This window comes from Phocoena phocoena, chromosome 3 (genome assembly GCF_963924675.1).
Source record: "Phocoena phocoena chromosome 3, mPhoPho1.1, whole genome shotgun sequence".
In the NCBI taxonomy this organism is placed as follows: domain Eukaryota; kingdom Metazoa; phylum Chordata; class Mammalia; order Artiodactyla; family Phocoenidae; genus Phocoena; species Phocoena phocoena.
Window position 1 is genome coordinate 166463834 of NC_089221.1, and position 62804 is coordinate 166526637.

Below are 62804 nucleotides of genomic sequence, written 5' to 3' on the forward strand. Positions count from 1 at the left end.
AACGAAGAGTAGCCCCGGCTTGCTGCAGCTAGAGAAAGCCTGCGTGCAGCAACGAAGACCCAATGCAGCCGAAAATTTAAAAAATAAGTAAATAAATTTATATTTAAAAAAAAAATCCAAAACAAGAAACAGATTTGAATCTCAAATCCAACACTTGACAACCCAAGTAGACTTTTGGCAAATCACCTGACAAGTCTAATCTGGTTTCATCATCTGTAAAATGGTATGTTCATAATCCCGACCTCAAATGCAAAATGGTACTGCCACTTGCCATGAAACTCAAAATAATTATGCTAAGTGAAAGAAGTCAGACACAAAATATCATAATTTGTATGGTCCATTATATGAAATATCCATAAGAAGCAAGTCTATAGAGACAGAAAGTAGATTGGTGGTTGCCTGGGGTTGAAGGTAGGAATGGGGATTAACTGGAAACAGGCATGAGGATTCTTATTCTTATAAGTGACAGAAATATCCTATAACTGGATTGTGATGATAATTGCACAACTTGGCAAATTTACTAAGAAAACATTGATTTCTACCTTTTTTTTTTCTTTTGCAGTACGCGGGCCTCTCACTGTTGTGGGCCTCTCCCATTGCGGAGCACAGACTCCGGACACGCAGGCTCAGCGGCCATGGCTCACGGGTCCAGCCGCTCCGCGGCATGTGGGATCTTCCCGGAGTCCCCTGCATCGGCAGGCGGACTCTCAACCACTGCGCCACCAGGGAAGCCCTCTACATTTTAAAATGGGTCAAAATTTTGTGGTATATACATTTTACTTCAATAAGCTTATTAAAAAGTAATTCCAACCTGTCAAAATACTTATTGAACACTCTATTTTATTCCTACCCTCAGAGATCTTACATTCTAGTGGGGGAGACAGGCCATAAAAGTAAATATATAATACAATGTTAGGAAGTTTCCATCATGGAAAACAGTATGGAGGTTCCTCAAAGGAGTAAAAATAAAACTATCATATGATCCATCCATCCCACTTCTGGGTGTATATCCAAAGGAAATGAAATCAGTATCCTAAAGAATATCTGCACTCCCATGCTTATTGCATCGTTACTCACAGTAGGCAAGATATGGAAACAACCTAAGTGTTTGTCAATGGATGAATGAATAAAACATGATACGCACATACACATACACACACAGGGAATATTATTCGGCCATAAAAAAGGAAATCCTGCCACTTGCAACAATATGGATGAGCCTGGAGGACATCATGCTAATTGAAGTAAGCCAGAAACAGAAAGACAAATACTGTATGATTTCATTTACATGTAAAATCTAAAAAAATCAAACTCACAGAAGCACAGAGTAGGATGGTGGTTCCCTGGGGCTGCGGGATGAGGGAAAGGAGGAAATGTTGCTCAAAAGATTCAAACTTTCAATTATAAGATGTATAAGTTTTGAGAATCTAAAGTACAGCATAGTGATTATAGTTAATAAAATTGTATTGTATTTTTGAAATTTGCTAAGACAGTAATGTTCTCACTACACACAAAAAATGGGAGAGTGGAGATGCCCTGACTGGAGTCTCTCTTTGCCAGGTAGTTGTAATAACTTGGTGATTGCTTTTGGAGAGGCAGTTTTGGCTAATTAGCGGTCATTTCTGGGAAGGAGGGGTTTCATGTGAAGTTCTTCGATTCAGTGGCTAGAGCAGGCCCCATTCTCACCCCTGCTCCGCATGGTGAGGACGATTTTCTTTGCAGCTCAGGAGTGGACACGGTGTGTTTTCAGTTCGTGTGCCAAGAGGTGAGTGATGCCTGGAGGGCTGACCACTGTTTTTCTCTAGGGACTGGTGGCTGCAAATGGGCAGTGGCCATGGGACCCAGGCCAGTTGAAGATGGCTGGGGTGGGCTGAGGGAGGCAAGGTGGGACCTATGTGTCTTAGAAGGAAGAAAGGAATGAGGCTCAAGCTTGAAGTGGGTGACAGAACTGAGGAGAAGTACCCTGGACCAAAGCACTCATTCCAGGAGTGGAATTACTGGGTCAGAGGGCAGGAGTACATTTAGCCTTAGTAGATATTGCCAAATCATTTTCCAAAATGGCTGTACCATTTGGGGCTCTTCCAGCAACACAGGAGAGTTCCGGTCTTACTAAAACTTGTGAGCATTTCTTTTTTCATTTTAGTCATCCTGGCATGGATGGGTGTATGTGGGAGCTGTTAATCACATTGAGGTTTCATTTTGCGTTTCCCTGATGACTGATGAAATTGAGTAGCTTCCCATTTGAGTCTTGGCCATTTAGATATCCTCTTTTATGAAGTACCTGTTCAACTCTTTTGTCTACTTAATGTAAAAGAGATTGCCTGTCTTTTTCTTATTGAACTCTCTGTGTATTGTAGATGCAAGTCCTTGGTTGGCAGACATATGTCTGTGGCTTGTCTTTTAGTGGTATCTTTTGATGAACAAATTCATTTTAATACAGCCTGGCATATTTTCCTTTATGATTAAAGTGCTTTGTGTCCTGTTGAAGAGACACTCACCTACTCCAAAGTCACGAAGAAGTTCTATGTCTTATTTGAAAAGCTTTCTTGACTTTGCTTTTGCATTTAGATTTGCAAGATCTGGAATTGAGTTTTGTACGTGGTGTGAGGTAGGGATCAGAGTTCACTTTCTTCCACAGGGCCATCCGGTGGGGCCAGCACCATTTACCAAAAAGACCATCCATTCACCAATGCTTTGCCAGTTGTTTTTGTTTGACATAAATGATATAGCCACGTGGTCCAGCATTCCAAAAGGGCGAAAAGATTCAGAAAAATTCCTTTGCCGATAGATTTAACCCTGCTAATGAACATTCCTTATCTCCAGGAATTTATCCATTTCTTGTTTCTTTCCCAAGATTTTATGTGTAAATAAGTAAATATACATAATTCCTTCCATCCCTCCCTTTTCTACATAAACAGTAGCACACTATGCATTCCGTCCTACGTCTTTTTTTACACCCACTTACAGATAGGAAACAACCTCTAGGATATTGTATAGAAAAATATCCTTTTATTTTTTGTTGTTGAGTCTGTCACTGTACGAATGGTAAACAATTCCTTTATCTAATCCCCACTGATGGGGAACTAGGTTCTTCCCAGTATTTTGCTACAGACAAGGCTCAGTGAATGGCTGTGTCCACTTCTCTCTCTCTCTCTCTTTTTTTTTTTTTTTTTTGGCCACACCGCCCGGCTTGTGGGATCTTAGTCTCCCGACCAGGGATTAAACCCCAGGCCCTGGCAGTGAAAGGGCCGAGTCCTAACCACTGGACCACCATGTGCAGTCCTAACCACTGCACGTGTTTGTGAGTACATCTTAGGAGCAATTCCCAGAAGTAGAACAGCTGAATAAAAGGGTGTGTGCATTTGTTGTTTCGATGGATGTTTGCAGACTGAGCAGTTAATGTGGGGGAAGAGGCATCACACGCTCACTCATGCAGGGCTACATGAGCCTTTGCTGTGTGCCAACTACATCGTAGGTATTTTGCTAGGTGCTGGCATAAAGTTATCACCCCAAAATGTGTGATCACCAGCTGAGGCAAAGGCTCTAAAAGGAAGATCTGTGGTTTTAAGAGCCTATCGAGACACCCTGATAGTGTTGGGGGAGGTCAGAAAAGGCTCCTTGACGGAGGTGATGGGTGAGCTAAAATAGGAAGAATGACTAGCGATTCTCCAAGTAGGAGACGTAGACATATGGAGAAACAGGGCTTTCCAGTTTAAAGGAACAGCAAGTGCTAAAACCTTGCAATAATTATTTATGGCTGAATAACAAAAAGCCCCACAGTCTAGTGGCTTAGAACACTACCACCCATGTATTCTGCAAGATGCTATGGAAAAACCCAAACGAACTCTTTGGCCAACCCAACATTATCATTCAGTGGTTTCTATAGGTTGGGAAATGGGGAGCAGCAAAGTGAGCAGTTCCAGCTTGAGGGGTCTCATGAGGTTACAGTCAGATATAGGCTGGGGCTACAGTCGTCTGAAGGCTTGACTGGAGCTGGAGGAACCACTTCCAAAGCAGCTCACTCACATGGCTGACAAAATGGTTCCTCTTCCCATGGGCATCCCCATGGGGCTCCTTGAGCATCCTCACAACATGGTGGCTGGCTTCCCCCATGAGAACAAGGTGGTGCTGTGATGGCTTTTATGGCTTAGCCTCAGAAGTCCTGCGCCTTCACTTCTACCATATTCCCTTGGCCACGGGGACTGGCCCTGATTCACTGTTGGAGAGGACTCCACAAAGGCATGAATACTGCGGCAAGGAATGTTGGAGGCCCTCTAGTGGGCTGGCTTCCACAGCCCTGAGGCAGGAAGGGGTAGGGAGTGTCCAGGATGTAGCTCAGCTGGGGTGAGTCAAGGGATGAGTGGCAAAAGCTGATGTGGGCAGAGCTAGGGGTTGGCTGTAGGGGTAGGGGTTGGCTTTACCCTAAGAGCACTGAGAAGCCATTCAGGTACCTTCAGTGGGGCAGGGAGGAGGTGATACGATCAGATCTAGATTCTAAGAAGATCGTTCCCAGTTCCTTGCAGAGAATAGGTGGTGAGAGGGCTCCTCCCCAGGAAGGAGGCCGGGCAGGCATCCGGGACAGAGGGGAGGATGACCTGAGCTGGGGTGGTAGCCCTGGAGGGGCAGATCAGCTAACGGACTCAAGGGCTGTTTGAAGGAAAACCCCTCCAGGCTTGGCAGTAAGCCTCCTTTGATCCCAAACAGAAAGCCCTTCGCCCGCTCAAGGGCCCTGCAAAGGAGCAGGCGGGTTTGTCCAGCATACCCCAGAGTTGGTTTCCCCAGATCCAATTTCCGGTCACTTGAGCCTGGAGAGAGAGCCTGTGAGGCCTGCCCTTGTGGTCTTCCTGCCTGGCCGCCTGCCTGGAGTGAGAGTGGCAAAGTGTTCTTGTTGAACCCTCGAGTGCTGCTGTCACCGCCCGGGGCCTCTGCTGGGCTGGCACCAAGTGAGAGCTCAGACTAATTCCCCAGCATGTGGCATGACTCAGCTTCGGCCTTCTGACTGACTGTGGCTCAGGACACGTGACCATCCCTCCACCAGCCCTGTGCTCTGGGCCTCCTGGACCTTAGTTGTGCTGACCCCTGGTCTCTCCTGGCCTCTTGAGTATGGCCCTCTAGCTAGAGGCAGGAACGTGGCCTGGGAAGCAGGGAGCTGGGGCAGATCTTCTGAGGGGTTTGTGAATGCTACCGAGAGGTGGGGTCAGAGTGAATGCCCACAGGAGCTGAATCTAACTTTCTGGAAGTTCCGGTTGCTTCTCTCAAGAGATGAGCCCATTTCTAGGTGGGGAAGGAGTCTCTGGTGGTCCAGCCAGTCACTCTGGAGCCTCCTGGAAGCCATCAATATCCCTTCCCCGTGACCTTGACTGATATATTACTGGTCAGGTGAGTCGAGTGAGGCAGGTGATTCAGGGATTAAAGACAGAACCTGGGGCTTCCCTGGTGGCGCAGTGGTTGAGAGTCCTGCAGGCGACACGGGTTCGTGCCCCGGTCCGGGAAGATCCCACGTGCCGCGGAGCAGCTGGGCCCGTGAGCCATGGCCGCTGAGCCTGTGCGTCCGGAGCCTGTGCTCCGCAACGGGAGAGGCCACAACAGTGAGAGGCCCGCGTACCGCACAAAAAAAAAAAAAAAAAAAAAAAAAAAAGACAGAAACTGGGTGTGCAACTGATCTGATTTGGGCCTCAGTCTCCCTGTTTGTGAACTGGAAATCACTGTGTTGTGGGGCAGAAAATAGCTCTATACCTACCAACATTTGCATCAGGCACCTCCCAGGTGCAATCTCCCATGTCCTATATATTTATTTAACTGATATTTGGATTCCTATTGAGTGAGCCCTTGGAGGTCAGCTGTGAACGAGGCAGACCACCAAGTCCTTGCCCTCTGGAGCTCAGTCTTTGCAGGGGTCGGCACGCTAAGGCCCATGGTCTAAATCTAGCCAGCCAAGTTTTTTTTTTTTTGTCTGTGCCACACAGTTTGCAGGATCTTAGTTCCCCCACCAGGGATTGAACCTGGGCCCACGGCAGTGAAAGCACCGAGCCCTAGTCACTGGACAACCAGGGAATTCCTTGGCCTGTCAAGTTTTTATAAATAAAGTCTTATTGGAATACAGCCATACCTGTTCATTTGTGTATTGTCCATGGCTGTTTTTATGCTACAAGGGCAGCACTGAGTAGTTAAAACCGAACATGTGGCCCACAAAACCTAAAATATTTACTATCTGATCCTTTATAGAAAAACTGCTGACCTCTGCTCTGCTCTAGTGGAACAGAAAGGCTACAACAGACAGAAATGAGTCTGTGACAGTGGTAAATGCTATGAAGCAACAGGATAATAGGAGAGAGAGACTGGGGGTGAGGGGCTGCTTCCAGGTGGGCAGGGGGAAGCCTCTGGGTAGTAGCAATCTTTGAGCTGTGAATCTTCCAGAAAAGTGACTTGGGCAGAATTGACAGCAAAGGCAAAGCCCTGCGGCACTTAAGAGCTTGAAAGACTGAAAGTGGGTCAACGAAGCTGGAGCTCAACGAGGGGGAAATGAGCTGCATCCAGGCAGGACCCTGTAAATGGAGTTAAATACTTACATTTTATTTCAAGGGCAATGAGAAGTTCTGGAAAGTTCTAGTGGGAAAGAAAAGGGCATTAACATTTTTTAAAATTAATTAATTTATTCTTGGCTGCATTGGGTTTTCGTTGCTGCGCGCGGGCTTTCTCTAGTTGCAGAGAGAGGGGGCTACTCTTCGTTGCAGTGCGCAGGCTTTTCATTGCGGTGGCTTCTCTTGTTGCAGAGCACGGGCTCTAGGCACGCGTGTTTCAGTAGTTGTGGCACATGGGCTTAGTTGCTCCGTGGCACGTGGGATCTTCCTGGACCAGGACTTGAACCAATGTCCCCTGTATTTGGCAGGCAGATTCTTAACCACTGTGCCACCAGGGAAGTCCCGCATTTTTTTTTTTTTTAATGCCCGCTGGATGCAGTGGTCTGGGAGACTGGGGAAGAAAGAGGCTGTTACAATAGTCCAGGTGAGAGATGATGGCAGTCTGGGTTGGAGCGGCAGCCCAGTCCAAAAGCAGAAAGACCTGGGTGTATTTCATCAGAGGAAGAACAAACAAAGATTGCTCACCTCCTGCATGTGAGGGAAGGAGAGGAATTAGAGGTGGTGCCTGGCTTTTTGTCTCCGGGCAACTTGAGAGCAGAGCAGCTGGGCTGGAAGCCCAGCTTTGGCACCAACTTGCTGGGGGCCCTTAGGCAAATCTTTGTCCCTGAGCCCTTGCCCCATCTGTAAAATGGGTCAAATCATCCCTTGGCAAAGGGATTAAAAAGAGAACCTACCTGAGAGGGAGGCTCCAATAAGTGCAGCTGCTCTCCTGTGAGCTGAGGCCCCTGAAGAGAGCAGGTCAGCTCATCTATCTCCTCTTCCTTCCCTGTCCTGTGAGCGCCCCCTTTCCTAAGGTGGGTTAGGAACCCACATGCTGGCTTCTGACAGGTCTACAGGGCTTGACAGCTGGGTCACTGTTTTACATTCAGGCTTTGGAACTAAAGACACCTGGATTCATTGTCCCTGCTGCTTACTGAGCCTGTGATCTTGGGTATAAGCAGCTTCCTTTGTGACAAATATCCTAGGCCATGGGACATGGGGGTCCTGATATCTCCCTTTATGGCGGTTAAGGATTAAATTAAATAACTCCTAAAGATTCTGGTACAGTAAGTACAGAAGTGCTGATTAAATATGAAATTAATAGCTATTAGTTCTATTCCTAATATTTTAGTCCTCCTGGATCCTGCCCTGTGTGGGTAATGCATGGCAACCAGAGGGTCTGAGGTCCACTTCTAGAAGCTCTCCACCAGCCGTTGGAGGAACCTAGTTTGTGTGTGTTTACAAACATGTTCACTTGTAAATCTTAATACAAAAATGTAAATATATGCCATAACTTCTAACTCCATTCTGATGCTTTTTTTTGTTGTTGTGGCAGATAAGTACTTGTTTTTTTTTCAACTCAACCCTATCCTATTAATGGTTTATTTCTTCTTTATTGTGGTAAAAAAACACATAGCATTTACATCTTAACCTTTAAGTGTATAGTACAGTAGTGTTAACTACATGCACATTATTTTGTAGCAGATCTCTGAAACTTTCATCTTGTAAAACTGAAACTCCATTCCCATTGAACAAATCCCCTCCCCCCCAGCCCACCCCTCCAGCCCCCGGTAACTACCATTGTTCTTTCCCTTTCTACAAGGCAACTAAATTAGATACCTCAAATAAGTGGAATCATGCAGTGTGTCTTTTGGTGACTGGCTTATTGCACTTAGCATAATGACCTCGAGGTTAATCCAGGTTGTTGCAAAAGGGCAGGATTTGCTGAAAAATCCACTATCTGTATATGCCACATTTTCTTTATCCATTCATCTATCCAAAGACATTTGGGTTGCTTCCACCTCTTGGCTATTGTGAATAGTGCTGCTATGAAGGTGGGTGTGCAAGTATCTCTTTGAGAGCCTGTTTTCTATTCTTTTGAATATATATCCAGAAGTGGCACTGCTGTATCATATGATAATTCTATTTTTAATTTTTTGAGGAACCTCCGTACTTTTTTCTTTAACTTTTGGCCATGCTGAGTGGCATGCGGGGTCTTAGCTCCCTGACCAGGGATCACACTCGTGCCACCTGAAGTGGAAGCACGGAGTCTTAGCCACTGGACCGCCAGGGAAGTCCCCACACTTTTCTATAGCAGCTGCAGTATTCTAAATCCCTACCAACAGTGTACATGGGTCCTAATCTCCGTGTTCTCCCCAATACTTTTTGTTCTGATGGTGGCCATCCTAATGCCTGTGAAGTGATCTCATTGTGTGTGTGTTTTATTTAATTAATTAATTGGCTGCGTTGGGTCTTTGTTGCTGCGCGCGGGCTTTCTCTAGTTGCAGCGAGCAGGGGCTACTCTTCGTTGTGGTGCACGGGCTTCTCGTTGCGGTAGTTTTTCTTGTTGCGGAGCACAAGCTCTAGAGTGCAGCCTCAGTAGTTGTGGCACACGGGCTTAGTTGCTCCGCGGCATGTGGGATCTTCCCGGACCAGGGATCGAACCCGTATCCCCTGCATTGGCAGGCGGATTCTCAACCACTGTGCTACCAGGGAAGTCCCCTCGTTGTGGTTTTGATTTGCATTTCCCTGATTGGTCATGTTGAACATATTTTCATATGCTTGTTGTCCATCTGTACCTACTTTATGGAACTGTCTATTCAAATCCCCTGCCTGTTTTTTAATTGAGTTGTCTTTGCATTGTAGGAATTCTTTATACATTCTGGATATTAAGTCCTTATCAGATATACGATTTGCAAACATTTTTCTCCCATTCTATTGGTTGCCTTTTCACTTTGATTCCTTTGCTGAGCATGAGTTGGGGTTAGGATTATTTTAATGTAGTCCCATTTGTCTATTCTAGCTTCTGTGACCTGTGCTTTTGGTGTCATATTCAAGAAATCACTGCCCAGTCCAATGTCACGAAGCTTCCCCCCCCGCCCCCCCCCCCCACATTTTCTTCTAAGAGTGCCATAGTTTTAGGTTTAGGTCTTTAATCCATTTTGAGTTAACTTGTATATACGGTGTAAGGTAAGGGTCCAATTTCATTCTTTTGCATGTAGATAGCCGGTTTTCTCAGCACCATGTGTTGAAGAGATTATCCTTGCTCAAGTTCTGGTGTTTTTTTAAAGCACACAGACTGTGGAAGTGGCCCAGGTCTCCCTACCAGTGAGATCTTTGGTGCTACCTGCGTATTTTGTGCATCCTCAACATTTTCTGGAGTAAGTGCTATTAGCCCCTTTTCACAGATGAGGAAACTAAAGCTGGGTCCAAATGACCTGCCCAAGATCGTCATAGTAAGCAAATAGGTGTAGGTGGGATTGGAACTGAGGACTTGAACTCTAGTGCCCACACCCTGGAACACCCTGAGGATGTTCCTCATTTTTTCCCTAGCAGGCGGGGAAAGAACGAATGAATGAAGGTCTCAGGCAAAGCTCCCAGCAAACGGAGGAGCTTGGACAAGCCCACTGCTCCACGCGGGGGTGCGCTCCCGTCCCGCGCATGCGCGGCCCCTACGCACGGGCAGCCTCACTGCGTCTACCCACACATGGTACGGCCTCCCTCCGTGTGGTACGGCCCGCTTTCCCCCCACGCCCAGGCCGGGATGGTACGCGCTGCCTCCGCTCGCCGCCCCTCCCCATCGGTTTCCGCGCGAAAAGCCAGGGCTGCCTGTGCTGCCGCCGCCTCTGCTGCACCTTCCAAGATGCCTGCCCGTACCGCCCCAGCCCGGGTGCCCGCGCTGGCCTCCCGGGCCTTCTCACTGCCCGACGATGTCCGCAGGCGGTAGGTGCTGCGGGGGACTGCGAACCTGGGGTGGGTTGCACGGCGTTGGGGGTGGGGGTGGGGGTCGTTTCCCCTCCGGGTAGCCCGTGGCCGCCGCTGACAGGCGGGCGCGCATGCGTGGGATGGCGCGGCGCGCGGCGGCAGTTGGCGCGGGCAGGGTGGCACTTCCGGTCGCGCGCGCCCCTGGCCGTTTGGCGCCAAAATGGGCCGAGGCCCTCTCACAGCTCCCTGGTGACTGGAAACTTGGGGGTCTCTTCTGACCTCAAAGTAGAGCAAGCCTTGGGTTCGCCTTGGGGATCCCCTTCCTGGAGCGGCCTCAGGCCCAGCCCCTGCCGCCAGCCTGGTCGCGCAGGAAGTGGGCAGCCCGCGGCCTCAGAATACCCCTCGGCCCGGGCACTAAGGCCTCCACTTCCGGTGCCCGGTCCTCTCGAGGGGGTCGGGCCGGCCTGGTCCCCGGGGGTATTTTGGGGGTCCCCTCGGTGCCCCCACGCCACGCATCCCGATGGCAGCCTCCAGAGACAGATGTCGCCGGTCGGGGGACGGGCGCGGCCGGCTCAGGTTTGCGAGCCCCGTCTTCCTCTGGGGGCTCCCTCCATCACCTCATACGGCTAGGGTAGGCGCATTCTGCAAGGAACTCTTCACATACCGTGAGGGCTAGGGCTCGGACGCCGTGAAAGCTGAGTGGTTTCTTCTAGTAAATCGGTACCTGTGAGCCGTGGGCATCAAGGAAGCCTTGCTAGGGAGAACTGGCTGCAGTTTCCTCCGTGTGTGTGTGTGTATGTGTGTGTGTGTGTGTGTGTGTGTGTGTGTGTGTGTGTGTGTGTAGGGGGAGTGAGGGGCCAGCAGCTAACATCGGGGACTTAGCCAGTCTTAGCTAATCTGTGCACAGGGGTCGGCGGCAAGACCGTTGGGCCCAGGCTTCTTGTTCCTGAAGGGCATCAGTTTCACTCCTGGAAGCCTGCAAACCTCACTTGGAGCACTAGTCACGGGAGCCTCGACCAGCCCTGAACACTTCCAGCCAGATCTGTGAACCTGATCTTGCCATTTCCCTGTGCTTGTTTCCTAAAGCTGTGCCAGTCCAGTTCTGATTTGGGCTTTTGGGCGTGGAGAGTAGGTGTAGCAGGCATTTGGGTCTCCCTCCCAGGCGTCAGACCACTTCTTAACCACAGTTAGAGGGTGCTCTGCCTTGCTGAAGAATCCCTATAACTTAAAAATGGAAACATAACTTAAAAATGGAAATGGCGTTATGGAAGTATCTGGCTTCACTTTAGACCCAGGACAGAGATGTTTGGGCCCAGCCTTCTTTAACTTGATGGTGGAAATGCCACCTCCACTGGCTCATCTAACCTCGGGCAAGTTTCATAAACAAGTTACATCTGTGGACTAGGACAGTTAACATGGGCTTTCAACTGCTATTGGATTAAATGAGAATATGCCTGGCACATAAAGGTCCCCCCCCACCCCCCCGTGTTAGCATTATTGACTAATCTAGCTTGCTTTTTTTCCCTTCTGCTAATTGTATAAAACACTTTACATTGTCTCATTTAATCCTCAAGTGTTCTCAAGAGTGGTTGCCACAGGAGTTAACAGCAAGGAAGCAAAGATTCCTGCGGAAGTCTGCTTCTTGCCAAAACCTTTCCCTTCAGCTAGGGCTTTTATTGGGCCAGAGCAAGTGTTTTGTTTGGTTGAATTTGAATGTTCTTAGGTGAGTGTTACAATCCGCCATTCACCCTAGGTTCCATATTACTTTGAATGAGAATTGCTTACTGTGGCTATAGAGTCTTGGGTTTCTGCCTCAGACCATTGACATTGTCAGCTTATGTGACCCTCTCAACAGCTTTTCTTAAATTTTGAATTTCAGCCTATAAAATACACGCATAAGCATGGCATTCCATACTCCTTTTACAATACTCCCTTATACCTCCTTGTAAACGGAGGTATAACTTTTTGATTCATGAAAATTAGGGACCTCATATTATGGATTATACTACTAAGTTCAGTAGAATGCTCTAGGAACAAAATTTAGGCCTAGACCTCACTCAGGCATTTCTGTCACTTATGCTAACTTGGCAGCTTCTTTTAAAAATCATACAGTTACATTAGCTATGTAACGATACTAGAAAGTATTCTTAACATTTGGGTTTTTAAGTTTTAACTTTTTTTTGAAGTATTTTATGTCCTAAGTCTTCTAAAAATAACGCCTTTCAGGACAAGCCACATTTTCCTACTTGAATTTTCTTACTCTGTCCAAGCCACCATCTTTTGTATAGAAAAAGCAATAGTCTTCCTACTCGTCTTTCTGTTGCCACTCAGGTCTGCTTTCTATAAGTGGAAACTGTGATCCTCTTTCGATATAAGTTGGAGACAGAGGTTTTCCTGCCCCTTACACTGCCTAATGCACTTGGCTTCAAGTCCGGGATCCCCGTCCACTTGCCTGACTCATCTTGTGCTCTTTTCCTCACAAACCACACAGGTTACCTTTTAGGTTCTCAGGACCTGGGACCACGCAGAGCAACCAGTGTGAGGCTGGGTTCCACCAACCCCTTCACCATGCTGCATGTTGTCTGTTCATCCGTAAGACTGCTCAGAAAGACACTCCCCTTTCCTGCGATGAGGTGTTGAATTCTGTCAGCGCATCCCGCATGCTGCCTTTGCAGCTTGGGAGTTGATGATGACTTGTCTGAGCATGTTTGCCTCATTCGTTGTACTTGCAGCTCGGTGTCCACTAGACTCGAAGGCTTACATGCCAGACTTTCCCCTTCACCAAGGCCTGTATTTACATATTGATTCTAGCAACCTCCTTACACAACTCATTTAGCCTTTGTAATTATGATAGTTCTGCTAGCCACTCTGATTAGATTAGGTTGGGTCGTGAAGTTCTTAACTAGTTCCATGGCTCCTGAGTAGGTATGGAGGGCAAAACTGAGTTACCTTTTCTAGTTCTCCCCTGCACTAGGATTCTAGAGGTGCAGACTACTGGAGTTCAGATCCCACCCCACCCCTTGCCAGCTGTATGACCGAGTCGTCTAACCTCCTGGTGCTTTATCTGTAAAATGGGATGGAGGTGCCTGCTCCACTGGGGCATTGTGAAGGCTGAGCTGATAGCTGTGAACGTGGTAGAACAGCACCTGCGCAGAAACCTCCTTCACTGCTTATCACGTGGCAGCTGTATGTTTCACTCCTGTTATTGGGGTGGGGGGCGGTGCATAACTTAAAGTACCAACATGCAGACCTGATACTAAGGCAGATACTAATATAGCAGTGTATGTCTACTTATCACTCCAACCTTCCTGTTTGCCTGGTTTCTTGTATTATCGTCTCGACTTGCTCTTTTTAATTTTATTTATTTTTGGCTGTGTTGGGTCTTCGTTGCTGCGTTAGGGTTTTTCCTAGTTGTGGCGAACGGGGGCTACTCTTTGTGGCAGTGCGCAGACTTCTCATTGTGGTGGTATTGAGCACAGGCTCTAGGTGCGTGGGCTTCAGTAGTTGTGGCACGCGGGCTTCAGTAGTTGTGGCTCACAGGCTCTAGAGCGCAGGCTCAGCAGTTGTGGCGCATGGGCTTAGTTGCTCTACGGCATGTGGGATCTTCCCGGACCAGGGCTCAAACCCTGTCCCCTGCGTTGGCAGGCGGATTCTTAACCACTGTGCCACCAGGGAAGTCCCTGGTCTTGCTCTTTTTGCTGCCACCTTAGCTTAGCTTTTGTGCTGGGTGTCCAGTCTATTCTTTAGTTAAGGTGGTTTTCTATCCTTAATTCTTTGTGTCCTTGGCTTTTGTGATGCTGTTTGCCACCAGGGGACCTCTTCCCTGATTTGTGCCATATTTCTTTTCAATTCCTGGACCCTTATTTTCTTCCAGTCTTAGATTTCTGCTTTCAGCAGTTGGGGGTACAGCTGGAGAGGCCTCTTTGGAGAGCCCGTTCTAATTTCTAGCTGCCGAATAGCCATCTAGATAGCTATTCACTGAAATGTCACTCCTAAAATTCATGGTCTGCTTACTTTCTCCCACCGAAAAGTTCAGAACTTCTGGTACTGTATTAGGTTTTTTTTTTTTTTTAATTAATTAATTAATTTTTGGCTGTGTTGGGTCTTCGTTTCTGTGCGAGGGCTTTCTCTAGTGGCGGCAAGCGGGGGCCTTTCACTGTCGTGGCCTCTCGTTGCGGGGCACAGGCTCCAGACACGCAGGCTCAGTAGTTGTGGCTCACGGGCCCAGTCGCTCCGTGGCATGTGGGATCTTCCCAGACCAGGGCTCGAACCTGTGTCCCCCGCATCGGCAGGCGGATTCTCAACCACTGCACCACCAGGGAAGCCCTGTATTAGATTTTAATTGCTGCCGTAACAAACTACTTCAGTCTTAGTAGCTTAAATAAAACAAATTTGCTATCTTCTGATTCTGTAGGTCAGAAATGTGGTGTGGGTCTCACTGGATTAAAATTAAAGTGTCAGCAGGCTACATTCCTTTCTGGAGGCTCTAGGGGAGGACCTGTTTCTTACTCTTTCAGGCTGTTGGCAGAATTCGGTCCCTTGTGGTTATAAGACTGAGGTCCCTCTTCTCTTGCTGGCTGTAAGGTGAGAGCCATTCCCAGCTACTAGAGGTGATGACATCTGTTGGCTTGTGGCCCCCTTCCTCCATCTTTAAAGCCAGCAAAGCCAGTTCTCACATCACATCTTTTTGACCCTTCTGTAGTCACATCGCTTGAAATGTAGCTGGGAAGTTTCTCTGCTCCTAGGATTTAAGTGACTCGATTGGGCCCACCTGGATAATCCAAGAAAACCTCCCCATCTCAAGGGCTGTAACCTTAATCACATCTGCAAAGTCCCTTTTGCCGTGTAAGGTAACATATTCACAGGTTCTGGGGAATTAGGGCATGGATATCTTTGCGGGGGGTGATCTGTTTTCCTTCGTACCACAAATATTATCTCTGGTAGCCCTATACCAACCGTCATGCAGCCAATTACAAAAGGCAGAGTAGACGGAGCTTTGTAACTTCTCTAGCATGTTCTCAGCTCCTGCTGCTAAACCATATTACAGACCAGCATTTCTAGTTTAGGATGTTAGAGTGATTTAACATCTTATCTCTTCCTGTCTAATATATTGTTTATTTCTGCCAGATTGACTTTATTTTTTCCTACTGAAAGATGACTGATACCTTGGGTTCTACCACCCCCATGACCCTTCCGATGGTTTGTTAACTATGGAGCAAAGTCAATGATTTTGAGCCTGACATTGCTGACCTCCCTCAGACTGGCACCCACCTCCTCTCTCTGGACTTGCCTTTCTTCCCCTGTGTCAGCCCGACTTGTGTGGGTTCCTTGGGTGAACTCTGAGCCAGCGCCCCTGCTGTGCTGCTCCTGTTTCGGACAGCTCCCTCTGCCCAGTTCCCGCTGAGCTCTCAATGTCTCTGGATCCCTCCTTCCTGATGCCGTTTATACCCTTTTGCTTCAGAAGCCTCAGATTTGAACTCTATTTGTCCACACAGTGGTTTATGTATATCTTTTTCTCCTTTAAAGAACTGCTCTGAGGGAAGCAACTAGGAATGAATTGTGGGATCTTAGACTGGAAGGGAGCTATGGTTTTCTTTTATAAGGTGGTTGCTGTTCTCTGTGATTCCTCTACCTGGTCCTTCATGTCTGCTTCTAATCTTCCTGGCTATGAACGTAAAGCAGATGTGAGGTAGTGTCACCAGTTTTACTGGGAAGGGGATGGACTCTCCAGTGAAAGCCTGGGTGTCAGGAGCGGCGCACTGGCCAGCCTTCTTCCTGCCACACCTCTGACTACTCGGTGCCTGCCCTGGGCTCCAACCTTCCACTCTGGGGCCAAGCAGGTCAAATCCAATCTTCACAGGGCAAGACTCTTCAGATATTCTGAAGATTTGTTTCTGCCTGCCAGGCTAAATATCCCAGTTCACAGGAAAGCTTCAAAGAATTCAGACGCACACATCTGCCTCCTGGCCAGATGTAGGAGTTGTCAGCGTTGTGGAAAGGGCCCTTTGATGGGCTTCAGTCTAAGTGTTATCCTTGACACCTGAGGTAACCTGGTCGAGGTAGGAGCTGTGTCCTGCCAGGGTTTTGTGAGGAGAATGACTGCAGACAGGTAGGTGTGATGCTCCTGCAGCAGCATGTGAGTACCGAGTTGTGCAGTTGTCCTCATCTAAGGCTGTCCCAGGACCTGAGTTGCTTTGAGGGTAAAATGACTTTTGCCTGGAAGGGGCTTCACATGCTTCTGGAAAGCTTGACTCTGAATCTTTGAGTCCAAGTTACACAACATATGTGACATATAGTATATTACCACTGTATCTGGAGGCTGCTAAGTCTTTCTTTTTTTTTTTTTTTTTTTTTTTTGGCCGTACCTTGTGGCATATGGGATCTTCGTTCCCCGACCAGGGATCGAACCGGCGCCCCCTGCCTTGGAAGCACGGAGTCTTAACCACTGGACTGCCAGGGAAGTCCCTGCTAAGTCTTTTCTATAGAAAGGCCTTTCCTGACCATCCAGCAAGTCATGAGGTCCCTGCCTGGTAGTGCCTACATCCCATCACTCAGCTTGTTGCCTGGAACAGGGCCTGGCGTAGAGTAGGCACCCACAGATGGGAGTGGTGGTTGAAGCTAGAAGCGGGATCCACGTGCACTCGGAGTAGCCACTGTATGTCATTAGTCCAGCAAAGCCTGTCGCTCGATTCCTGGCTGTGCTGCTTACCCTTGCCCTCTGGGAAGGCCAGCCTGGCAGAGCTCTGTTCCTGTCCTCTGGGCTGCTGGGAACTGAGTACCTAGCCTGGGTGCTGGAGGGGAGGAGCCGTAGATGGTGGAGGCCCAGTCCCCGCCCAGGGTGCTGCCCCTCTGCTGATGGACGCTTGCCCACCTGGTTAGACCTGTTCTCATCCAACTGCCCACAGTCAGCACCCAGGCTAGGAACAGCAGCCTCCCCATTTCCTCGGTGTCTTCTAGTTTTGTTCCTTTATTCTTTTTGCTCCCTTCCTCCCCAAAGAGGCAAGATACTAATATTCAATAATCAAATCAGACCATGATTTTCCAGCTAAACTCATGACAGTTGTGCACTTCTGAATGACTAGCTACAAACATTTACAAGGATGAGCTCTTGGGTGAGGCGCCAGCCAACTTTTCTAGCTTCATCTGTCTTCCTTGTGTGTGGGCACCCCCTGCTGCCTCAGATGCCTTGACTCCTCCATTTTCCTATATTCCTCATCAGGAATATGCTGCCACCACCCCATCCTGGCCTTTGGGAATGTTAGCTGGCTGTTCCCCACAGCATCCTGTCACCCTGGTCCACTCTTTCTAACCTCTGTATGCCCTCCTATGAAATCTTGTCAGGTCCAACTGGAGGAAGACCACCTGTAGGTCAGTTAACTTGGGAAGGACCCCAACTGTGTGACCTGCTTCCCCTTTCCCAGTGTCTTTAAAATAACATTAAAAAAAAAAAATGTTGTTCTAGAGCTCCTATATCATCTCTTACCACCATCAGAAAACCACCCCCCAAAAGGGGGACCTGATTCATATTGAAAATAACTTTTTAAAAAATTAATTTTATTTTTGTCTGTGATGGGTCTTCGTTTCTGTGCGAGGGCTTTCTCTAGTTGCAGTGAGCGGGGACCACTCTTCATCGTGGTGCGCAGGCCTCTCACTGTCACGGCCTCTCTTGTTGCGGAGCACAGGCTCCAGACACGCAGGCTCAGTAGTTGTGGCTCACGGGCCCAGTTGCTCCGTGGCATGTGGGATCTTCCCAGACCAGGGCTCGAAGCCGTGTCCCCTGCAATGGCAGGCAGATTCTCAACCACTGCGCCACCAGGGAAGCCCGAAAATAACTTCTTAACGTGTAGGCATTACAGTAGGGCATTCTAGACACTGGGGGAGGGAAAAACCATTGTATTTTTTTCTAACATTCATGTTAAACTTATTTCCAAAGTTCTTTAAACTGTGGTATTCTTACAGGTAGACAGTGTTGCTTAACAAGTGTTTGTTTCTTCCCTTTTTCTTTCCCCAGGCTCAAAGATTTGGAAAGAGATAGTTTAACAGAAAAGGTAAGGTAGTCTCTACCTTAACAAAATTTATGATCAAATGTGACCATTTGACAGATACTGTGTAGTTCATAAAAACAAATTTAAGTGGAATTGGCTCTCTTTTTCCTAAAATTGAGGATACGTTGGATGTTTTTGTCTAATGTGCTGGACTAATAGGATATTATTGGTTAGCTTTTGGTAGCTCATCGAGTTTCCCAGTCTGGGTTCTGTAGCCTCAAGTCTGGATTATAACTTGTCCTGGTCACACTGTTTTTCAAAATCAGTTTTGTTCTAGTACACTATTATGTATCTGTTTCACCTCTAATCTTTCCATTTTTCACCACTCTGGAGATGGTGTGATATGATCTTAGTGGAAACATCACAAACATGTCTTGTGAATATTTAGTTTTCTTTTTAGCTGACTCAGCATTGCCTGCCATTCAGTCATTGTTAGGTGACCAGGCAGTGTAACTATTTGTGTATTAGTCCATTAGTTCATAGCTTGGGAGTGCGGAGACTTCTAAACCTATATCCTTCCCATAGGAATGCGTGAAGGAGAAATTGAATCTCTTGCATGAATTTCTGCAGACAGAAATAAAGAATCAATTATGTGACTTGGAAACCAAATTACATAAAGAAGAATTATCAGAGGTAAGTCCTCAGCATCCCAGTGGCTAGAAAATGTTTCCTCCCATGTAACTTGTCTGTGACCAGGGAGGCAGAATAATCCCACCTCTCCCTGTTACCTGATAGTTACAAAGGAAGCGCATGTGTTTCCTTATTCTCTCATTGCCACTTGTTTACATTCACTGCTACTTAAATTATCCTTTCCTGCTGTAGGAGGGCTACCTGGCTAAAGTCAAATCCCTTTTAAATAAAGATTTGTCCTTGGAGAACGGAGCTCATGCTTTCAGTCGGGAAGTGAATGGATGTCTAGAAAACGGGAGCCAGACAAGTGGTGAGGAGCACAGAGTGGAAATAGCAGAGAAAAAGAAGTCCCCCAAACCTGTTTCCAAACTTTGCATGCCCAGGAGAAGCAAGTCTGATGCAGAAACAAAATGTAAGAGTGCTTGACTCGTTTGACCTTGTTGGAGTCTGGTACCACCTAAGGGGAGGACAGACTTGGCGCCATAGGGTCTGTCTGTTCCCCCCACACACAACCCCTCCACCGGCAGTACTTGTTTTTTGTGTATCTTTTTGGGTTTTTTTGTTTTTTGGGGGCAGGGGTGGGGGGTGGCTGTGTTGCTCGGCTTGTACGATCTTAGTTCTCCAACCGGGGATCGAACTCGGGCCCTCAGCAGTGAGAGTGCCGAGTCTTAACCACTGGACCACCATGGAATTCCCTCTTGTGTATACTTCTAACTAGCTTAGATATATACTTGCAATTTTTGTCTTCAACCAAGTTATAGAGCGTTAGATCCCCAAATGTGGTTGAATTTATGAGGTATAAGATAACAGGAGCTACTGATGTTTATTACGTCTAAGTTACATGCCTGTTTAAGCTGAACATTTATTCTTAGACTCCTTCCCCGCTTGTAGTCAGAGTAACTCTTCTGGAATTTTTAAAAATAAGAGCATGGGACTTGAGCTCAGGTCAGGTGCTTGGCCACTTCATCTTTTGACGAAATAAGCGGAGGTTCTGTTTCCTTTTCCGTCTCAGGGTTGGGCCCCTCATACAAGAGCTTGTGTTGAAATGGCCCAGCAAACTGGCAGGTGCTAATTTGATGACTTTATCAAGATGGTGGTTGCTTAGAATAAGAAGAGAAGGATACTTAATCCTCAGAACCTGGTCTCTGTACCAGCTTGGTAATGCTGAAGAACTGTACCTTCGCTGTGAACTCTTTATTCATAGTGGCTTTTTTGTTTCTTTTTCTTTAAGCAGCTGAAGTCTCATCTAGCCCCAGGATTACAAGGCAAACTACCAGGCAGACCACCATCACATCTCATTTCACAAGGGGGTCAGTATATAATGAATGGACAGCCCCCATTTTAGGGGCCAACTGTTTTTGGTAAAACACGTATAGAATTAGTAGGATGTAACTTAGTAATTCTGGCTTCCACATTGCTTAGGTTTTCCTTTTGATATTCTGTAATTAGACATTCATGAACAGCATTTCTGAAGACCTCATCCATTTTTACTCTTAACATAGGAAACTTCAAACGTACATACACAAAATTACCAAGGATAGTAAAATGAACCCCTGTGTACTTGTCACCCAGTGTCAACAACAGTTAACAGCTCCTGGCTGTTGTCTCATCTATACCCCCATATGCTCCAAGTGAATTATTCCAAATGGATTACAACTCCATACACACCCATGTCCCCCCAGCTGGATTACTTTGAAACAAATCGGACATGTCATCTTATCCACAAATATGATATTTCTAGATGACAAGGTCTCTTTCTCTGACAAGTTTTTTATTCATATTTTGCTATAATTGCTAACATCTAGCAAACCGTCTTTTGAAGAAGACAAAACATGCCTTATAAAGTGTAACAGTTCCTTACTAACAAATACATAGCAGTGTTCATTCTTCCCCTTGTGTAACAGAGTTTGGTTGATTTGCTCCTTAAGCCTTTCAAGTGATAGATTCCTTAGTTTCTTGCCATTTATTTAAAGAAAATAGGTCTTTTGTCTACTAGCTTCTAGGTCTGGCTGACTGCATCGTTTTGGTGGTTAATGTGTTCCCTTGTCTCCAGTTCTCTGTAAACTGGTAGTTAGGTCTAGAGTCTTGATCAGATTCCAGCTTTATTTTGTGACACTTCATTGACGGCATGGGGCTGTCCATCAGAGGCATGTAATGTCTCTTCGGTGATTCTAGCAGCCGTTGATCAAAGTCTAGATCCATTATTTCTTAAGGTTTGCAGAATGGTGGTATTCTAAACCTGTCATCCAAAGAAACATTAAGCTCGAAGCTTCTTTTAATGTCCTGGCAGAAAGGGCTTCTCCTTGGAGGGAAGAGGGTGTCCATGCCCTGAATCTTTCCAGACAGAGCGTACTCTTGGTAGGGAGGAATATAAGTTGTTTCGTGCCCACTGGAGGACTAGGGTCTGGCTGAGCTAACAGTTGGCTTTACTGTGTGTGACAGCCCTGCCAAACGGAAACCTGAGGAAGACGCTGAAAAAGCAAAATCAGATGATTCTGTCGACGAAGAAGAAAAAGACCAGGTAGGGCTCGTGTTTAAGTTTCTTGACTCTGCCTTATTTTGGTACACTTGCTGGTAGTTGTGAATTTATACTTGGTCTGTCTATGGACCGGAAGTGACTGAGAGGGTGTTAGAACATATCCCTGGACCCAGGGCAGTACGAAGTGTGTTAGGGTTAGACCTGAGGACTCAGCAGGCCCATACCTTTGGTCTGTTCCCTCCTGTCTACTTTCCTACCTCTCCAGTTGTCAAGATTTGACAGTCAAACCAGCAGATGTGATGTGTTTAAAGCATTTCCTTCTGATGTCAGATAAGCCCCTTTCCCACATCTAATTTCTCTAGAAAAGCAGAATTGTCATGTTACTATGTGTATTGTAATAATGCTGCTTAGACTTTTTAAGGTTAGAAAACTGGCGGCTTGCCAAAGGCCTCCAATATCGAAAATGTCAGTCTCTAGCGCTGTCCCATGTGACTTGAGGGGCAAACCTAGATAATACGAGATGGTCACACGCTATCTATTTCAGTCCTGCCACAGGATTAGCTGTGTAAGTCGGGAAGTCTGTATGTAGGTTTACAGGTGGGTAGTAAATGCCCCGTTACCTGCTAAAGATGAGTATCCGTGGTTTGCTCTAAGGCAGGGTTTCTCAACGAAGGCATTGACTTTTGGGGCCAGATAAACCTTTGCTGTGGGGGTGAGTCCTGTGCATCATAGAGTGTTTAGCGAGGTCCCGACCTCTACTCCCTAGATGCCCGTAACATTCCCTCTCTCTCCTCCCAGTTGTGACAACCAAAATCACCTTCAGACTTTCCCAGATGTCCCCTGGGGGGCACAGTTGCACTGAGCGAGAAGCATTGGACTCAAGGCTACCAACATCACTGTGGTGGACTTGACGTCCTGTTGTAAAAGACATACTCGTTCTCCTGTTTAGTCAGACTACCCACTCACAGGTGGGACACTGAGACAGAGGGAAACAGCTTGTCCAAGTCACATGGCCACATCCCTTGCCTACTAAGAAAACGTGTCACAGGTGAAAGCAAGCTGGCTCTTGTAATATTGGCAAGTCTTTTTTTTTTTTTTTTTTTTTTTTAACAAGTGTGCCAGTTTTAGAGTTGTTCTTTGCCCTCTAACCTTTTGGAGGGCTTATATAGCCTTCTAGCTTCTAAAGAAACGAACTGGGGCACTCTTTCCCAAGCAGGAAGCAGTTTCACTGGCAGTGTGTGAGACCTTGGGGACTTGGAGGATGAACACTTGTCGAAACAGGGTTTATCCCGATATGCTGGAGTAAGCCTCAGTGCACCACACCAGCGTTATCAGGTGGTGGTGGTCAAATAAGTAGTACTGCAGAGAGAATCTTACTTTAGTCAGTTTAAGGTTTTGAGATCTCACTATGTTTTTTAAAACAGGTATTAAATACATGCATTTGGTAAAACAGTACCAAAGGCTGTTTGGTACATAGGGGTGGTACTCCCCCCTCTCCATCCTGTCCTTCCTTTGAGAGGCGAGCATTCATCAGTTTCTTCTATATTGTTTCAGATGATATGTATGTATATATTACTGTAGTATATTAGTATAAAATCTAATTTAGGGTTCTCCAGAGAAACAGACCCAGTGATGTCTGTATATATGAGATTAATTTAAGCAACTGAGTCACACGATTTCAGGCTGGCAAGTCTGAAATGTGCAGGACAGGCCAGCAGGCTGCAGACTCAGGGAAGAGTTGATGTTGTAGCTCGAGTCTAAAGGCAGTCTGGAGGCAGAATTTTATATATGCGCATACAGATTAATTCCGTATAATATAGTACAGGGGTTCTGTGTAGTTTACCCAACTTTCTCCAATGGTGACATCTCACATAACTGTAATAGCAAAACCAGAACATGGACATCGGCGTAATCTACAGACTTTATTCACTGTGCATGTATGGTCACGTGTATGCATGCATGCGTTCTTGTAACCTCCACCTCAAGCAAGACATAGATCGGTTTCATCACCACAATATTTTTTTTTCGCCACAATATTTTTATCCCTCTTAAATACATAAATACAGATATCCTGGAGATGGCAAGCGTTGTGAACTTAGGGAAGTAGTGTACTAAGGTATTCATCAGAGAAGAGCTGGTGTCCAGTTTAGGTTGTCATCATCACTTCCTGATGTGAATCCCAAATTACTACTTTGGTTTTTTTCTAGTATTAACAAATTCCTGACATGAGGCGGATCTTTGACTTTACGTAGTGTCACTAGATGACCTCTAGTGCCCAGATGTGTGCCGGGCCAGCTCCTGGGCCTCTCTTTGTTTTGAGGGTGGTGGGACATCAACACCAGGCTGAAGGTTGCCCAGATCTCCCCCAAATCCAGATTACCCCTCAACCCCTGTTTTTAACCACATCAAATGTATTTATTTAATACTTTGACTCATGCTTTTGGTTTTGATCTTCTTTTGAAATACTGTTTTTCTCTTTTTCCCTTCTCTCCACATAGGAGGAAAAGAGACGTAGAGTTACATCCAGAGAACGGTAAGAATAATAAATCTTTTCTGTACAATATGTAATCTTGATGACTGAAATTACTTTTCTGAAATCTTCTGAAAAGAAGAACTTTATAGTGAGTTGCCGGGGTGACCATAGATAGCTTAAGGATGCCGAGTTTGCAGTCAGATTATCAACCTTGTGATTCAGGTAGAATTGTCTTGCAAAGAGTGAATTGGGGGCAACTGGGCGTTATCAGAACTAGATCTAAAGGTTGTATTAAATATTAAATGTTGAGGTAATATGTGCCTTTCAAGGCTCCTGAGATGAAGATTGATTTTTTTGGGGCGGTGGGTAGGAAGGAAGACCTTTTGAAAATTGCTTCCACGGGAGGAGTCTGTGAAAGTCAACATTAGGGTGTGTGATTTTGCTTGACAGAGTTGCTGGACCGCTCCCTGCAGAAGAACCGGGAAGACTAAGACCAGGAACACACGTGGAAGAAGAAGAAAGAGATGATAAAGTAAAGCCTGTTCACCTCCAGGTTTGTCACTTCCACCTTAATCTCAGAACCCATTTGGTTCTAGGAAGGGGGGTCAGGGTGTGGGGAGCGTGTAGGAACAGAATGACTTTCACTAACGATCAAAGTGACCTTGAATTTAGCTAAAATGCTCTTCAAACTCATTTTTCTGCTGGTTCTCTGTGTGGAAGGTGTGTTACGTGGCTCTGGTGATAGTAAATCAGCGGTAGGCCTGGAAGTCAGCTGGACCTCTGCTACTTGATCAGTCAGTCACAGAGCTTCAGTCTGTCCCCTCTCCTGCCTGCCTCTCCTGCCCATGAGGTCCTTGTGAAGGTCTCATTTTCAAACACATGAGGTGCTAAAGTGCTATAGTATCGTCCAGGTATAGAGTTGCATTCTTAACTGAGATCAGATGAGTTCTTTCCCCAGAACTCCAGCTCCTTTGTAAAATCAGAGTTTAAGGTTCTGTGAAATACAGATGTACCCACTGAACCCCCATGGGAGGGGGTAGGAGAAGGAATAGGGGGTCTGATACTGGAAGCTTTACCATTAGACATCACTGCCCCATATCACAAAGGGCTGACATTGGTCAGTCACAGGTGGTAGAACAATATCAGGTCCCTTTTGGGTTTTTTTTTGTTGTTGTTGTTGTTTTGTGGTATGCGGGCCTCTCACTGTTGTGGCCTCTCCCGTTGCGGAGCACAGGCTCCGGACGCGCAGGCCCAGCGGCCATGGCTCACGGGCCCAGCCGCTCTGCGGCATGTGGGATCTTCCCGGACTGGGACACAAACCCGTGTCCCCTGCATCGGCAGGCGGACTCTCAACCACTGTGCCACCAGGGAAGCCCTAGGTCCCTTTTAGTTTTATTAAGACATTGATTAGAAGTTTCTTAGAAACTCAAATGGGTGGTGTGTGCCCGTATTGAGAGCCTGTTAAAGGATGGGTGTCTGTTATTTTGTCCTAATGGGGAATCAACTAAGATGTATAATTCTTGAATTATTTGGTACTGGAAACTAGTCTTTAACTGATCACTTCCCTACCCTGATCCTAGTTAAAGTTAGCAGCAGTTACAGTTGGGACACATGTTGAATTGTTTGAGAAGAAGCGGTTCTAGTGGGCTAGCGTGACCACCACCCTCCAGAGAAGGATTTTAGGGCAAGATTGAAATCCCTTGTCTGTGACCAGACTCCCAGGATCTCTTCTTCCAGGAGGAAGGTCTGCAATGTGTTTCTTCTGTTAACATCACCAACCTTTGTGATCAACTTACAAAGTGTGTGGGGTGCCTGAGGCTGAATTCTGCTCTCTGGAGAGGCGTGTTTAGCTCTCTAAATTCAAGCTCAAAACAATTTGTTGTCCATGTTTGAGATGGAGCTCTTTTCCAGACTGGGTCATTCTACTTCATTTCTTTATTAGAGACCTAGTTTTGATAAAGTTTTCTATGAGACTGTCAACACTTAATAATGACAAGTAGATAGTATTTTGCCTCCAAATCCCTCTTAAACATTAGGATCTAAGAGTTCTTTAACTTCCTGCCTACCTACCCCACCAAAAAAAGTGCCTTTTTTTTTTTTTTAATTTATTTCGGCATTCGGGATCTTTAGTTGTGGCATGCGAACTCTTAAGTTGTGGCATGCGAACTCTTAGTTGTGGCATATGGATCCAGTTCCCCGACCAGGGATCGAACCTGGGCCCCCAGCATTAGGAACACGGAGTCTTAGCCACTGGACCACCAGGAAAGTCCCAGAAATGTGCTGTCTTGAAAGAAGAGAATCTTTATTCCAACTAGACTGCAGGATCATTTTAGGTATTTTATTTCCGTAAAACTCTTTAGTAGAAAGATTCAAATCAAATGCAAAAATTAACTAGTCTTTTTTTTTTTTTTTGTCTTCCCCTCCCCTCCACTTAGGAAGAAAAGAGACTCAGAAGTCAAACCAAAGAACTGTAAGTATAGTTAACATGCCTTTGTACTTTGTGAAGCTTCCTTGCTAAAATAAGCGTTCTGGTAAAAATAATGGGTTGGACAGAGCGTTAAGTGCACTGATCATACATATTATGTGTGGATGACTTCTGCTCATGTAAGGTCAGACCACCACAGTGAAGGCTGAGGTCAGGTGAGATTTAGCTGACCTTGACCCCAGGCCTGTTCTTAGTGGTGCTCATACAGCAAGCAGCTAGTCAGGTGGTGGTTAAAGGGCATTGAGCAGCTCTGTCTCTTCCCCACAGCTGTGAAGACGCTGTATGACACACTGCCCCAAAGCTCAGTGGCTTACGAGAGTAAGCATGTTTTGAGCTTACATGTTTGCGGCTCAGTGGCCATTGGCTGATCTTGGTCAGGTGGACCCGCTTCAGCCCCAAGACTTGGCCAGCCTGGGTGTACTCTCATGGCAGTGGCAGCACCTGAGGGCAGAAGTGGAAAGCAGCCTCTGACAGACAGTGGGCTGAAGCAAATGTTGAGACTGGGCCTGAGTCTGGGGTGGGCAGAACACCTGAACTGAGTGGCCGGGCCCTGGCGGACGGAGAGGTGAGGACTTTCTGGACGGCACCTCAGGCCAGCTAGCAAACCTGCACAGGAATCCACCACAGGCAGGATTCCCATCAGGTTACCAGAGATCAGTGGAGCCCTGTTGTCTCTTTTGTTTTTAAACTACTGCGTGTTTCAGCAACAGTGAAGTGTAGATGGCGCTTCCGAGATCATACTTTCTGAAGTAGTAAATGCCTTTTGGGTTTCTTGCTCTGAAAACTTGCCCTTCAGATAAGAAATACAATCCATGCTCTAACTTAGGGGAGGAGACCGTGTAAAGCCCTCACTGGGGCTGCTTGAAAGGGCAGCGGGCGCCCTGAGCTGACTGTGTGTTTCGTTCTGCGGCAGAACACCTAAACAGAAATCTAAGGAGGAGCCAGACAGAGATGCGAGGCCCGGAGGAGCTCAGGCTGAAATGAATGAAGGAGAAGACAAAGTAAAGACTGACTCTGTCACTTATCTCTACCTGATCCTTACGTTCCCAGTTGGTGGGGAGAAATGGCGTGGGGTAGGGCTCTGTGTTCAGCTCCAGCCCTAGCTGCCCGTGGGGTGGCGCTGGGCAGGTCAGCTGCTACCCTTCCTGGGGGTGGGTGGCTGTCACTTCATGTCAGCGCCCGATACATAGTGAGTGTTCAGTTGTCTGTGTATCATAACGGTGGGGAGGGCCTCTGTGTGCTGGACTAAGGCGTGTGTGGAGCCAGCTTCTCTTCAGAGCCTCTGTCCTGAGAAGGCTTGACGTGTCACCCCAGCTACATGGTGTCATCACACTTGTGCTGCTTTACCAACCAGTCAGTCTCCTGAGTTCTTCTGAGCCTAGCTCCTCCCTTCCCTGCCAGCTTCCCCAGTTCAGCTAAGCGAGCACATTTAAACCCTAAAACACTACATTGATCCAGGGGTGGGCCTGTGTAAACGTCCTGGGCAGCAAGGTTATCCACAGGGCTGTGAACTCTAGGGGAGGGGGGGATACATACAGCTGCTGGGGGCCGCAGCACAGGACTCTTAAGCTCCTTAGCAGTTTGGTCCCTGTCTAAGAGAAGCCAAACGAGGGTGGTCCCAGGATTGTCTCTGGTTTTCTGTCTGAGATCTAGGGAGCAGAGCCAGAGGTCAGACTTGCTGGGTCGTGAGCATTCTCGCTTCCAGCGGGCACCCCTTCTTGTTCTATGGCAGATGATCCTTTCGGTGTTTCCTCCAGCTTGTTCTATCTAACATCTTATTGTCTCTCATCTTTTCTGTCTGGATATTCATTACCTTACTGTCAGCATTCGCCTGGCATCCCTTCAGATCTAGAGAGATCTTAGCGGTGCTGTCAAACCACCCATTTTCCTCAGATGGCAACTGGCAGGAGCTTTAGACCACACAGCCAGCACTTTTGCCTCACGGCAGAAAAGGACAAAAGGATCAGACATTTGACTTTGTCTAATGAGTTGGTGACCAAGTCGGGAATTCCTACTTCTACTTCTTTCCCATACTAGATTCCGAAGTTTAGTGTTGTCACCCCCTACCCCACTCCTACTGTCCCAATGCCTGTCTATATGACATCTTCACCCCTGACCAAACGACAGATGGAGCTATAGGCATTTTGGCCGACATAAGCAAAATGGCTATAATATTCCCTTTTACTTTGAGCTATCCTAGGGCAGGGGTTGGTAAACTATGATCCACAGGTCAAATCTGGCCCTCTGCCTGTTTTCATAAAGTTTTATTGGAACACAGTCATACCATTTCACTTATGTATTGTTTCTGGCTGCTTTTGTGCTACAGTGGCAGAGTTGAGTAGCTGTGACACAGGTCTGTGGCTTGTAAATCTGAAAATGTGTATTTTTTTTGCCCTTTACAGGAAGTTTGCCAACTACCGGTCAACTCTTGTTTGTAGGTGTTAGGGAACTGAGTTAACATTTTTGAAGCCTCATCTCTACCCTGTAGACCTGCCCAGATTTTCCTGTTCTCTCATTCCACAGTGCTGCAATCCTTAACTGATACTTTGGGGTTTTGTCTCGCTCTTACTCAGAAATTAATTTTCCCCCTTTTATTTCTCCACCCACACTTTCCCCTCTCAGGATGAAAAGAGGCACAGAAGTCAACCCAAAGATCTGTAAGTGGTTAAAATGCTTGTGCTTTTGTGCTGTGCTTTGTGTAATTTAAATTAGCGAAATAACTGTTGGAGATCTGTGATGTAGAGGTTTACAGGGAATTGCTGGTGCTATTGGAAGATTGGATCAGTTTGGGCGGGGCTGGATAAGAAATCAAACTCTGGGCCCCATCTTACCTGATACCCTCTGCCACGTGGGTAGCGCTCCTGTCACTGCACTGTCACGTGTCTCTTAGTTTCCAGCACCTCTCATCAGGCCCCACGTCTGAGAGTCACATGGGGCTTCTGAAGGCCTCCTTTCAGGATCACGAGTTAGTGACACACCTTTGGAGCTACTGTGACAAGGGGACTTTCTTTTTTGGATGGGAAGAAAGTATCTGTTCACCAGATCTATTCGGAATAGTTTGCTTTTCTGTAGGAAGGCATTAGTTTGTCATTTTTTATGTGAATTGGCAATATAGTTTTTTTTTTTTTAAGCTAACATCTGACTTATTTGTTTATCCAATAGAGCTAGCAAACGGAGACCAGAAGAAAAAGAACCTGAAAGAGTAAAACCACAGATTTCTGAAGAGAAAGATGAGGATGAAAAGGTAAGGCCTAGTTTTTTCAATTCTACTGTGTTTCATAACATCCCATTGGCTGGAATGTATTAAAGTGTTTTTTAAACAATTTTTCTTATGGAAACATTCAAACATACCCCAAGGTAGGCAGAAAAGGGTAGCAAACCCTCACATTGTCATCAGCCTTCAACAGTTATCAACCCATGATTAGGCATGTTTTACCCAAGCCTTACTCATTCTCCTTACCCTCCCTCGCTCTGAAGATAAACAGATCCCAGATGTATTGCTGAAATATCTACAGAAGTGCTTCTAAAAGGAGAGGAGTCTCTTCTTAAACATTACCACTGGGCTTCCCTGGTGGCACAGTGGTTAAGAATCCCCCTCTCAATGCAGGGGACACAGGTTCGAGCCCTGGTCCGAGAAGAACCCACAGGCCGCGGAGCAGCTAAGCCCGTGTGCCACAACTACTGAGCCTGCGCTCTAGAGCCCGTGAGCCACAACTACTGAGCCCGCGTGCCACAACTAATGAAGCCTGCACGCGTAGAGCCCGTGCTCTGCAACAAGAGAAGCCACTGCAATGAGAAACCTGTGCACCACAACGAAGAGCAGCCCCCACTCTGTGCAACTAGAGAAAAGCCCCGTGCGCAGTAACAAAGACCCAACTTAGCCAAAAATTTAAAAAATAAATAAATTTATTTTTAAAAAATCACCGCTATACTATTATCATAGCACAATAATATAAAAACCTAATCTCCGTTCAGATTTCCCTGATGGTCTCCCTTGTGTGTTTTACAGTTGGATTCAGGACCCCAACACAGCCTATATAATACAGTTGGTTCCTGTTTGTCCTCAATGTGTCATCTGCAGTTTCACCCTGTCCTCTTTCTTGCACTTGGTGGAACTAGCCAGCTTACCTGTAGCGTCTGTGGGTTCTCAGGCTTGACATGTCCCTCCAGCCCTGTCCGCCTGCAGACCGGTAGTTAGGTCCAGAGGCTTGACCAGAGGCAGGTCTCTTGTTTCCCAGAGTACTTATGAGGTGATGCTGTGTACTTCCTGTTACATCATACCATAAGGCATGGTTATCTTTTTAAGGTGTTAGGATTGATCATTGAGCTCAGGTGCCATCTGCCTGATCCATCCATTATAAAGTTCCCCTCAGCTTTCCACCTAATGTTTTTAACAGTCATTGCTTAAATCCATTATTTCACTGGGAGTTACAGATTGTGATAGTTGTGTTCTACCATTCCTTCATTTACCCAAAATAATTCTAGAAATAAATTTTCTCTTATATTAGTCAGCAGGGGCCGTCATAACAAAATATGACAGTCTGGGTGACTTAACCAATAGACATTTATTTTCTTACAGTTCTGGAGACTGGAACTAAAAGTTCAAAGTGCCAGCAGGGTTAATTTCTGGAGAAGTCTTTCTTCCTGTCTTGTGGACGGCTGTCTTCTTGCTGGTTCCTTACATGGCCTTTCCCTGTGCAAGCACGTAGGGAGAAAGAGAGCTCTGGTGTCCCTTCCTCTTTATAAGGTCCCCAGTCCTATTGGATTAGGTCCATACCCTTGTGACCTCATTTAACCATAGTCACTTCCTTAAAAGCCTCATCTCCAAATACAGTCACATTTGGTGTTAGGGCTTCAACGTAGGAATTGGGTGGGGGACCAGGGACACAACTCAGTCCATAGTACCCCTCTTCAATTATATACTTACTCTGAGGTACCACTTATACAGTAAAGCTGGGTTTTTTTGTTTGTTTCTTTAAAGTGGTCTTATGAGTCTTTTAAGGAAGTCTGGTTATAAGAATTTTGTTTAGGGGCTTCCCTGGTAGCGCAATGGTTAAGAATCTGCCTGTAAATGCAGGGGACACAGGTTCGAGCCCTGGTCCGGGAAGATCCCACATGCCACGGAGCAATTAAGCCTATGCGCCACAACTACTGACCCTGCGCTCTAGAGCCCACAAGCCACAACTACTGAGCCCACATGCCACAACTACTGCGTGCCTAGAGCCCGTGCTCCGCAACGAGAGAAGCCACTGCAACGAGAAGCCTGCGCACCGCAACGAAGAGTAGCCCCCGCTCGCTGCAACTAGAGAAAAACCCGCACGCAGCAACAAATACCCAACACAGCCAAAAATAAATAAAAGAAAATCAATAAATTAATTTTTTTTAAAAAAGGAATTTTGTGCATAAGACTAGACACTGGAGATGGCTTGGGTCTCAGTGGTTCTCTGACTGCCTTCCTGCCTCTGACTTTTGTGATAACCATGTACATTTTGTGATAACCTTGTACATTAAATTCTTAACTGAAGCATTATCCAGATGGAAAATACTTTTTTACCCTCCACTCTTTTGTTTTCTCCATTTAGGAGGAGAAGAGACGCAGAACTACATGCAAAGAACCGTAAGAACTTATTTTCGTCTTTATACAAAGCAGATCATAATATTAAAATGGTTGTCCTAGAAAGAAAGATAAAGGGGCTTTTAGTGAATTCTGGAGCAGCCTTAGCTTTGTACGTGATGGAGTGTGAGCACAGGACCGAGACGTTCCAATTCTGCCACGTGAGGCAGATCCCCTCCGCGTGGTAAAGACGCTTACGACCTCGCACCTTGCCCCTTATGCAGCGTCTGGTGCTCATCAGTGTCTGGTGGATCAGGTATAACTTTGATGGCAGATTCTGATATGTTGTGAAATGACTAAAAAAACCCTTCTGCTTGGTTCACAGAACTGAGAAGAAAATGGCTCGAACCAAAATGGCAGTAGTGTCCTCCAAGGTAAACATATATCTGGGAGTAAAACCGGTTGTGCACCACTAATGCGATTGCTTGGGGCTGGCTCTCTGAGCGCCGTTTGTGTTCGTGCCTCCACAGACCGATCCTCTGAAGTGCATTGAGTGCGGACAGTACCTGGATGACCCCGAGCTAAGATATGAACAGCATCTCCCTGATGCAGTAAGTTCCAGCTGTGTTTTCAGCCTTATATTGATAGTTTCCTGTCCCTTGTGTCTCTAGTTAATGGTCATTGTCTCTCAGGTGGAAGAGATACAGTTGTTGACAAATGAGAGACTGTCCATCTTTGATGCCAATGAATCTGGCTTTGAGAGTTACGAGGATTTTCCCCAACACAAACTGACCTGCTTCAGGTAACTGATGAGCCTCTGCTTTATCGTAACGGGGCATTTTCCTAAAGACACCTAAGTTCTCAATATCCTAGTGAAGTTTTTAATACCTAACCTGCAACATTTCTTAAGCTGCTGACACGAGATAAGAGCCAGCAAGCTGGTAGACGTGTGGTGGACGTTTGCTGCTGGTGGTGGTGGGGTGGGTGGGCGGGTGGTTACAGCTCTACCTGTTAGGTCTTGAGCAGGTGAGCATCCTGGAGCTCATTCAGGGGAGGGCCAGCTATGTGCTAGGTCCTGCACGAGGTCTTACAGATGCAGCACCTCAGCTCCCTGGTCTCGTGGAGGCAGAACAAAAGTTAGGCCTGTCAGGTAGTGACACTGTGACAGATGTGAAAAGCATGGGGAGCAGAGAGTGGGTGGGGGAAAGTTGTTTAGAATGGAGAGGAAGGGACTGGAGCAAAGACCTCAGTGGCTTAAGAACAAGCCGAGGGGATAGTGAGGGAAAGACATCCAGGAGAAGAGAACAGCACATGGAGGCTGGGAGGTGGGCACATTGGCTGGGGAAGACTAGGTGAGAGGCTGTGTGGGTGGAGTAGAGGGACTGGGGGTGAGTGGTAGGGGAACAGGGGCCCGGGAGGCGCCTGGATCCTGCAGGGCTTTGCAGGCCGTGTTAGTGATGCCGGGCTCTTCGGCGTAGAGGTCTGTGACGTCTGGACTGTACCTTTGGAAGGGCTCAAACGAGCCTGTGAGTGAGCAGTCCCCGTGCTCTCCAGCCCCCTTGGTTCCATTCTGTCCCCCTCACTGGAGGTGCTTCACTTTGCTTCTTGTGGGAAATGGCTTGGCTCCAGGACCAGCCCATGTCTCCTTTCAGGCCTTGACACGTGCTTTTCCGCTCCCTGGACCAGAGAATAGTAGGGGTGGGCGGGCCGCCTGTTGTAGCCTCAGGTGGAATCATTTCTGGGCAGCCTTTCCGACGCTCCTGCCCCACACACAGTGGGTTGGGGGGCTCTTGGCCCAGGGAAACCCCAGTATGTTTCTCCTGCAGTACTCTGTACACTCGCTGTGGTTGGTGGTGTCTCCTACGCTCCACGATCAGGATCCTGATCTATAGTGGGATGCTGCCCATCCACCAGCGATCCCCTGGCTCAACCTCTGCCTGACAGCACAGGTGAAACGTGCTGTTGGCATTGCTGACGTTCATGGCCTCGTGCTTCCCTGTGGCATTCCTGGGGCAGAGGTTCAGGAGAACCAGGGGCCAGGGCCGCTGTAGTCGGGAGTGTCAGGGCTTGGGATCTCCTGGCCACTCCTCAAGAATAGCAGGTTGGGAAGGGGGCAGTAAAAACACACTTCGTAGGAATGACATGCCTTTGTAGCATCAGGCCATTGGAGCCAGACCACCTGGGTAATTAGGAACTCTGTTTACCTCTGGTACTTGGGCTGAAAGTGGCAGGTGGAAATAAGCCCTTCCTGTGAACCAGTGGGTCCTGCCCCTGCCTGGGACTTGGCACTTCTCCCTGATGTCGCCTCTACTGAGGGAGCATGTGGACAGCCCGTCAGGCTGGGCGCTGGATCCTCCTCTTCTGTGCGTCCGCGGTGTCCTGCCCTCCCTTGGTCCATCTTTCCCACATCTTAAGGTCCTGATGGCAAGGCTGTGACCCGTGTCTGCCTACCATGCCTGGTAGGGGAACTCCACTCAAAGTGGTCATGTTTTAATTTTTTTTAATTGTGTGAGAGTCCAAGATACGGATTTTTGGCTTCCAAGGGCCTAGGTGGTGGGAGCGTGGTGGTGCTCTCAGACCTGCACGGATTCCACGTGACCCGCTTGGACTCTGAGGGGTAGCACAGCACCTCTGGCCTCGAGGCCAGCATGAGCAGGTTCATAAGCAGAACCCACCCCAACCCCATGATTTTCTCAAGTTTGGCATCCTGCTTAACGATGCACATTCTTGCAAATGTCAAGGAGCATCTCTAGGCAGTGGTTGCCCTTAAACTGGAGGCTGAACCCCCGGGGGAGGTGGAAGTCCCTCCTTCCAATGTCCTTGATGTACCTCGCCTTTTATGCTGTTGTATAATGTGCTTCATTTTAATTTTTTTTAATGAGGCGAAAGTCACATAGCACAAAATTAACCATATATGAAATGCTATGAAGCAGTAAATCCACAGGAACGAAGCAGATTAGTAGTTCCAGGAGTGGGGAGGGGATAGGGAGTGACAGCTCAGTGGGTGTGAGGTTTCATTTTCAGCAACAAGAACATTTTGGAGCTAGAGGGGATGGTTGTACAGCTCTGGGTAGGATGTGCTTGAGAAGCCATTGTTTCTCCACTAGCAACTCACCGAGGGAGGGTGTAGCAGGTGGTGCCCTTGTGAGATTTCCCGCCATCCCACTACCAGTCTTGCTGACCTCTCCACGTTGCCTCTTCAGACACTTACACTCTTGATACCCAGGTGGGCGAATCAGGTAGAAGCTGTCTGAGTGAAAGAACACTGTACTGAGCCAGTGTTCTGGCAGCCAAGGAGACAGCTGAGTCTAGGGACTGCACGTAGTCCACCTCGTGTCTGAGCTTGACTCTGTACTTCAGCCTGCCTTTGGTTAGCTGGTAAATCCACTCTGTCGCCTGTCTAGCGTGTACTGTAAACGAGGTCACCTGTGCCCGATCGACACCGGCCTCATTGAGAAGGATGTCGAGCTCCTCTTTTCTGGTTCAGCAAAGCCAATATATGAGGATGACCCGTCTCCCGAAGGTACGTGGCACGTTCCAGGTTGTTTGGGACAGTTTACAAACAAAACTTTGAGATGAGAGCAATATTCAACTGGAACTATTGCCTCTTAAAGTTAGGGCTTGAGACTGGGCTGTGAGCAGCTACGAGCAGACTCTCTCTGATGGTTCCAGTAAGGACTGCCCGGCTTGGCTGATAAGAGGTGTCGGCTCAGGTGGGCACTCAGTGCCACTTAACCCTCCTCAGTTTTTGAGAGGCATATTCTTAGTCTACTTTGCTTTCAGGAAACTTTTTTCCCCCCTTTTAGGTGGTGTTAATGGCAAAAATCTTGGTCCAATAAATGAATGGTGGATTGCTGGCTTTGATGGAGGTGAAAAGGCTCTCCTTGGCTTTAGCACCTGTAAGTATGTGACCAATCATGGACCTTTCTGGGAGCTGAAAGGGGCCTTCGCTCCTGTCTTTCATAGGGCTTGGTTGGGCTCTGGGAAGTGTCGCGCTCTGGGAGGTGTCAGGCTCATGTGACCATGAATGGAATGGGCTCTTTTTTTTTTTTTTAAGATTTGAATGGAATAGGCTCTTTTTTTTTTTTTTTAAGATTTATCATTTACTTATTTTATTTATTTTTGGCTGCATCGGGTCTTTGCTGAGGCATGCGGGCTCTTCGTTGTGATGCGCGGGCTTCTATCTAGCTGTGGTGTGTGGGTTTTTTCTTCTTCAGCTGTGGCATGCGGGCTCCAGGGCACGTGGGCACTGTAGTTGTGGCGTGGGTTCCGGAGCGCGTGGGCTCTGTAGTTTGCGGCATGTGGGCTCTAGTTGAGGCACGTGAGCTCAGTAGTTGTGGCATGTGGGCTTAGTTGCTCTGTGCCGTGTGGGATCTTCGTTCCCTGACCAGGGATGGAACCCGCATCCCCTCCATTGTAAGGCGGATTCTTAACCACTGCACCACCAGGGAAGTCCCTGGAATGGCCTCTTATATTAGCTACAACTGGCCCTGGAACTGACCCTCCGGTGTAAAAGCAGGTCATGTTCTTGCAGCTGAAACCCAAACTGAATTCCAAAAACCAGAATCGAGCCAAAGGAAAGCCACTTGGCCAGTCTCCGTCCTCTGGCTGGCTCAGACAGGCCCCTTCCGAATGAGCTAACTCTGGACTGTACTTCATGTTTTTTGACACTTGGGTACAGAATGACTCTTAGCCTGTTCTGTAAGCCTCATAGCCTCATCCCTGCCCTTTGGCCACTGTAGCTGCCATCAGGTTCAAACTGCTCTCTTAAACATCCATTCACTGCAGCATTTGCCGAATACATTTTGATGGATCCCAGCCCAGAGTATGCACCACTGTTCAGTGTGATGCAAGAGAAGATCTACATAAGTAAGATAGTAGTTGAGTTCCTGCAGAACAACCCTGACTCAACATACGAAGACCTGATCAATAAGATTGAGGTAAGAGGTTTAGGTTATTCACAATATGGGATTCACACCCATTTATATGAGATGTGCTAGAAAACATGTTCAGAGTCAGCAGAAATTGTTTGTTTGATTTAGATTAGTTTTGCTTAAGCCTAAGGGAAACCTCTGATTTCCTTTTTTTTTTCCCTAAAAGACCACTGTTCCTCCTTCTATGCTCAACCTGAATCGATTCACAGAGGATTCTCTCCTTCGACACGCCCAGTTTGTGGTGGAACAAGTAGAGAGTTATGATCGGGCTGGGGACAGTGACGAGCAGCCCATCTTCCTGACCCCCTGCATGAGAGACCTGATCAAGTTGGCCGGGGTCACCTTGGGAAAAAGGTAAGGATGCAGCAGGAATGAGACTGAAGACGTGAGACAGAAGGCAGAGCATCCTGTGCGCTCTTCCCAGCCCGCTAACACCATGGAAACTCTCTCCCAGGCGAGCTGAAAGGCGGCAGACCATCCGGCATCCTGCCAAGGAGAAGGACAGAGGCCCCACCAAAGCCACCACTACGAAGCTGGTCTACCAGATCTTTGACACTTTCTTTGCGGAGCAAATTGAAAAGGATGACAAAGAAGACAAGGAGAACGCCTTTAAACGCCGGCGGTGTGGCGTCTGTGAGGTAACCTTGCCTGCTCCCCTTGTAATCTCTGAGGGACTCACTTCTTTCTCTTTCTGGCTTGAGATGCTCACTCCTCAAATGTGACCCCTAAAACAGAAGCTAGAAGAAAGAGTTAGTGATCTGGGGGGACTTGCATGTCTTCTGGGACAGCTGTCAAAAGAGGCATGCTCGGGCACTTTGCTGTCAGCGCCACTGTTGTTGCAGAGGAGCCTGGCCTTCTGGGTGCCTTTGCTCTGGCTGCGTCCCATTGTGTCCTCAGGCCCTGGTGTAAGGGCAGAGGGAGTGACTACCCCACAGAGGCGCTGCTTCCTCCCAAGTAGGGACATCCACCCAGGAGCCTGCCTTGTCTCATGGCATCAGTTCCCTGGGAAAGTGGGGACTTTGTCCAGCTTAGCTTTGAGGCCTGAAAAGACCTCTGTTACTGAATTTTTTAATATATATTTACTTCACTCTAGAGGAATTAACCCCCCTAATTCTCTGACCCAGGGATCGGGTCTGTTGGGTAGGCCGTAAAGTTCGTTTGGGTTTTTCCATCCGATCTTTCGGAAAATCCCGAACGAACTTTTTGGCCAACCCAGTATTTTGATATCTGTTTGACTTAATTTGGATGAAAACTTAAACACAAAAATACAGCAGCTGCCTTCAGAACTGCCCTGCATTCACACTGGCCACTGACTTCAGAGCGTCTCCTTTGTCTTCAGTGGCTGCCCTTAAATAGGAATTTGCATGTCCTCACCGTTCTTGTTGTGGTTTGACTTTATTTCATCTAGGGCGTATGTATCCAAGCTTTAAAAAAAATTTTTAGGAAAGTATACGTAAACCGGAACCTTTCACAGCTGTCATGTGTGTTTGTTTCTTTTTCAAATTGTATTCAGGCATATTTTTAATTGAATTCTCACAGTACCCCAGTAGGTGAGTCAGATATCTCCCAGAGACAGTGTTAACATGACATATTCAAAGACATCCAGAAGCCAGGAGTAGAAGTGAGCTGGAACACTCCTTACCATGGTGCCCCCAATTCCGTGACTAATCTGTGTCTGACACGTGACCTTCAGTATCTCCGCGGGAGCTGTTTGGAGGTCACACTAGTTAACACTTTAACTATTCCATAATATTTCATTGTGACTCTTCCAGCTTATCCCTCAGTGATGGGCAACTTGATATTCTAACGAGGCTTCCTGTGACTCTTCTCTACTTAGAAGCAGAATTGCTGGGGTGTAGGTCATGTACTTAACTTTGATCTAGAACAGTGTTCTCCAGAGTGGGGTCACCAAATTATCCTTTGAGCAGTGCGAGTTCTCGTTTCCCCACACCTGTCCCAGCACCATGTGTCAGGCTTAACCTATGCAAACCTCGTATCTTGTTCCTAACTCTTACTTCCCTTACTTCTAATGAGGTTAAATTTACAGTTTTTAAATTCACCAAAAACTGGTTACCAGCTATTAATAATGACTGTTTGATTACTTTTTAAATGTGTTTTAGATTTGTCAACAGCCTGAGTGTGGAAAGTGTAAAGCCTGTAAGGATATGGTTAAATTTGGTGGCAGCGGAAGGAGCAAACAGGCTTGCCAAAAGAGGAGGTAGGTTTGGCCAACGCTTGTTCTTGAGACGGAGGGAAATGCCAGCTGATGGCAAATAGGCTTTGTGTGGGAGCTGGGTTGACAGGTACAGAGCAGGCAGGGTCCCTTTGTCTAGCACTGTCACCAGGCCTGTCCCTGTTTTCTAAGTAAAACACCTTCAGTTGGTTTTACTTTTTTTTTTTTTTTTCTGCCTGCGCCGAGAGGCTTGTGGGATCTTAGTTCCCCGACCAGGGATTGAACCCCGGGCCCCAGCAGTGAGAGCACAGAGTCCTAACCAGTGGTTTTACTTTTAAAGAGGACCTTGCTTATAATAACCGACTTTGTAGGTGTCCCAACATGGCCATGAAGGAGGCAGATGATGATGAAGAAGTGGATGACAATATTCCAGAGATGCCATCACCCAAAAAGATGCATCAGGGGAAGAAAAAGAAGCAGAACAAGGATCGGATCTTTTGGGTTGGAGAAGCTGTCAAGGTAATCCAGGAGCAGGCTCTCAGTCGTTTTAGCGCTGCCCTTCTGAGAAGCCGGTTGTCTCGTGGTATCTCGCTGCCAGACGTCTTAAGCAGCCTGAGCCCTGCAGCTGAGAAACCTGCCCGTTTGTCCCTGCCCATTTGTCCCATGAGCGGAGCAGAGCTGACTGAGAGGCCGAGGCCTGTGGTCAAGCACCTGAAATGCATTTTTTTGCTTGTACGCCCAAGGACTCAGTTTTCCTCACACTCCAAAATGGGCTTTTTAAAAAAACTATATATATTTATTTATTTAATTTATTTATTTTTGGCTGCGTTGGGTCTTCGTTTCTGTGTGCGGGCTTTCTCTAGTTGCGGCGAGCGGGGGCTACTCTTCGTTGTGGTACACAGGCTTCTCATTGTGGTGGCTTCTCTTTGTTGCGGAGCACGGGCTGTAGGCGCATGGGCTCCAGTAGTTGTGGCACGCAGGCTCAGTAGTCGTGGCTCTCGGGCTCTAGAGCACGGACTCAGTAGTCGTGGTGCACGGGCTTAGTTGCTCCACGGCATGTGGGATCTTCCCGGACCAGGGCTCGAACCCATGTCCCTTGCGTTGGCAGGAGGATTCTTAACCACCATGCCACCAGGGAAGTCCCCAAAATGGGCATTTGATACAGTTCTTGGGGTGTCAGTTTCCCCTTCCAAGCTTGTTTTGAAGAGAGCCTTCACAGTCCTCTCTGGCCTAGGAGTAGGTGTTTGGGGGCACTAGCAGACCGTCTCCCGGGGGTTCTGTGGTTACTTGCCTGTCTAAGGGTCAAATCCTTTACCAAAGCTGGAGAGTGAATGTCATCTCAGTGTTTTTCTCTCGATGTCCATAAGCCAAAGATGGTCAGTTCCCTCAACAAGCGTGAGGCCTACCCTGCTGGATGCTGCTCTAGGCCTAGACATAACTAAGCCCCTGCCCGTGACACATGTACTGTCAGGAGGGCAGGGGGCAGGAAGGGTGCTGGGGCCACAGAGGCTTCTTGGTGGGGCAACATCTGAGCTGAGACCAAAAGGTTGGAGAGTAGCCAGTGCATGAAGGTCTGGGGAGGAACCAGAGCACAGGCCCTGAGGTGGGACCAGCTTTCCTTGTGGGAGAGAAAGAAGGAGGTCCGTGTGGCTAAGGGAGGTGTGGGGAGTGGGGTACGGTGCTATTACAATTGAATGCTAGAATCCCATTTGCTGCTGACACAAGAGGGCAGAGGTGGTGATAGAGGGATGTGAGCAGCCTTTGCTGCAGGCTTCCAGCCAAAGAAGTTGGGTGTTCTGTATAGTAGCCAGGCTGGTAGAGCTCACGGCTTCTTGGAGAAATTGTTATGAGTGATACTTTCCTATAAAGTAACAGGAACTCGCAGGTCAAGCCTAGCACGGACCTTCAAACCCATCCTCACCTGAAATTAAGCTCTTGTTTTCAGACCGATGGGAAGAAGAGTTACTATAAGAAGGTATGCATCGACTCGGAAACCCTGGAAGTGGGGGACTGTGTTTCTGTTATTCCAGATGATTCTTCAAAACCACTGTATTTAGCAAGGTTTGTGTCCTTCCCTCTGCTTGACTTCAGCCCACACTTTCTGTTGAGTAAGTAGGAGGTGCCCATTTTGTAAGAATAGCAGCAGCTCTTTGCCCTATACTAAAACCAAAAAACACATGTCCCCCAAGGAGACTCGGTCCAGATCTGCCGGTCAAGTTAGAACTTCCTTCCCGCCCCCTCTTCCGGCTCCAGGGTCACGGCGCTGTGGGAGGACAGCAGCAACGGGCAGATGTTTCATGCCCACTGGTTCTGTGCTGGGACGGACACGGTCCTCGGGGCCACGTCGGACCCCCTGGAGCTGTTCCTGGTAGACGAATGTGAGGACATGCAGCTTTCATACATTCACAGCAAAGTGCAGGTCGTTTATAAAGCCCCGTCGGAAAACTGGGCCTTGGAGGTGAGTGCCTGGCGCCCCTCGTGTGCTCCTCCTCAGTGCATGGGGTCATCATGGCTGACGGCAGTCTCGTCCCTAGGGAGGCGTGGACCCTGAGGCCCTGATGTCGGAGGATGACGGAAAGACCTATTTCTACCAGCTTTGGTATGACCAAGACTACGCAAGATTTGAGTCCCCTCCAAAAACTCAGCCAATGGAGGACAACAAGTACAAGTGAGTGCCGCGACTGCGCTCCTGGGCCGCTCTGGTGGTGCTCGGGGACGCCATGCGTCTGCATGAAGCCCTCGAGCTTTTCCCGTGCTTCTCTCTGCTGGGTTTGCTTTCCCCACGTCTTCTGATCGTCCTCCTCACCAACCAAAGAGCAGCCTGACTTGGTTGCAGTGGCTGTAAGTGTGTGGACAGCCTGGTGGGGAGTGACCCTCATGAGAAGCTGTCCCATCCAGGAACAGGATGTGTCTTTCTGGGTTCCTCAGTGTCCGTACCACAGATCTTGTGTCTTTTCTCGTAAGTGAGATCTTTGATTCCATTTTATTGGAACTGGTGGGGGAATGCTTTTAGGGAGGCTTTTGCTTCTCATAAAGTGTTCAGTGCCCCACGTCTTCCTTTCTAACCTTGGTATCTCACTTGTTTTAACTAAAAGTGGCAGCCGGCACCTCCAGAGCGAGTGGTGTGTGACGACAGTAAGGCTGACAGGGCCGAGGCTAGGAGGGCTCGCTGTGATGCCTCTGGTGTTTCTCCAGTCAACCTGGAGCTGCCTTTTGGCTTGATCTGTTTTTAAGGCAATCTCTAATTCTCCTTTTAAGGGTTTATTAATCAGAAATAATGTTGAATTTTACCAAATACCTCTTCAGCCTTTAGAGATAATAGCGTGAACCTCCTCTGACGTTTTGAGTTCCTGTCTTTACCACTGTCTGCATTATCACTCGTGGTGGATTCTTGACCATATTCTAGATTGTTTGTTAATGTCTTAGGAGCGACTACTCAAAAGTGCGGTTGGCTTGTCATTTTCCTATTGTGTGTATCTCTGGGCTTTGGTCCCAAATAAGTGCTTTCAAAGTGTGAACATAAAAGTGCAGGAAAGCCAGTTCCTCCTAACATCTGTAAATCCTTCCTCTTGGTCACCAGAGTCTGGATTAAGCCAGTGGCAGCTGCTTGTAGTCACTACCAGCCACTTAAGGGCCTTTGGTTTCTGTCCTTCACTCCTTCAGGTTCTGTGCAAGCTGTGCACGTCTGGCTGAAATGAGGCAGAAGGAAATTCCCAGGGTCATGGAGCAGCTCGAGGACCTGGATGGACGGGTCCTCTACAGCTTAGCCACCAAGAACGGCATCCAGTATCGAGTGGGCGATGGCGTGTACCTCCCCCCCGAGGCCTTCACCTTCAAGTGAGTGCCCCTTGCTGCAGTCAGGGCCAGGAGATCTGGGCCAGTACAGAGCTGGCTCCACAATGTCCCCCACCCCGCAGCCCAGTACCTGCTGCTGCCGAGCTGTCAGTGTCATCTGTGGTGAGCAGACATTATCCAGCCTTCCAGTGCAGAGCGACTATAATTCTGTGGCAGTGAAACTGTCTGTGAAAGAAGTCAGACAGAGAGCCCGTTGGCTAAGGGAGAGCATTAGGGTCAGTGGTGTGTTCCTGCCCAGCTGGTCATGGCAGAGACCCCCTCCCAGTTCCCATCTATCAAGTGGGGAGAGGAGTGCCTTGCCTGCCAGGCCCCTAAGGAATAAGTGAGTTAAAAGAAAATGGCTGGGGCTTCCCTGGTGGCACAGTGGTTGAGAGTCCGCCTGCCAATGCAGGGGACACGGGTTCGTGCCCCGGTCTGGGAAGATCCCACATGCCGCAGAGCGGCTGGGCCCGTGAGCCATGGCCGCTGAGCCTGCGCGTCTGGAGCCTGTGCCCCGTCCGCAACGGGAGAGGCCCGCGTACCGAAAAAAAAAAAAGCAATAAAAAAGGCCAAATTTCAAAAAAAAACAAAACCAAAAAAAAAGAAAATGGCTTATTAGCACAGCGCCTGGCCTAAAGTAAAGGCTGACTGTGAGTTAACTTCTTGGTAAATGGGAATTGCATCAAAAGACTTCCGGGACTTCCCTGGTGGCGCACTGATTAAGAATCCACCTGCCAATATAGGGGACACGGGTTCGATCCCTGGTCCGGGAAGATCCCACATGCCGCAGAGCAACCAAGCCCGCACGCCACAACTACTGAGCCTGCGCTCTAGAGCCTGTACTCCGCAACAAGAGAAGCCACCACAATGAGAAGCCCGCGCACCGCGACGAAGAGTAGCCCCCGCTTGCCGCAACTAGAGAAAGCCCACACAGCAACGAAGACCCAACGCAGCCAAAAATAAATAAAATTTAAAAAAAAAAGAGACTTCCACATCAGAGGATTGATGCTCTTCAGGGAAAAATCAAAGCCACAGATATTGTCCACACTTGATCCATTCCTTGTTCGTTCTAAGAACTAGTGCGTGGTTGGATTTTACAACCACCATTTTCTGAGCTTAGTCAGCTCAGTTTCCCGACTTTCAATTCCATTTTCCTCGAGTCCTAATTGGAACCCAGTCCCCAACCTCCATTCAGTCACCGTACATTACAAAACATCGGTCCTTCCAGGCCCGCACAGTGAGTGTGCATCACGCCCTTTAGCTCCAGTTTTTGGCCTCGAAGGGGAGGACTCCCTGTAGTGCTGTCTACCAGATGCTCCTGGCACAGCTGAAGTGAGAGCACAGGTGTTCAGAGACACCTTTGGAGCCCGTCAGACTTCAGGGGGTCTGATGGGAAGGCACAGCAGCTGCCTTCCTGAACTGCAGTCTTCAGAGTATGCAGCCCTGCAGTCTTGGCAGCTTGGCATCTGATTTGCTGGCCTGAGTTAGCCAGTACGTGGTCAGGCCAAATTCAGCTTGCCCAGACCACGAGTCTTCTCCCCATGCCTCTCCCGCATTGCCTCTGGGTCAATGCCTCAGTCAGAGTGTAGGCTATGCCATGGTAACAACTCTAAAATCACAGAAGTTTACTTCTTGCCTGTACTGTGTGGCCATTGTGGTTCAGGGGACTCGGACTGTTGTGTCACTCAGGGCCCTGGGCTGACGGAGCCCTGCCTTCTCAGGAGTCGGCAGTCAGAGGTGAGGGGAAGCACACTGGAGGCTCTCCTGGCGCTCAGAGCTCCCGCTCCAAGTGCTTGTGCGTCCCTGCTGCGCACACCTGTAGAGCTGAACGAGCCACACGCCTGTCCTGAGGCTGAGAGCGGGGAGAACCTGAACAGCCTTAGCAACTATCCCCAGAGCACAGATGGAGAGTACCCATTTTAAAGTGCGGGTGAGATTTAGTCTCTAAATCTTGTCTAAGGGTACTTAGCTGCATTAGTTTAAGGTGTTTGAATTTAAGTGGTTATTGTCACTGATCAGTCATGCTGAGACTGCTTTTTAAGGCTTCATGTTCAGTCACTCATAACAGTTGCTTCTCTGCAGCATTAAGCTGTCCAGTCCTGTGAAACGCCCACGGAAGGAGCCTGTGGATGAAGCTCTGTATCCAGAACACTACCGGAAATACTCTGACTACATCAAAGGCAGCAACCTAGATGCCCCTGAGCCGTACCGTATTGGCCGCATCAAAGAGATCTTCTGCAGCAAGAAGAGCAACGGCAGGCCCAACGAGACGGATATCAAGATCAGAGTCAACAAGTTTTACAGGTCGGTGAAGCCTTTGCCCTTCAGGGGGCTCTGCCTGAGGCGGGGTGGTAACCACACACACACACAGTGGTGGTCTAAGAGTTGGGTGGAGGTATCTGTTCTTCCAAGTGTTTCTGATTACCTGGAGGGTACCGAGGATGACTACAGCTACATATCACAGCCCTCGCTTTCTCTCTTAAAGCTGCAGAGCTTTGTCCAAAAGAAATCCGTGAGCAGAAGTCCAGAGTGTGACAAAGACAGGCGTGGAATGTCCTGGGCTTTGCCTGAGGCGACCTCAGAACCCTGAGTTCTGACCGCGTGTTCTGTCTCAGAACACTGTCTGTGTTCCGCCCCCCTCCCCATTCCCCATCCCCCTGTTCTTCTCAGGCCCTCTTCCCTGCTCTGGGGTTTCTCTCTGTCCAATGTCTTGGCTTTGCTCACTCTTTTTCTGGGATCCTAATAATGGTTAGGAGATAACCTGAAACTAATCCATACAGATAGGTCTAAAGTTGCTCCATGTCTTAGCTAGTGTACGTGGAAGAGTTTTTGAGGTCTTTGCAATAATCAGTTGAGTAATGAGAAAGAACAAGGAATCTGGCTGCTATAGGCGAATGAAGGCAGCTCTAGACATGCTTTCTAACAGGAGACCAGCAGCTGGTCTTAACACAGGACAAGTCTTTTGGGGCTACACTGGGGGCATAAAGAGCAAGCAAACCATTAGTTGAGTTCATGGCAAGGAACCCCACTTAGTCTGTGGTTAGTGCCAACTAAGGGGGTCAGTAATCAAGGTGACTTGCTGGGGTGGGGAATGGTCTTTACCCACCGATCATCTGAGCACTGTCAGGAATGTGCCATTTAATTGCCTGTCAGCTCGAGGCAAAAGAACTAACAAAGACCCTCGCACTCACAGGCCGGAGAACACGCACAAGTCCACCCCGGCGAGTTACCACGCAGACATCAACCTGCTTTATTGGAGTGACGAGGAGGCTGTGGTGGACTTCAAGGCCGTGCAGGGCCGCTGCACCGTGGAGTACGGGGAGGACCTGCCCGAGTGCCTCCAGGACTTCTCCGCTGGTGGCCCCGACCGCTTCTACTTCCTTGAGGTGGGGCCCTGGGCTTACTGGAGGGAGGGCCTTGGGGTCAGACACAGCCCCCGAGAAAGCAGTTTATCCAGAGTACGAATCTGTGACGTTCAAGTTGTTCTGGAATTTGACACTTTGGGCTTAAAACGAAACAGAATGTCACATTTGAGTGTCCTAAGGCAATAGCAATTTTTGAAGACTGTTGAGTGGCCTCTGCTGGCCTGGCCAGTGCCTGTGAGTTAGGGAAAGGTTCCTCTAGCCCTGGGAGGTGCAGCCCTGCCCCCAGTGCCTTCAGCCAGGAATCTGTGTCCAGGCCGGGGCCACACAGCCGAGCCTGTGGCCTGGTTATTGAGAGTAGAGCCAGCAGTTTGTTGGTTAAGCGAATCACTCTTAAGTTGTTTGAGCATGGCTTTTCCGTGACAGGCATGTATCGTTCTAAGATAACCCCATGTTTCCCCCAGGTTCCGGTGTGTACAGTCTAACTGTAACACTTGCCTATTTTTAGAATGAGTAGTCCAGGTACTTCAAATAGCAGGAATTTCAGCCATATAAAACGTGTGTATTAGAATTTTCCCCTCATCTCTAATGTAATAAAACTCAAAGCACTTTTTGCTTATGGCCATGTGTAGGGAGAAATTAAGTAGATCTTATCAAATTAACTTAAATCGTATTTGTTAGAGAGGGGACTGGTGTTTCTCTTCCAGACTGTTGTGGTTCTTTTCCTTCTCAGGCCTATAATGCCAAGAGCAAAAGCTTTGAAGATCCTCCAAACCATGCCCGTAGCCCTGGAAATAAAGGGAAAGGGAAGGGAAAAGGTATGTCGTTACTCCACGGGCTTCTTTTCAAGTCCGTCTCCCGTAACTCGATTCTCGTGAATCAGTCAGTATAAAAGAGCAGCCTCTGACGTTACCTCACTCTGCTGCCGCCAACTCAAAACGAGGCCGTCTCTGAATCACCAGGGTGTTTGAAGAGAGCACGCTAGGGCCCTGATCTGACTTGGGGCCTGTCTCCCGCAGGGAAAAGCAGGACAAAGTCGCAAAGCTCTGAGCCGAGCGAACTGGAGACGGAAATCAAGCTGCCGAAGCTGCGGACCCTGGATGTGTTTTCTGGCTGCGGGGGTTTGTCGGAAGGGTTCCACCAAGCAGGTAGGCTCCGGGTTTCTCTCCGCACAGCTGCAAAAACCGGACCGGGCGTGTTCCGCCTGGAAGACCTTTCTGGCTCTGGTCACAGTTCTGACTAAAGAGTCTCATGCTACAGGGGGTTCGCAGCTCATCTTTGTCCTTGTGTCCCCCAGGCATCTCGGAAACGCTGTGGGCCATCGAGATGTGGGACCCCGCGGCCCAGGCGTTCCGGCTGAACAATCCCGGGTCCACGGTGTTCACAGAGGACTGCAACGTCCTGCTGAAGCTGGTCATGGCCGGGGAGGTGACCAACTCCCGCGGCCAGAAGCTGCCGCAGAAGGGAGACGTGGAGATGCTGTGTGGCGGGCCTCCTTGCCAAGGCTTTAGCGGCATGAACCGCTTCAACTCTAGAACGTACTCTAAGTTCAAGAACTCCCTGGTGGTCTCCTTCCTCAGGTAAACAGGCTAGAATTCCCTCTGCGTTCGGTGCTGCCCCAGGGTGACTAGATGGCCGGTCCCGGGGCTGCGCGGCAGGCGTGCCAGGGCCGAGCAGTAACTGCTTTAGCCTTCGCACCTGCTGAAGGCGGTGTGCTGAGTGAGTCGCCGGTCTTTGCCTTCAGGAAGTTCACGGCTGCCCCTCCGCTAGGGAGAGACCTTGAGAGTTGGCAGGTGCGTCTTGACAAACGTCAAGCATTTGGGAGTGGCTTCTGGCAGAGTAGGTCTCCTCCTCTCTCGTCTCTCCCGCCTCCACAGCTACTGCGACTACTACCGGCCCAGGTACTTCCTCCTGGAGAATGTCAGGAACTTCGTCTCCTTCAAGCGCTCCATGGTCCTGAAGCTCACGCTCCGCTGCCTGGTCCGCATGGGCTACCAGTGCACCTTCGGCGTGTTGCAGGTGGGCCCCCGGGCAGGGGCAGACGTGTGTGGCCGGAGAAAGGGCCGAGCGGTCCCCGGACAGCAGTAAGCTGTCTCAAACTGAAAGTAGAGCTCAGAGGGACAGGCCACAGTGTGGTAACCTGCAGTGCGGGCGAGGGTTGGGGAGACGGCTGCCGGGCCCCCCTCCCATTCAGCTTCCATAGTGTGTCGGCCTCACTGATCAACCTTGTTGGCAGCCGTGTTCTTTCCCTTGTGACCGTGGGCTGCCAGGCAGGTGGCACGGCTCCCGGTGTCTTCTCTGGCTGCTCTTCTCCCCAAGTGCTCCTTCATGTGCTGTTTAAAGAGCTGGCTGGGATCGCCAGCAGGGTTCACTCCCATCTTCTCCAGGGGCTACCGGCCACCTCCTGGGATCTTTCGTCCTCTTCTCCGGTCCCACCTCCTGTTAGGCATGAGCCCGTGGGTTAACTAGGGGCTCTCCTGGTGAGCTCCACACCAGCCAGACGCCCCAGAAAGTCAGGTGCTGCGGACCCCAGCCCTTCGCCCAGCTGCTCGGAGGTGCCCACTGACCATGTGTGTGTCTTGCCCTCTCCCACGCAGGCTGGTCAGTACGGCGTGGCCCAGACGCGGAGGCGGGCCATCATCCTGGCCGCGGCCCCCGGAGAGCAGCTCCCTCTGTTCCCGGAGCCGCTGCACGTGTTCGCGCCCCGGGCCTGCCAGCTGAGTGTCGTAGTCGACGACAAGAAGTTTGTCAGCAACATCACCAGGTAGGAGCACCCCCGGCTAGCCCGCTGTCCTGGTGCTTGTGAGCCTTCCCCGGCGAGGCCTGGTGCGGGTGAGGCCTGGTGCGGGTGGACCTCTGTGAAGAGGCCCGAGCCGAGGAGACAGTGTTAGCGAGGGCAGACAGCGCCGCGTCCAGCCTGCCCTGCGAACGCTCTGCCACCTCTGCTCTCGTTCTGACCCCGAGTGCCCTGTGTCCAGGGCAGTGGCCAGAAGCCTGGCCGCAGTCACGGGCAGAGCCCACACTATAGCCTGTCCCCTTTTCCGATGGGGTCTGAGAAGAATGCTGCCCCTGTGACCTCGGGCGGCCCTCTGACCCCGAGCCGTCCTTTGACCCTGAGCCGGGTTGCCTTCTCTGGAGAAGACGGTGCCAGCAGTCGGGGGATGGCAATTGTGACTCACACACATGATAGCTGTGTGTGTCCCCAGAGGTGCCACAATCTGTGCTCTGTTGCAGGTTGAGCTCGGGTCCGTTCCGAACCATCACCGTGCGGGACACGATGTCCGACCTTCCTGAGATTCGGAACGGAGCTTCAGCGCAGGAGATCTCGTACAACGGGGAGCCTCAGTCCTGGTTCCAGAGGCAGCTCCGGGGCTCGCAGTACCAGCCCATCCTCAGGGACCACATCTGTAAGGTAACGTCACCTCCATAAAGCGGGGCCTCCTCCCAGCGGCCTCCCAGGAACAGCTCTGTGGTTGGAGCCCAGCCAGGGCTTGCGGGGGAAGTGGGGTCTGGTCTCGGCCCCCTTTCAGTTCCTTCTGCTCTTGGCCCCTAACCCAAACTCCGCTACCTCAGCCGGCCCCCAGCCTCACATCTCACTGCCTCCTGCTTCTCCTTGCACCCCACCCCCGCCCCAGTACATGGTCCTGGAAAGTGTCAATCAGAGCTTATACTCTGCCTAGAATCGGGCTAGAATGGTGTGTCTGGCCATCGTCTCCTATGACTGGTCTTGTCTCTCAGCACCGCTGTTCTCTGGGTATCTCCCAAACGCACCAAACCCCAGCTCTCCCCGCCGCCGGCCCCTCCTGTCCTGCAGGGCTCAGCTCCGAAGTCACCTCCTCAGTAGCCCCGCGCTTGCCCGAAGCCATCCCTTCACCCGTTCCCCCGTCGTTCACGTCCCTGCTCTGGTGTCTTCATGGCACGTGTGTAACCCCCAGGTTGTCGATTGGGGTCACTGCTTGTCTCCCACAGTGGGATAAAAGCCCCTTGGGGTCCTGGTCACCGTGGTTTGCCCAGTGCCCAGTACTATGGCGCCCAGCCCACTGCATGTGGTCAGGTGCTCCCTGAGCTCAGCGACAGCTGGGCCTGCCGTGCTCTTCCAGGACATGAGCGCGTTGGTGGCTGCTCGCATGCGGCACATCCCTCTAGCCCCGGGCTCAGACTGGCGTGACCTGCCAAACATCGAGGTGCGGCTCTCTGATGGCACCTTGGCCAGGAAGCTGCGGTACAACTACCACGACAAGAAGAATGGCTGCAGCAGTGCCGGGGCTCTCCGCGGGGTCTGCTCCTGCGTGGAAGGTTTGTGCCCTGGCCTCCAGGTGTGGCTTCCTCAAGTTTGGTGTGAAGCCCCAGCCCCCTTAGGCTCTGCAGCGGGGCGGTGGGCTCAGGGTTTCTCAGCAGGAGATGCCGGGGCTGCCGCGCAGGAACCCAGCAGCCCTGGGTGGGGTGCAGACTCGACAAGCCTGGGTGTCCCTGCTGCGCACGGCTGCTGAGGACAGGGTCCGTGATGAAGCTCTGCCTGGCAAACGGGGACTGTCGGCTGCTGTATCATCGCGTTCCGTCAGCACAGCCCCATCGCAGCCCTCTCTTCCAACAGGCAAAGCCTGTGACCCTGCGGCCAGACAGTTCAACACTCTCATTCCCTGGTGCCTGCCCCACACCGGGAACAGGCACAACCACTGGGCCGGCCTCTACGGACGGCTCGAGTGGGACGGCTTCTTCAGCACGACCGTCACCAACCCCGAGCCCATGGGCAAGCAGGTAGGTCTGAGGGCCACTTGGGCCTGGGCGGGGACGGAGGCACGGGCTTCGCGGCTGGGCCGGCCCTCCTCGCCGCCTCCTGCCTCTGCGCCCCGGCCCGGGGTGGGCTTCCCGTGGCCCCGTCTCCTTCCCACCCACATCGCACCTCTTGCCCCCAGGGCCGCGTGCTCCACCCAGAGCAGCACCGCGTCGTGAGTGTGCGGGAGTGCGCCCGCTCTCAGGGCTTCCCCGACACCTACCGGCTGTTCGGCAACATCCTGGACAAGCACCGGCAGGTCAGTGGAGCGGAGTCGGCCCGGGTCTCCTCCCCGCTGAGGAGGGGCGAGCGGCACCGCGCACGAAGCGGCCCTGGCCGGAGGGAGACCAGGGGGTCGGGGGTCGGTGGGGAGCTTGACTCGCAGTCACTTCCTAGGGGACGCTGAGCCCCCAGAGCTGGGGGCTGACTGGCCTCAGCACTCCCACGAGGGGGTGGTCAGGAAGGAGGGACCCTGTCCCCGGGGCCCAGGGCGCTCCCGGGTCAGGCGGAGTCGCCAAGTGCGTCAGGTGCCGTGGACAGCTGAGGCACATTTCGCCCAAAGGAAAGTTCCAGCGCATTGCAGAGAGCAGATGAAATACCCGGTGGTGAAAATTCACTGTTGCTAAGGGTTGAAACGAACCAGTAATTCCTCCTGTTTCTCAGAGTGTTCCGTTTGGCTGTTAGTGAAATGTATTTCCGAGGAGTGCAGGCCTGTGGCTGAAAAGGCCAGCAGTGCCTGGGGGTTACAGCGAGACCCTCCCATTTCACCCCTCTCACCCCTCTCGGCCATCCTGTGCTCTGGGAGCAGAGCTCTCAGCTAGTAGTGAAACATAGTAGCTTCCATATCCAGATTCTAAGATTTTTCTAAAGCCCTTTAAAGGCCCCCTTCTCTGAGTGGTGCTTGACCTGCTGGTGTTTGGGGCGGGAGGGTGGGCTGGGTGGAGGGTCTGAGTGCCATCCTGAGGGAAGGGCTTTGGAGGCCTGTGTGAGCCTGAGACCGGGGGCCCAGTGCCCGTGTCCGAGTGGAGGCTAGCGCTGACTCCAGCCATGCCGAACCACATGTCGCCCTCCTTCCCTCCTGCAGGTGGGTAACGCTGTGCCACCGCCACTGGCCAAAGCCATCGGCTTGGAGATCAAGCGCTGTATGATGGTCAGAGCGCGAGAGAGCACCTCAGGTATGGTAGGGAGCGGTGGGGACAGCAGGGGTTTGGCTTTAGGCTCTGAGACTGGGGCGAGTCACCCACCCGCCCTGGTGGCCTTGCGTCCCTCAGGGTTGCTCTGAGATGAGTGAGCGTGTGGGTAAGCACGGAGCACTGGGGCCCAGCACGCAGTGGACGAGTGGTCAGATTTCGGGGTGCTTGGCTCTGTCCTGCTAAGTGAGTCTGGGTCGGCTGCGCCCGCCTCAGACACTAGCCCATAACCCAGGTGGTCTGGAAACCTTTAGGGAGCACCTGAGCAGTGTTCAGTCTCTGAATGCTGGTGCAGAGCTGCTGCAGGTTCTTACGAGGTGGTCCTTTCAGTGTCAACGCCTGGGCATTAACGTAGTTCCTGGTCCACGTACCTGACGTGCTTGCCTATTGCTTCGTGTAACATTACATACGTTCCCTGCAGTGACTCTCCCTTTTATATCTCTTCAGTTAAAATCAAGGAGGAGACTGCTAAGGACTAGTTCTGCCCTCCAATCGCCTTTGTTTCTGGCACCGGAGATCCCCAACGTGCACTGATATTGTTGTATTTTTAACATGTCAATCTGTCAGTTCAGATGTGTTGTACACGGTGTTTGTGGCCTTGGCTGACATGAAGCTCTTTTGTGAGATTTGCTTATCGACTAATTTGACTTAGTGATGAAACTGTGCAGTACTTTGTCCGTTCTGGATTTTAAAAGTTTTTTATTATGCATTATATCAGATTTACCACTGTATGAGTGGAAATTAAGACTTTATGTAGTTTTTATATGTTGTAATATTTCTTCAAATAAATCTCTCCTATAAATCACCCTGGGTGATGACTCCTGATTTGCCAGGGACTTCTGGCCGCCTCTCAGCTGAGGCTGGATGAGAGTGGTCTCCTCAGTGTCGCAGGTGACCCCGCAGAGGCCTCGTCTGAAGTTAGACGTCCCATGCCTGTTTGGGGTGGGGGTGGTGGCTCAGTTCTGGCCAATACGATGCAAGTGGAACTTGCTGGTGCGGTTTCCCAGAACACCCTTTAAAGGAAGAATCTTGGACTCCCCGTGGCCTTGTAGCCCCGGGCTGTGATGCCTGGCAAGGCGGCAACTGTCCTGTGACCGTGAGGCCAGAAGCCCCATGCAATGGATGGTGGAGCAAAAAGAGTCACTCGTAGCCCTGGCCTGCCACCCCCAGGCAGAGCCCTTATTTGTTTAAGCATCTGGGATGTGGGCTTTCCATACTTTCACCCTGACTCAGTCCTACTGAATTCTGAGATGAACGACCCTTTTCTTTGATTTGTCTTTGGGAAAAGACCTGCTATAAAATGACGACAAAGCAGAAGCAGACAAAGACATGTGAGTCATCAGCACACACAACCCAAAGGGCCGCTGTTAGGATGTCTAGTAACACCTGCCCCACCACCTCTACGTGTGCTTTTAGGAAAGCACTTGGTGGCACCTCAACTGTAACTGTCCATGTAAGTCACGGGTGCCTTAATCATAAGACTAAAGGACTAGGACTTCCCTGGTGGCGCAGTGGTTAAGAATCCATCTGCCAGTGCAGGGGACACGGGTTTGATCCCTGGTCCGGGAAGATCCCACATAACGCAGAGCAACTAAGCCCGTGCGCCACAACTACTGAGCCTGCGCTCTAGAGCCCGAAAGCCACAACTACTGAGCCCTCGTGCCACAACTACTGAAGCCCGCGCACCTAGAGCCTATGCTCCGCAACAAGAGAAGCCACCGCAATGAGAAGCCTGTGCTCGCCGCAACTAGAGAAAGCCACGTGCAGCAACAAAGACCCAACGCAGCCAAACCAATCAATCTATCAATCTTAAAAAACAAAAGACCAAGGGACTAGAGATAATTCAAATGTAAAATTTAAGTTCCTTCATGGTAATTAAGATGGTCCCTCTTCTCTTGTAAACGACACTGCACTGAACATCCTTGTATGGACTCTTCCATTGTATCCTTTAAGGAAATACGTAGTGAGCTTCCTGGATCACTGAGTATAAATGTTTTCATATTTCCCTTTCAGGTCATGTGGCTGACCTACCACCCTGGAGAGGTTTTAATGCTTCTCCCACCAACAGTGCCACCTGGACTTTACCCTACCCTGACTTTTGCCTCTTCGATCCTTGTCAATGGAATAGTGAGTCTTGTTAGCAATTTTTTTTTTTTTTTTGGCCACGTGCATGGCTTGCAGAATTAGTTCCCCAATCAGGGACTGAACCCTGGCCCTCGGCAGTGAAAGCACTTGAACCCTGGCCCTCGGCAGTGAAAGCACTTGAACCCTGGCCCTCGGGCAGTGAAAGCGCGTGGGGTCCTAACCACTGGAACACCAGGGAATTCCCTTGTTAGCATTTTTTTAGGAGTGATTCAACACTCCCAAGTGTCTGGTGGCCACTGGAATTTGTTCCTTATCTCCGTGGTGACACATGCTGTAACCTTCGTCCTTGCTAGGGGCTGTCCCCTTCTTGTGTTACTTTCATCTTGCGTCATCCTATCTTTGCTATAAAGAGACTTTATTTTTTAGGGATTAGATTTATATTTGTCTGCTCTTCTATTTTTGTAGAGCCTATCCAGAAAGGCCTTCCCTACCCCTAAATCAAACTAGTGTTTTCTTCCATTATTTCTATGACATCTTAACATATGAATCATTTTTATGTGGCGGGAAATTGACATCTCAACTTATTTTTTCAACAGGTAACGAACGCACATGGTAAACACAACAGCTCGACATGGTAAAGTTCCCCTGTCAGATTTTATTTTTTAGCTATATGTTCCGTTTTTGTTTTTTTTTTTAAGCTAAAAACACTTGAAAAAGTATATCGTGAGTACAGGGAAAAGTATGCTAAGTCTTCATTCCCAGGCCCCCTGACCAAGACACCAAATCCTTGTCTTTCCAAAGTCCTTCTGTGCCCGAGTGCAGGTGTGTGTGTCTATCTTTGCTACAAATAAATGGTGGCGTCGATTATAAGCGCTTTGCACTTTGAAGGTTGTTCTACCTAGGAGTGTCTCACTGGATTCCCATTGTAAACGGAGGTCTAATATGAGATGCACAAGTCCTGGGCATGCAGCAGTTTATTCCGGTAAATGAATCAGTCTGAGGACCGACGTCCTTCTCAGACTATAGAATGTTCCCATCACCCCAGAAGTCCCCTGTGTCCCTTCCCAGTTCAGTATCCCCCTTTGCCACCACCACCAGGCAACCTCTGATCCACGTCCATCTTCATGGATGACTTTCACCTGTTGGTGCAGTGTGGGCTTCTCTGTCTGGCTGCTTTCACTCAGCCTAATGGTTTTGAGATTCACCCATGTTGCTAATGTATCATCGGTAGTTGGTCCCTCCTTCTCACTATGCAGAAGGAATGCCCTTATTTTAAACCTCATCAGTCTGTGTTTTAAAGTCTTCATATAGATATTACAAGTTTCTTAACTCAATTCCTAGATATTTAATCCTTTTATTACTAATGTATGCGGATGTTATTTTCCAAACAGTGGTCCTTTGCCTACAGAAAGATTACTGACTTTGTATTTTCTATTTTTATATATATATATATATATACATATATATATATATATTTTTTTTGTGGTACACGGGTATCTCACTGTTGCGGCCTCTCCCGTTGCGGAGCACAGGCTCCAGACGCGCAGGCTCAGCGGCCATGGCTCACGGGCCTAGCCACTCCGCGGCATGTGGGATCTTCCCAGACCGGGGCACGAACCCGCATCCCCTGCATCGGCAGGCAGACTCTCAACCACTGCACCACCAGGGGAGCCCTATATATATATATTTTAACTTAGCCAACTTACTGAATTCCATCATTTTTGTGATACTTTTCCAGTTGAGGTCATCGTTTCAGGTATTCAGTATGCCACCAGGAAAAATCTGAGGAGCACGTTAGCATAAAGAGTGGAAACAGTGTTCTGTGGCTCAGCCCTTGGGTCTCAGCTGGGTGGTGGGCTGTCCCTCAGGGGTACAGTTCCAGGGGTGGCCCAGGGTATACCTGCCTGTGAGGTATACCCACCTCCATGCACCCCGAGCTCGCTGGCCTGAGCCAGGCTTGTGGACCTAGCGGGTGCTGCTGTGCTTGGGCGGGCCAGAGTGAGGGGACACTGCTGCCAGCAGGTAGCTCCTGCCACCCTGGCCGACTGGCAGGGAAATTGTTCCTTCCATCAGGGTGGAAGTTGAGCCTTCTCTGGGGAGAATAGTGATTGTAGTAGATTGGCGTACATGTACTCTATTTTTGTAAATTGAAGTATAGCTGATTTACAATGTTGTGTTAATTACTGCTGTACAGCAAAGTGACTCAGTTATACATTTATATATGTTCTTTTTTTATATATATTCTTTTCCCTTATGGCTTATCAAAGGATATTGAATGTAGTTCTCTCTGCTATACAGTAGGACTTTGTTGTTCATCCAATCTATATATAAAAGCTTCCATCTGCTAACCCCAGCTACCCACTCCATCCCTCCCCCAACCCCCTCCTCTTGGAGACCACAAGTCTGTTCTCTATGTCATGTCTGTGAGTCTGTTTCTGTTTCGTAGATAGGTTCATTTGTGTCATATTTTAGATTCCACATATAAGTGATATCATATAATATTTGTCTTTCTCTTTCTGATTTATTTCACTTAGCATGATAATCTCTAGTTGCATCCATGTTGCTGCAAATGGCATTATTTTGTTCTTACTTATAGCTGAGTAGTAGTCCATTGTATATATGTACCACATCTTCTTTATCCATTCATCTGTGGATGGACATTTAGGTTGTTTCCATGTCTTGGCTACTGTGAATAGTGCTGCAATGAACATAGGGGTGGATGTATCTTTTTGAATTAGAGTTTTGTCCAGATATATGCCCAGGATTGCTAGATCATATAAATTTTTTAAAGATTTTTTTGATGTGTGGACCATTTTTAAAGTCTTTACTGAATTTGTTACAATATTGTTTTTGTTTTATGTTTTGTGTTTTTGGCCACAAGGCATGTGGGATCTTAGTTCCCTGACCAGGGAACGAACCCACACCTCCTGCATTAGAAGGTGAAGTCTTAACCACTGGACTGCCAGGGAAGTCCTGAGACCACACTTGCAATTCCCAGTAGAATTGCTGGGTCATATTTCTATTCTACAGTAATTCTATTTCTAATTTTTTGTGGACCTGTCATACTGTTTTCCACAACAGAAGGGGGTTTTTTTTTGGTCTTTTTTTAAATGAAATAAATATTCAAGGCACAGCGGAAGCCCATTTGTGTGCCTCTCGGATCCCCATCTGCTACTTCCCCAGACACAACCACTATGAATGTGTTGGTCTGTCTCCTTCCTGTCCAGGTTTTCCCACAGTTATCACATGTCCCTAAACTCAGTTATTCTCTGTGTGTTCAGAAACATTAGGTTAATCTATTCTACCACACATATCTATCTGCAACCTGCTTTTCTCCCTCAAGCATGTTTGCAGTTTTTAAAAAGCAAGCTATAGAAAAAAAGACACTGAATTCCACGACAGCCAAAACGAATGGTCAGCACTTGTTTCCTCTTTTTGTGTCATGAGGAAGCCTTTCTAACACCCCATCATCACCACAGTGACCATGATCACGCACATGTGTAATGTGCCTGTCAGCTTTGTCCACACTGACATGCAGTCGTTTGCAACTACTAATCAAAAACTTACACAGACATCGTCACACAACCACTGATCTACCGCTGACTGTTACAGTCCTGGCTCCAGGGCTGGGCATGCACGTAGCAATAAGACAGACCGATGCCGCCCCTGCCTGTCTCAAGAACAAGGCAGGCAGGCAAACTCCACAACGAACAAGGGGATTTGAAAGAGTGAGAACTGCTACAATCAAAATAAATCAGAGAATCGGGATGGAGTGACTCTGATCTTTGCTTTGTTCCTCTCCAGATTTTATTATTAAAATGCAAAGATCTTACATGTGCACCTGGATCTTTTTAAAGGATCTGACCCTTTTTTTTTAAGGGTAGCTGGAGTTTTTACGTGTGTATTTGTCTGTGTCATCAACCGCCCAGATCAAGATGCAGAAAATTCCCATCACCTGCCTGGAACCCCTCTCAAGTGGGTCCCACCCCCATTAAGAGATGGTCACAGTTCTGATTTCTGTTACTAAGCATTAGTTTCGCCTATTTGAGAATTTCACACCAATGGAATCATATGGTATCTATTCTTTTGTGTCTGTGACATGCATCCGTGTCACCGTGCATCAATGTCATTTGCCCCTCTTTATTGCTATGTTGTACTCCATTGTAGAGATGGAACACAGTTTTTTGTCCATGCATTCGTTGATGGACTTTTGAGTCGTGTTATGACTTGAACTGTGTCCCCCCGAAAATCATACGTTGAAGCCCTAACCCCCAGTACCTCCGAATGTGAGTGTATTTGGAGATAGAGTCTTTAAAGAAGTGATTGAATTAAAATGAGGTCATTAGGATTTGCAGCAGCATGGATGGACCTAGAGATTATCATACTAAGTGAAGAAAGAGAAGTACCATAAGGTATCACTTACATGTGGGATCCAAACTGTGATACAAATGAACTTACAAAACAAAAACAGATTCACGGGTATAGAACACAAATTTATGGTTACCAAAGGGGAAAGGGGGTAGGGGAGGGATAAATTAGGAGTTTGGGATTAGCAGATGCAAAGTACTATATATAAAATAGATACAACAGGGAACTATATTCAATATCCTATAATAAACCATATTATAGGATATAATAAAACCTCCCTCCCTCCCTGTCTCTCCCTCTCCGGGAGGGAGGGAGGGAGGGAGAGGGAGAGACAGAGGGAGGCAGGAGAGGGCGGGACAGAGAGGGAGGGAGTAGAGGAAGCAGGGAGAAATCAGAGAAAGAACACACCATCTACATTTCTGTCAAATGACACCGGGGATCCTCACACAACCAGGAGAAAATAACACAGCGAGGCTCTTTCTCAGCTGGAACTGGAACTGCAGACGGGGCCAAACACCACCAGGCTGGCCACACATGTCCAGCCGCCGCCCCAGCCCCGTGAGACCGGTCACCGGGGCTCTGAATGTCTGTTTCAGGGAGCTGGGGTTCACCCTCTCGCCCGGGAGGCCGGGCCATGACAGCAGGGCCCCTGGACTCGACACAGGGGGAAAAGCAGCCCCACAGGACAGCTTGTGCAAGCAGATTCAGCCGCCAGATTCCAGAGGCCCGGGATCACCCTGTGGCCCGTGAAACCCAGGAGCCACGTGGGTCTTGCTGCCCGGGACAGCGGCTTGGGGAACAGAAGTTAGGGCAGCAGAAGTTGGCGTGATGGACCTGAAGCATCTGCCTGGGTCAGCGTGCATCCGTGGCTGTCCCCGAGATCTAGCCGCCCAGAGGCAAACGAGGTGTCACATTTTATGCAGCAGCCTGTTACACAGAACCGGTGAGGATGCTCAAGCCCCGTCTGAACCCCGGGCAGAGCTCACAGGCCGATGCCCACCTGGCCTGGAGTTTGCAAAACTGTCCACGGGGGCAAGATGGAAGCAAGTTTGTAAAAGGCTGAGGACCCGATCAACTGGGAAGGAGCCTGTAGAGACAGGAACTAAACGCAATGCCTGAGGCCTGGCTCGAGCCAGATGGGGCCAGAAACATAAAGACTGCCATGGCGGGGGTGGGGTGGGGGGACTTCCCTGGTGGCGCAGTGGTTAAGAATCCGCCTGCCAGGCCATTTCATGGACGACGGGTGTGAGAGAGCATCTGCGGGTGCCAGGCGGGAGGGGACCGGGAAGACCCCGCCAGGGGTGTGTGGATTTGAGCCTCTGCATTTCTAACCCGAGATCTCAAAATGCATCGTGATTCCTGTCCATTGGAGTGTAAAGTTTATGTAGGGAATCTTGGAAACGACGGTAACAAGACTGAATTAGAACGAGCTGTAGGCTATTATGGACCACTCCGAAGTGTGTGGGTAGCTAGATACCCTACCGACTTCACTTTAGTTGAATTTGAAGATCCCCCAGATGCAGCCGATGCTGTCCGAGAACAAGATGGGAGAACATTACCTGGCTGCCTATTAAGAGTGGACCTGTCGAATGCGGAAAAGAGAAGTCGAAATCGTGGCCGCCTCCTTCTTGGGGTCGTCGCCCTCGATATGATTATCAGAGGATTCCTCCATCTCGCCACAGATCTCCAAGACGGAGAAGCTTCTCCTGCAGCCGGAGCAGGTCCCTTTCTAGAGATAGGAGAAGAGAGAGATCACTGTCCTGGGAGAGAAATCACAAGCTGTCCTGATCTTTCTCTAGGTCTCCTAGCCGATCCAGGTCAAATGAAAGGAAATAGAAGGCCACTTTGCAAGAGGAGTGGTGCACAGGAAATAACTTCATTTGACAGGAGTAGGTACAGAAAATTCAAGTTTCGTTTGAGACTTCCGAAGCTTGGTGCACTTTTAAAATGTTTTAGCTGTTCACATTTGTTTGTCTCTTGGAACAGTGACACATAAAGGTGTAATTCTCTATGGTTTGAAATGGATCATATGAGGCATGTAATATGAAGAATTGTTTCTTTACAATGTTCCCTTAAGCAAAATTGAATTTGCTTTGAATTTTTGGTCTTGCCTAGACTGATAATAAAACTCTAACTCCTGCCCAGCTCAAGTGTGATGTTTAATATGATGGAAACAAAACTGGCAAACATTGAAAAGACTTTCTGTAGCTGGGATATGGTATGCAGCTGTAGTTAAGCAAGCAGTCTTTAAAAGGTGCTGTGAACACAAGCCAGCAGGTAGAAATGAAAGCCGCACCCTTACCTTAGATTAGAGGTTTAAGAATTCCACTAGTCTTCACACTGGAGAAGAGGTTGTCCAGTGAGTTTAGAATCTAAGAAGTTTCAAGGAAGTTAGTTTACCTTTGAGTTAGGTCATAAGTCCCCTCTGTGATTGCTGTACATGAATACATAGCTCTTTGTAATATTATTTGGAAATTTGAGACTATTCAAGATACCAATGTCCTGCCCGTTTAAGGGTCCATTGTAGAGCTGAACTTTTGAGTTACTGTACAAGATTTTTTTTTTTTCATGCTGTCATTTGTAACATGTTGTGTGAGAATCCTTGGGATTAATGTTTTGGTTACAAAAAACAAACAAAGCAAAGAATCCTCCTGCCAATGCAGGGGACAGGGTCTCGAGCCCTGGTCCGGGAAGATCCCACGTGCTGCAGAGCAACTAAGCCCGTGCACCACAACTACTGAGACTGTGCTCTAGATCCTGGAATTCGCAACTACTGAGCCCACGTGCCAAAACTACTGAAGCCCGGACACCTAGAGCCCGTGCTCCGAAACAAAAGAAGCCACCGCAATGAGAAGCCCGTGCACCACAACGAAGAGCAGCCCCCGCTCGCCGCAACTAGAGAAAGCCCGCGTGCAGCAACGAAGACCCAACGCAGCCAAAAATACATAAATTAATTTTTTAAAAAGACCGCCATCGGGACGGCTGGGGGACAGCTTCACGCTTCCCGAGGGGGGGACTGCACCCGGGGACTCAGGAGGCGCCCTTGCTCCTGGCGATGTGTCCGGAGGCCCCGGCGCAGGAACAGCACACATGGCATCCACATAGGGAGGCCGGGCCCGAGGAGCACACGGGATCTCCCTGGTACTATTCTTGCCACTTCCCTACAGGTGGGCAGTTTTCAAAATAAAGCATTCGGGGATGAGGGCAGAAGCTGAAAAAGCTGCCCAAGCCCCAGCCCTTCAAGACCCCACGCCGGGTCAGGTGGGGGAGGACCCTGTGAGATTAAAGAAACATCACAGAGAGGGGGGGGGGGGGGGGCGGAGTCTCGAGGGACAACTCCCTTTCGGGGCAGAATCTCGGTAGACAGACGGCCACATTCCCCTAGGAAGGATCCAGAACCTTGGGACCCAAACAGTCTGAGCACCTCAGGAGAAGAAGGCCCTCCCGGGGGTCAGGGGCACACGGACGCCTCTCCACCCCCGCGCGGGGCCCGCACGCACCCAACTCCTCCTCGCGCGTGAATGGCAGGAAGGTCGTGTCCCCGTTCAGGTTCTTGTTGAAATCGATGCACAGGAGACTCAGCTTCTTCTTGATGCTCCTGATTTTCTGAAGGAAGAAGACGGCCGTGAGATCGGGGGACGGGGGCACGGAGGGGGGTTAAGGGAGAAAAGGCGGATGAGAGGAGGGAGATGGGAGAGAAAGGGCCTCGGGTCCTAACTGTTAGGACCCTCCTCAGGAGTTACCCCAAGGTGGCAGTCTAAGCTTCAGCCATTTCAACGGAGCTAAGTTTCTGCCCCTTCAGAGTCTATCTGGTTTGCAGAAACAGGTAGAAATGGACCAGCCTGGGGAAGGGAGCGACGTGGGGTGCAGGAGAAGGTGCCGGTTCCCCGGGGCCCCTGCCGGGCCAGCAGCAGGCGGGGCGCCTCGAGGACCTGCCCAGGCTGCGCGCCCTGCCCAGCCCAGGACTCAGCGCGCCCGCCCCGCTCCCGCTCCCGGGCTGAGCAGACGTGCCTGTCAGAGGAAAGGAGGGGCGCTGGGGGAGCGTGTCCCCTGGCTCTGCCAGGAGGAGGGGCTCGTTGGGCACGCCTGGCTC

At 49.1% G+C, this 62804-nt stretch overlaps 1 protein-coding gene and 1 pseudogene across 2 annotated transcripts; both read left to right on the forward strand.

Annotated features, from left to right (window-relative positions):
- The first annotated feature begins 10170 nt into the window (after positions 1-10170).
- DNMT1 (DNA methyltransferase 1) lies at positions 10171-53063 on the forward strand. Of its 2 annotated transcripts, none has more exons than XM_065873278.1 (40): positions 10171-10343; positions 18337-18373; positions 18896-19003; positions 19193-19412; positions 20232-20310; positions 21443-21521; positions 23978-24012; positions 24403-24484; positions 26388-26422; positions 27351-27438; positions 29060-29094; positions 29600-29681; positions 32020-32054; positions 32377-32425; positions 32522-32602; positions 32684-32793; positions 35396-35514; positions 35798-35890; positions 36780-36931; positions 37092-37279; positions 37380-37563; positions 39046-39143; positions 39470-39617; positions 41044-41159; positions 41352-41556; positions 41633-41766; positions 42762-42935; positions 45015-45236; positions 46126-46318; positions 47028-47112; positions 47314-47442; positions 47592-47874; positions 48172-48313; positions 48892-49058; positions 49529-49706; positions 50395-50590; positions 50889-51052; positions 51211-51327; positions 52153-52243; positions 52706-53063. In XM_065873278.1, the coding sequence occupies exons 1-40, from the start codon at positions 10264-10266 to the stop codon at positions 52735-52737; spliced, it is 4845 nt and encodes a 1614-aa protein (XP_065729350.1). In that variant the 5' UTR covers positions 10171-10263; the 3' UTR covers positions 52738-53063. The 2 variants fall into 2 exon arrangements, with proteins under 2 accessions (XP_065729350.1, XP_065729351.1); XM_065873279.1 differs by having other exon boundaries at positions 10218-10343; positions 20235-20310.
- A 6993-nt stretch (positions 53064-60056) lies between these two features.
- LOC136121481 (serine/arginine-rich splicing factor 3 pseudogene) lies at positions 60057-60547 on the forward strand (annotated as a pseudogene).
- The last annotated feature ends 2257 nt before the right edge of the window (positions 60548-62804 follow it).

Bases quoted from the DNA above. Each gene is read 5' to 3' on its own strand.
- DNMT1 (XM_065873278.1), top strand. From the start codon at position 10,264: ATGCCTGCCCGTACCGCCCCAGCCCGGGTGCCCGCGCTGGCCTCCCGG. The intron at 41,557-41,632 runs GTGAGTGCCTGG...TCTCGTCCCTAG, and splicing joins CGGAAAACTGGGCCTTGGAG to GGAGGCGTGGACCCTGAGGC. The intron at 46,319-47,027 runs GTGGGGCCCTGG...TTTCCTTCTCAG, and splicing joins ACCGCTTCTACTTCCTTGAG to GCCTATAATGCCAAGAGCAA.